Source organism: Drosophila nasuta, chromosome 3 (genome assembly GCF_023558535.2).
Source record: "Drosophila nasuta strain 15112-1781.00 chromosome 3, ASM2355853v1, whole genome shotgun sequence".
Taxonomy (NCBI): Eukaryota; Metazoa; Arthropoda; class Insecta; order Diptera; family Drosophilidae; genus Drosophila; species Drosophila nasuta.
The window spans coordinates 7,043,855-7,115,943 of record NC_083457.1 but is presented as its reverse complement, the minus strand read 5'-3'; the positions used below and the strand labels follow the sequence as shown (position 1 = coordinate 7,115,943).

Sequence of the window (72,089 nt, the reverse complement as noted above, 5' to 3'; positions counted from 1 at the left end):
CAAACATACATTTTATTGGTACAATGCCAATTTGTCGTACAAGAATTTGGTAAATGCCAAACGACATAAAAAAACAAAGCCTCAACGAAATTCATATTGCTATGCAGCAGCAACAACAACAACAAGTGTTGCTGTCAGTCAGCAGCAACAACAGCAGCAGCAGCAGCCACGGCAACAGCCACAGCAACAGCAACAACTGAACTTACAAGTGTTATAGGTTTATGCTTTGTTTTTTAGGGGGCCCCCCTATGACAGGTCTTTGACATCCAACTGTGATTTTTGGACAGCTTCAGTGAGACAACAACAAAAAGCTATCCCCAAAGTTGTTGTTGTTGTTGCTTTGCTGCTGCATATGTAAGTGTGTATGTTAATTTGATTTTGGTGTCAAATGTTTTGTTATTTCGTCGCTGTTTGTTTCCATATTTTTATGTTTTTTATGGCCTGCACTTTGCTTGCGCTTTTATAGCGACCGCGTCAAGTGTTCCTTGCCCTCTAGACGCCTTCCTCCCTCACTCTCCCTCACAATTCTCCAGCACTCTCTATGGCTCTCTGTCGTTGTCAATCTATTTGATTTGCTTTTGATTGTGCACACTTATGTCTTTATTGACAACGGCGTAATAATATAAATTATTTATATCATACAAAAACATTGAGCAATTTGTAATTGAACACATACAACATACATACACATAAATATCTATATATAGAATATTTGTGTTTTTCCATCAAGTGCAATTCAAGAATTGAGGTAAACAATAGACAAGTGCCATAGTGAATTTCATTTGTGTGTGGAATGTGTCTTGCAAATTAAACAATACGCAACACAAATTGTATTTTAATTTGTCAAACAACTAAACTGACTCACAAATAACAAACACAACAAGTAATTGCAACTGTGTTTTATGTTGCGTGTTATTTACTGGTTAATAGTTGTTTCTATTGACTAACTATTTGCACTCAACTTGTTCAACTTAATGGAATGCTACTTTGTATTTATTATAAGGGTCATTCAACTATCTGATGTGTACTTCAATTAATGTTTCATATTATTTAGACTCAGCAATCTTACTATTATTTTTTTAATTACAAGTATAGATTTATTCTATTTGAGTTCTCAAATATAGTTTTGGTTAATCACTTCATTTCTTGTTAATAAAAATGTAATTAATTTGTAATTTAAGCAAAAAAATTTAAATTATTTTCGTGTCACTAAAAAAATGTAATTATTTTTTGTAAAATTATGTACAATGCCTTTAAATTGCTTTTTTGCCATTCAACTATTCGTTGGTTTTTTTATTTAATTTTGGAAATTTTAATCTATTAGAATATTTATTTTGCGTATTTACAATGTTATTGATGACTTATTTAATTTATTGTTAATACAAAAGAGTATTTAATTATTTAATGTAATGCAATATTGTATTTATATTATTTTATTACTAAATATTTCAGACTGTTTAAACTGAGTTGTTTTAAATTATAATTTTCAAATTGAGGATCTTAAAGTTTTCGTAATTTTGCTTCAGAGATATTTTTGTTAATTTATTCAGTTTGTTTTTTTATAGTAAATATAGTTTATTAATTTTGAAATTCAAAAATGTGTAGTTTATAGCGTCATTCTCTTATCCACTGTTGTAAATTATTTAAAGTGTGCTTTTAATTTTTTAAATTATATTATTTTTTATTGTTCTTTTGAAGTCTTAAAATAAAATATTGTTTTCTTACATACTTAACTTCTTATAAACAAAAGTTCTTTCCATTAACAGTTTTTGTTGTTTCTTTGCGAATTAAATTAGAATCCGAGGAGCCAATAAATTATTGGCGCCGCTTCAAAATTGATTTATATTCAACTTCCCATTATTTCTAGTTCTCACTTTTCTCAAGTTTCAATTCTTCTTAAAAAGGAAGTGATTCTCATCGATACTTGAAACTAAATTCACACACCCAAATTGATAAATTACATACCAAACAAATTAAAAAAACACGTTGAAATCGTAAATTAGCTGAATGGAGTTTGCTTGTAAATTTGTTGCCTAATTTATTTCTAGTTCAATTTTCAGCCATATTATTATTTAAATTTCCATATTGCGTTTGCCATCATAAATTAGACCAAGGGTATTTCCCATGCAAACTTTTCGTCACATTTCGCATTTTTTTCTTTCCTCTTTTTGCTACTTCGTGTAATCAATTATTTGCGCTACAGCTAACAAAACAAAGTCATTTATTATGCCGCAAATTATTTGTCACTATTTTGTGCACTTGTTGTTATATTTTCCGTTTTCATTTTCAGTTTTCTTTCTCTTTTTCGTTTTCGTTTTCGTTTTCGCTGTTTTTGTTTTCCGTTTTTCGTATGTTGTATTTTTGGCACATTTTTGTGTTTATCGGGCCGAAACACATCTGAGATCTGGGCCCATAATTAATTTGGCCACAAAGACATCCAACTACCGTGGGGCGCCCCAAACAATGGCAAACAAATTGATTAATGACAGCGTATTAAACAATAATCGAGATAGGCCGCAACTGAGGCCCTAACCGACTCTTTGGCCACGCGAGTTGGCCGCCCAAGTGGGCGTGGCAACCTACCAAAAATACGTACGAACAAAAAATGAATGCTGTTCGCCCACGCGCAAATTTTTTGCGCTCACACGACAGCAACAAAAACAACAGCAAGTTTTTATCAAGAGCCAAAAATGTTTGTTATAGTTGTTGTTATCGCTATTGCTGTTGTTGTTGTTGTTGCTTGTTTGTTATTTGTTGCTGCTGTTACTGTTGTTGTTGTTGTTCGTGTCCGCTCAAAACAATTCATTTAAATAATAGCCGGACCACTTCCCAGGCCAAAAGCGGAGGAAGCACATCATTTTTCATATTCCTGTGCGTTTTGACCCCGAACACGGAAATTAATAATGTGTAATTAATATTTGCTTAAACGGAATCGTGATATAGACAATTTGTACCATAGTCTGCTGCTGCTTAACTAATGGCAGCAAAGGCGTGCACCTTCATTAATGAAGTTACTGAATTAATTCCCTATTAATTTGTTTCAATTGTGTTGCACACATATTCATATAATATTTATCAGCTAGTTTTTTAATACTATTTAGTTGGTAAAAAGCTAAAATAAGCAGTAGTCAAACTCTCCACATTTTTTATTGTTGTTTGTTGATTTATTCGTCCGTCTGTCTGTCCGTCTATCGCTTTAAAGTTGTATATCTTACTAAATAGTTGAGAGAAACATGCAATATTTGTATATTGCGCTATTCTATAAAAAATCTAAAGAAAAAAAATCTAAAAAAAAAAAACTTATAAAGCAATATAGTTCAGAAGAATTGAAAAATAATATTTCACTTTTTTATTAGATTTGTAGCAAGAGTAGAAAATAAGTTAGAATAATATTTTAATTCTTTTTTTTTATCATTCACCCATCCGTCTGTCCGTCCGTCCGCCACTTTAAACATGAATTTTCTAATAACTTCTTGAGTTAGAGACTTGTTATATAAAGTTTTGTCCTCTATAATACCAAGCTTATGTCAAATTTATGTGACTCTGCCGCATCAATTTTGCAAATTTGAAGCAATATCCTTTACCAGAAATTGAAAGTTAAGTCTTCAATCAAAAGCACTCTACTTATGGACTCCATTCATTGGCACTCGAAGTGTAATTAGAGCTTAGAGCCCAGGCAGCAATGCACTTGAAAATTCCCATTTACAGCTGCGAAGGATCTTGAATTCTTCTGCTTCAAAGCATATTCTATGCATAATTTTTTTTTGGTGCACATGCATGCTCATAATAAATATGTCGCAGACACTTGAGGCGCATATATTCCCCCGAGGGGAATTTCATTTATGCCAAGGCACACACACACACACAGATACACACACATGCATACAATGCATCAACCCCTCGTGAAAGGCAACCCCAAAGGCAGCTCCCATCATGCCACATTGTCCTGCTGAACATGCACTTCAACGTGCCACGGCTTGCACTCTCAATTATGACTTAATTCGTATCTAATGGATATTTTCTGTGAAAATTTCATGATTAATCGCTGCCTTGAGGGCAGCCCAACAGCAAAAGATGCCAAATTGGGGGGTTGCTTAGCCAGAGAAAGAGACAGAGAGAAGGAGAGAAGGAGACTGCGACAGCAGAGATTGCGACTGCAGTTGTTCACACATGTTCACAAAAAGAATGAAAAAAAAAGTGTTAGCATCTGTGGTTTGGGGATGCAGACGAACAATGCTCGTGCACTCTCGATTCCACCTTCTGCCCCTTTCTCCCAAAACAAGCTGCCGAGCAATAACTCAGCTCACAAAACTTTCAAGCACTTTTTCCTCTTTCCTTTTTTTTGAAAATTTGCGATTAATACTCCCGCACATGTTTTTCAAAGTCTGCTTCTAATGGGTGGTTGTGAGGGTTGAGGGGGGTTATGCTGCAATTGTTGGGGTGTGTCGAGCGGGCGAGCGACAACGACATCGTTATACTTAGGCAGCATATGCGTTTATGCGACGACGACGTGTTGCAACTTCCGGCAGCCCGTAAAGCAAAAACTGATTACGCGGCATTTGTGCCAACAAACCGGCGTCGCTTTTTGCAACTACACTTTCCAAGAATCAGACTTCGATTTCCCTTACTCACAATTTGTGTTGCCGGTTTATGGATGTAAACAAAAAAAGGAAAAAACAACTAAAATGCATTGCAACCAAATCGAATTGCAGTCGCAGTCGGCATTTCTTGTTCGTTGGCATGCTGGCGCCATCTGTTAGTATTTGGCTGAACTATCGCTTGCGAGCAGGGGTTGGGAATTTGCTGTCTGCCAATGCATTTTTATCTACAGCTGAGCATTTGAGAGAGAGCGAGCGAGTGGGCATCAAAACATAGAGAGAGCGGGAGAGCGCTCTAGTGTGAGTCGAATGCCGGCAAAACAGAGCACTAGCTTCCACTCGCTCTCACGCTCTCCGTCTTTGCCTATTCGCACACTCTCTCGGTGTCGGTTTGTTGGGCTCTCTGTTTATCTTTCGCAGTGCATTCTTTTGCTATTCCACGTAGCTGTTGTTGTTGCTGCTGTCACTGAAGTTGTTGTTGTTGTTACCATGACCGCTCCCAAAAATCTGATTTGCATTTTGCACTTTTAGCCGCATTTGCTATTGATATTAACCGATTGACTGATAAGAATTGTATTTTATAAAGGCATTGTTCTAATTAGAGGAGCATAAAATGAACATATGGTAATGATCATAACAAAATTTCGTTATTAGAATCATTTTGCTTTCAATATATAAAGTTTTCTTTATTTGTATTTTTATTTTAAATTTTGTATGAAGCATTTTTCCAATATTATACTTTACTTTTAGCTAGTGATCTTATAATTCTTTGTTGAATTTTGATCATTTTTTGTTTAATATTTCAAAAACCTATTTTTTCCCTTTATTCTTCTTAAAGTTTTAGGGTATGGATTTTTTTCCATAATTAAGTCCTTGGCTAAATTACAAATTTGTTTCCCTAAGTTCGCGTATACTTCGTTTATCAAAATACGTATCAACACAAACTTAGCGAAATATTTTAACGATTACTCATAATAACAAAAAATACTTTAACAGAACCCGTATAACATTTTAAAAATAGAAACAATTCGTAATATACCATTAGCTTAAATTGCAAATTGGATTAATATTTAAAGTAAAATTCGAGAAGAATGAGTCATTTTAAAGAACCGTTTCAATTGTAAACATGAAGTATAACATATTCAATGTTCTCAAATTGATTTGCTTATTGCGCTTAACAGCTCAGCTGTCTTAAAAATCCGATTCGATTCCTTTCACCAAATGCAGACTTTTCTTATCCCTTAATTTTATTATCTTTCACAAAGTAGGCCTTGTCTTGAGGCTTTGATTGTTTGACAACTTCTTGGAATCAGCGAGCAGTTTGTCTCACATGGTGATTTTGCACACCTGTGTCCACCACACACATACACACACTCACACACACAATTGCTTCGCATTCAAATTTGGCTCACACACCCAATTGACAATCGTTCGTGTGGCAAAGTCTTTGGCTGCAACGGGAAACGAAAACACAGCCAGCAAATTTTAGTCGAGTTTCAAACCATAAATTTATCTAACTCAATGAGAATCCAATTTGAGTTTGACTCATTGACGCTCTCTCTTGCTCTCGCTCTCTTCTTATCAGTCACTAGCGCTCTCTCGCAGATACTTTTTGCATTTCCCAATTCGTTGAACAGTTTCGTGTCGTCGTCGGCTTTCGTGTGTTCGTCGTATCTGGCAGATAATTTGACTGCAAGCGACCCACAGACACAACAACGAGAGCGAGAGAGCGAACGCGCGCTCTCTCAGATACTTTTGGCTGTCGCAGTCAGTAGTCAACAAACAAGTTTCGTCGCGTGCGGTGCTCGATTCGCTCTCAGATACTTTTTGCCAGTTGAGCCGAGTACGTGAACGTGTCTGGACGTTTTTATGGACAAGCGACACACACAATTCTGAGATACAACAACAACAGTTCAGTTCTCCCCCCCCTCTTCGCAACCAAGCATCAATCGAAACCGAAACTAAAACCTAAAACTCAAGCAAAAATCTGCCGAAATCGCAAGTGTTTTTTGTTACCCAAAAAATTAAAAAATATCAAATTTGATTTTCGCGCGCGTGCAAATTTCCGGTTACCCCACCTCTCCCCCGCCACCCGCTCTCTCGCGTATCAAGTGATCTAGCAGCTGGGCAGGTAACTCGTTTAGCGTCGTGTGTGCAAAAAAAAAAAAAAATAAAAGAAGTGCCAATAGAGAAGCATAGCAAAAAGAATTAATGAAATGCTAGCGCGTTTATGAATGGTTTCGGCCTCAAGCGCGTATCTCACAGATACATTACTGCCAGCATCAATAAATCGCGAAGCGTGCGAAAAAAAAATATATTCGCGAGTTTTGTCCAAAATTTTCCGTTGTGCTTTCTTCCATAAAGTGTTTTTCTGTCGCCGCACGTCGCACGTCGCAAAATTTTCCAGCGTAAGTTTTAATTAAGTTCGCTTTAAGCTTTATTAATGTCCAACAGCTTGAGTTCTAGCTCAAGAGTTGTTCCTGTTGTTGTTGTTGGCTGTCAGTGCACAGCTTGCATGTAATTTATATCTTCAGCTTTTGCGCTCACACAACTTAAGTAACAAGTCATGAAAATGCCTTCAATGACCAAGTGACAGTTGTTTATGTTTGCTGCTGCTCTCAGCTTCGATCGATAAGTTTGTTGTTTTTTTTTTGGGTTTTGTGAAAATTTGAAATCATTAATTATGTCGCCGTTTTTCATTTTGCTCTTGTTTCCATGTGCCACACCGAACAGGTTTCCTTTCAACATTCTAAAGCTTGTCCACTTCCAGGAACTTGTTAGGTGTTGTCGACGTCTTGTATTTGTTCTTGGCACCGAGATGTGAATCTCAATCCGTATCTGAATCTTTATGAATGAAGCTTGTGGATATCTGGGCGTCGTCAGAAATGTTTGTGTTGTAGGTTTTTATGTGGAAACGCTTGACACTTCTGTAGAACAGTTGCCAGCGAAAAACAGTTAACAAACAGTCTTCGGCTGACTGATGCTGAAGCTGTTGATGTTTCCTCTGGGCGTGTGTGTCTCTTCTGTTGGCTTCGAACAGTTGCTTAATGGCCTAAACGTGAGCTGGCATTAGATTGTGTTGCTTTGGACTTCTGTGTTTCGGTGCAAGTTGTGTAACATGCAGAGAACTTCATTCTGACCAAGTTACCTGAACATGTTTCAGTACTCGCAAGTATTCTTCTGCTATAGAGGGAAAGCTGTGCTAGATTTGTATGAGCAGAAAAACAGCTGTTAGAAAATTCTGAGAAATTGAGAATTTACAATCATAACAGCAAACGCAACTATAAAGATGATTCGTAATTTAAAAATATGACATAGTAAACAAAAGTATTTTTTGTAAGCTGTTTTTGATTTATAAATATTTGTTGAGTATTGGCTATTTAAATTAGTTAATAATAAAAATATATTTATTTATAAGTTGTTTATTTCAATTAGAATAAGTACACGCATTAATAATAACAGCTGCTAGAAAATATTGAGAACTTGTGAACTAACAATTCTAATAGAAAATATGAAGCTATTTAAAGGTAAACAAAAACACATTTTTGCAAGCTATTCTTTCTGCACTAATGTTCAACAAATTGTGGCTAATAAATATATTTAAATATTAAAGATATGCTTAAACAAAGACTCTGTTAATTTGTAAACTTATAATAAGAAAAGAAAATAGCGTATTACTTAAAGGTAAAGAAGAATACTTTTCTGCTTGCTTTCTTCCATAAATATACGTTAACTATTTGGCCTTATTTTGTTGCTTATTTTATTTAAAATAAATAAAATTTTTGCTACTAAATTAGTTATCAAATATAGATAAATATTAAAAACATAGATTAATTCATTGTAGGTAAATTCAAGTAAACAAAATTCATATTTTTTATGAGCATTAATCATACAATTAAAAACACTTCAGACATTAACTTTAATATATTTAAATGTTGCCATAAGAACAAATGAATAATTGCGCTTTAGTTTTGCAAAGAAAGGTTTCCATATCAAAGTTGATTCACAGTTTCCAGCGAAAGAAATTCGATAAGCGAATAGTACATTATCTCTGTTTATCAAGTTGATTCACATCAACACATTTTCAAAGTTTCCCCTTTTGCTACCTTTTGTATAACATATTTTCTAGTCATGCGTCTATAAACACTACTCTTGCTCAGCTGGTAAAATTGCCTCATATCTCAACCGATTAAAGAAGCTTTTGTGCATTAGCCAACACTTGCACAACTTGCAACACTGTTTACTAACACTCACTCACATGCTGACAACTGTTGTAATCGCATTAACAAATTTCGCGCTTTTGCAGTTTTTCCAATGAGTGAAAATTGGGAAAGGGCGAAAAGGAAAAGCCAATTGATGTTGTTTTCTATAAACACGCTGCGATAAATAAACAGAGAGAGAGGGAAAATGTGAATGCTAATTACGTTGCCGTTGAAATAGACATATCAACAGCCAGCAGATGATCAAAGCAGAATATGCCACTATATACGATATGTATTAATAGTCTATATTTGGGTTTCAATACTCAACGCTTGCCACTTGAAGCTGCGTGTGTTTGTGTGTGTTGCATAAGGCAGCCCCACAGCGAATGAAGCCTGTGTGCCACATGCCACATTTTAACCTTGATTAAGTTGACGTTCTAATGATGCTGCTAATGCTGCTGCCAGATGACGATGATAATGATAATCTAAAGAGCAGGGGGAGATACCAGGCAACAAACATCATCATTAACAGCTATGCTCACGACGCGGGTCTCGCGTTCTCTTGTGTTCTAAGGCCTTAAGGCCTTTAGGTTCTGGCAGCCCAGTATTTTTAATTGCTGCCTGGCACTTAGCTAATGTAATTTATATTACATCTTATGCTCTAAAAGCTTTAAGTAGCCCCAAAAAACATCAGCAGCAGCAGCAGCAGCAGCAAAGACAGCAAAGTGCAACAGCATCCGAAAATTACCCCAAAAGAGAAAGAGAGAAGAAACTTTTGTTTATATTTACCTAACATTGTACTTGAAAGATATTTTCGTTACTTTTTTTTGTGGCACTTCTCCCTCTCCTCTTCATTCGCTGCGTGTTTGTTTATCTAATGGCTAAAAAATATTTAAGCTGTAAAATTGTTGCCGTGAGATGGCTAAAAAGTTGTGCCTCGTGTTGAATGCTGTTCTCGGTATTTACACAAGTCATAAATACTTTTTTTTTTTTGAGAGTAGCGTGTTAAACACGCAGAAGAAAAAAACAGAAGAATACCTAAAAAGGTTAAGGCCAGCTCGGACTTTTCTCTCTCACTCTCTTGGACTGAGATAAAGTCGCACATAAAACTTGAATAATACACAATTTTCCCTCTTGCTATATTTGAAATTTATGTAAATTTTTAGCTGCCTACCTGTCTCTCTCTCCCCCTTCTGTCACTCTCCTCCCCCTCTTTGGGTGTTGTTATCTTGACTGTTTTTCCTGTTGGTAATTAAAAAGTTTTTGCTTCTCGCATTTGTGTCTCGTCTGCTTAGATTAGCTAATGCAGGCTGAAAATTTAAATTTATCTGACGCGTCGGCCTTGGCCATAAAGTCTTCTGTGTCAGTGTTAGTTTTCTTAATGGCGCGAGGCCAAGCTGATAAGCTGGAAGAAACTAAAGACATCTTTAATTGTGTTATGGGCGCTGATTTTTCTTGTGGTAGTAAGTGGCTTTTAATTTAAGTTTAAAGGGGCGGAAATGTGGCCCTAAAATGCTGTCTGATGTCTTATCAATTTCACTGCATGTCTTCATTTCGAAGTGAACTCGAACTTGGCTAACAAGCTGGTGTTAACTTCGCTCTGCAAGTGTTCTCTGACAAAGCCAATTTGCCCTCAATCCACATTCATTGACATTCCAAAGAACCATATCTGCTGCTCAATCAATTATGAATACTGCTAATCAGATGTTGTTGTTGCTGTTGTTGCCCGCGATTAATAAAGCCACAAAACAATATTGACGGCACCCAGAGGGCCTTAACTCAGTGTATTGGGTTTCAGTTTTGAGTTGAGATGCCTTGACCTTGCCACAGAACCTGAGCAAAAGGCAAAACTTTAAAACACAAAACATCATTAGTTGAGAGAGAGACGACGACTAATAAAATCGTTTGATTGCCCATAATTATGGTAAAGTTGAAATGACAGAGGAGACGCCGCCGGGTCTGCAAGTTGTTGGCCCTTGTGCCAAAATTAGTTTAAACGTCTTACGACGGCGGAAAACTCGTTGGCAAACTGTCGTGCTGCATGCATTTTATGGCTTCATTAGGCTGAAGCAAGAGGGAGGAAGTGAGAGGGGAGAGCGGGGGCAGACTCAGAATGGGTCGAGACAGTGTGATGTAAGCACAAACATCGCACACATAGTCTAATTATATGAGTGTTGTGTACAACGCGTCGTATGCATAATATAATTAATGGCCATAAATGTTAATTGCGCATACGCCACGTTAGCCAACTATTTGCTGCTTTCCGTTTTGTTTTATTTGCCTTCGTCTGCTTGTCTGTGTATTTATATTTTGCCCAGCTTTGAGCTTGTCAATAAGTTCACTTCTCACTTCTTTCTTTCCCCTCCCCACTCCCCGGAGAGACACGTGTTCCGTGTTTGTATTTGTCTAGGTGAAAAGTGTGCGTTATGAAAACATTTTCACGGCACAGCCTTTGCCTTTGCCTTTGCCTTTCGCTAGGCCTTTTTCGACATCCTTTTGTGTCGGCTTTGTGCCGAAAGTTTTTGCCAGTTAATTAAGTAAATATTTTTTGTTTACCAAGTTAATTTGCTTTGTAGACGACCCATTCCCATTCCCATTCCAATTCCCATTCCCATTCCCTTTCCCTTTAACTCATCCCAAAACGTTGACATGTGCGGGTTGGCTGCGAAATTAACTTGGGGCTTAATTTGTAGGTGGCTTTTTGGGCCACCAAAGTTACCGCTAAGATAGTTTCGCCGAGGAGGCCATTTAATCGCTTGACTGGCTTTAGTGGTTTTAGCGACAAATTTAACTTCTCTTCGCCTTGAGCTTAAAGTTTTTCACATTTTCACTCTCAGCTAATTACTTTATCATAACTTTCGAAGCGTGCCAAAAATTTTAATCAATAGAAATAAGCCAGAAATTTACAAGTTTACTGCACTTTAATCCGTAATTTGTAACGCTCTCATATTTTTGTCTTTTTCATTCTGAGAGGGAAACTTGTCTGCTGATAAAGCAAATTTTTATATGGCTACAAGTATCAATAAACCCATAAATTTAAAACACAGAACACAGAACTTGTGCTCAACAACAACGAAAAAATTGTTGTTGTCAGCCTATATTTCTACAATTTATTTGTCATTTTTTTTTATTTTTCGCTTTCTGTTGTTGTGTTTTATTTGTCTTGGTCTTATTTATGGTCTGTGTGTTTTTTTTGGGGGCGTCAACTAGAGTTTCAGCTTCAGCTTTGGATTCCCTTTTTATATTCCACATTTTACATTTTACTTATCTATTTTTTGTCAAGTTCGAGTGTAACAAATTTTTGCATATTTTGTCATAAATTTGTAGCCAACTTCCCTCTCTCTTTGAACATTTGTAGTGACAGACAAACGCAGTGCCATTTTATTATCATGTTTTCGGCCATGTTTGCTGTTTTCTGGTCTTTAGTTTGCGCTTTTATTTTTGGTCAGGCCTCGACAATGTTGTGCTATTAAATGCCTCAACAAATTTCAAATGGATTTTCATTGTTTTTATGGTCATAGAAGTATATTTAGAAATGTTTATTTTCTGAAACAAACGAAAACAGAAACAAACAAAACAGAAAATATAAAAAAAAAGAAATACAACACAAATCATTCATATGTATATTTCAAGTTATGCTAAAACATATTTTTATGTGGTCGCCGAGGCAGATGGTTGAATAACTTTTGGTGGAAACATTTGCTACAGCATTTAAGATTTTTGTTGAAATAAATCGATTGGATCGCAGGCACGACTGGTAATGAGCCATATAAACATTTAATGGACACACATCGCGTAATGGGAACTGTTGACAGCTTTGAGCATTGAGGCGCAGAAAGCATGAGAGATGAGCGAAAAGAGATAAACAAATGGATATGTCAAGATACGAGATATTTTTATGGCCACAATAGACAGTAAATATAGATATCGATTTAGATAGCGATACTGAGTTATTTAGGCCAAATTGTATGACAGCAAATTTATTACTGAAATCTAGCTTCAATTGCTTTTACTATATATTTAATGTATCATGCATTAGTTCAATTTTCGTTAATAAAACTTTTGCTTCAATTGAAAAATATCTGGGGAACGAACAGAAATGTGGATATTTATTTAGATAGCTATTTAAATGATTAAGCAAATTTCTCTTACAGTAATTTCATTGAGCAATCTTCAGCTTTTTATGAATTTAATGTCATATAAATTTGCTTAACTAATTTCTATATTATATATTGTGTATTAAACTCAACAATTCATTCAATCATTTTATAGTTAGTGTATTAGTTCAATCTGATTTATTTGATTCAACTCATTTTCAAAGACAAAACGATTAATTAAATTTAAAGTGTATTAAACTAATTTTGAATAGCACAAAATCTAATTTTAACATTTATTGAAAACATTTTGATGTTAATAAAACTTTACTAATTCTTTTTTCTTAACAATGCTGATATTAAAGTAAATTCTTATTCATATAACATTTATATTTATTTGCTTTGCATTTCCATATTATCTACTTTTCACAATATTTTTACTACAAACAATTCCGTCATTTCTAGCTATTGCTCAATACTTTTTATAATATATATAAATTCTTTCCTCAAAGTTCCTTTAACTCGCTTTTGTCGGGGCTATCAATCGCATTCTTTAGCTTTGCCGAGTTTCTCAATTGCGTTTGCCGCTCTCTACTTGGTTTATCGATCGACTGTTTGCTCATCACCCCTGCGATACAATCTATAAATTATTTCCACATTATATTCTGGTTTACTCAATCCTAAGCCAGCTTGCGTCTTCAGCCACACAGTGTCTTTGTCCAGTGCTTCTACTGTCTTCTTCCAGCGAAGCGCAAATAAACAAATATTGACCAAGAAGAGTCAGAACTCATAAATAAGTGAGCAGAGTTCATTAGCAGGCAAGCGACTCGACTCCGAGTGTCTTTGCAGCTGTCTATAACAAAAGCGCTTGCACAACAATTGCAGGCGGAGTTTATATAGAAATCAGTACTGAAATTCGAACTGGAAAACTGAAACGCAAGGGGAAACTGAGGGCGGTGGTCACGCCTCGGCTAAAAAGCTAGCCAAGTTTATCTTATCGTCGCTGCCTGTTTTCCGCTTATCAGCAATACACTGAAAGGCAAACATTTGATAAGGCCAAACGAGAAACTTTGAATCATTGAACGCTTCTACTTTGGTATAGTGACGCATCGATTTCAAAGCCAACAGAATTAGAATATATAGAAACAATGCATAAAATCATTTTTATAGCCAGCAAAGTTCATCAAAATGCCATCAAAATTAAACGAAAATTAAAAGGAAATCTTTTAAAAGCCAATTTCTGTCTCTGAAATAGGCAAAGCAGATTTCTTTCTCTCAACATTGTATATAATTTATGTTCTATTCGATAAATTGTATATATGGTATTATAGTCTCTCAACTCGAGACCAATTAAACAACGAAAATCTCTCTCTCGCCCACAATTCCCTCCTCGGTGTGAATGGCACGTTTCAAGAATCTGCTTGCCGACCTGATTATGAATGCAATGTCTGTTCGAATATGCCCCATATAATATACAATATCTCTGTCTCTTTCTCTATCAAATAAATTCAGGCATCTCTCTCTCATTCTTTGCGGCTTTCAATTTTTAAATATTTTCAATTTTAATTGGTCCAACGTGAGTGCAATTTTAAAACAGACGTGCATCCGTTTGGTCAATAGTGAATTATGTTAATTAAATTTATTATTGTTTTTATTCAGCTTGTTGTTGTTGTTTCATTCCAACCATTGAGCACCACTAACCAAAATATAATGGCCCAAATAATGGGTAATTATTATCGCATGTCGCTCAGGTTTCAGATGTTGTTTTTTTTTCTCTTTTTCAGTTTCAGCTCTGTTGTCGCCGTTTCAGTTTCAGTTCATTTACAACTGGCGACGTGTGTTTTGGGTTTTCGCTCTCTTTTTTCAACTCTACTGCTCACTGTTCTCGGTTTCAGTTTTGCTGATTTCATTTTTTGATTGGGTTGTAAAAATTAATTGCAAAATATGTATTTTTAATAGACTTTGGCTGTCGGTTGGAGTCTCGCTATTAAAGCGATTGCTTTGACTTTGACTTGATTTTTTCGCTGCTTTGTGAGTTGTTGCATGCTCAGAATTTTCTGTTGAAGTTAGTTTTCAACTCGGCTAAATTGACTTTAACAACTCGAGAGTTAAGTGCCATTGGAAGTTGTTGAAATTTGCAACCGATAATTACTAATATTTGATGTGGATGTCAAGGTTCAAGTTATTTAGATTACAAGCTTAATATTATCTTAATTATGGTGCGGGTTTCCGAGAAGAATTAATTAATTTTGAAACTAAATATTGTTTTGTAATATAGATCATAGTATAAAATAACAAAATTAGTTTATACTTGATTTGTTTAAAGATACAACAAATTCAGTTGTTTATTTTTTAATTTGTTAAGGCTTAATAATACAAATAATATAAGCTATATAAGAACTATTAAAATTAAGTTTTAATTGTGATTAGAAACAATATAAAATATATAAAATATATATATATATAAAAAATATATATATGCATTTTAGTATATAATATATACTAAAAATAAAATTAAAATTTTTAAATTAAGATCAAAATCACATTCCATTCAATTTAATTTTTTACTTCTAATCTAAAATTTTTACAAATAGTATATTATTAAGTATGTAGTATATAATATTGTATGCCAAATATACTAAAAACCAAATTAACATTATAATAGTACTCTTTTAAACTTTTGTATATAAATTTATTATATAAATTTTGATCTAAAATCAAAGTCACATCTAATTTAAATTGTTGATCTCCAATTCAAATCACATTTTATTATCACAGCCTTACATTCTTTATGGTTACACAACATAATACTTATTCTTAATCTGGTTATAAATAGTAAATTTATTCGAATCGCAATAAAACCTCATTAGCTATACTTAGCACTCAAGTGTTTTGTCTTCAGACCTGTTTTAGGCGCTTACATCATTCCCATTAGATTTAAATAACCTTCGGATATGAACAAGCATGCAAAATGAATGACATTTTCTCAAATGTACTCGTACAGTGAACACTTAGTATAATCGCATATCGCTAATTTGCATGAAACTTTCAATTCGTTTTTTTTGTTTTTGTTTTTCGATTTTAATTCGTTTCGTCTCGCTTCACACTTGAATTTATTTTTGTGTATTTTTTGTTGTTGATCATTTTTTTGTGTATTTCTCATGCAAGCGAAACGTGTTTTGCAATAAACCAATAAAATAAAAATGACATTAGAAGACCGAAAAGTTTTTCGAGTGTACTCGCGAGGCTTCTATGTGAGTTGCCGCTATATAAATAAATGACTTCATTTTGTTGTAGTTGTTGTTGTCTTTGTTGTTGTCTCGCTAAGTGACTCGGACTTGGCTGTCAAGGTGAGTCAAGTCGTTTGTATTTAAATTTCGAAACGCTTTCAAATGTTCAGCGCACAAATCAGAGATATAACAAACGAGAGAACTTTACATAATTAATTAATAATTAGTTGCTTCATTGTTGGACAGGTGGCGTCTGCATATCTGTGAGTTAAACTCAAGTCGAGAGAAAGACGAAAACTTTTTGCCCCACTCGCGCTCTCATCATTAAATATTTAAATGAACTACATTTCCCTCTCTCTCTCTTTCTCTCTTTCTATCGTGTGTGCGTGTGTGTGGCGCCCTCTATCGATCATCTATTTGCCTTTGTCTCACTCTCGCATGTGGGCTACACATTGGGATTGACCCAATAATTTGTTGCACTTAAGTACACATTAGATAAGTATGTGGTTTTCAATGTGTTGACATTTCCTCTGGTGAAATTGATTAAAAGTAAATATTTTGTACCAAAACTCTCTCCTTCTTCTCCTACTTCCATTCGCAGTGTTGTAAAGAGGCACAAATTACATAGTAAGCTAAGCATTGCCGCTGGGCAAATTCAAAAATATTCGATAGCTTAGTTTGGGGATTTTGATTGGGGGGGGAGTTACCCGAAATTATTGATTTTTTGCCGAATTGATGTAGTTGCTGTTGTTGTTTGTTTGTTTGTTGTTAGTATGCTTATTTGTTTATTTAATGTTTGCCTGACTCGACAATTATTTGGGTTAAATCAACAGCAATGTAATCAATGAATAGACGAAATGCCCAATACTCAATTGAAAGTTGAATTTGTGAAAAATGAAAACGAAAACGAAGCTGCAAGAGGGAAAATATTTTGAGTTTTGTTGGCGGCATAAATACTTCCTGGTTGCCGCAATTTGTTTAACAATTTTGGTTTTGTGTGAATTATGGTTTGTTTACAACCAAAAGTCTGAAGTGGGCGGCGGCATTTCATCAAAGTTTGTTTAGCATAAGTTTTGGGTCTTCGAATTGAGCTGCGGCACTTTTTTGAGTTTATTCAACTGCAAGTAATATTAAAGCGTAAAGAATTTTGTGGTTATATTATTTCCCCTATTGACATTCAGTGCACTTGAGAACGATTTATTCGCTCTTGCTCTATAAATTAACAAAAAAATTGCCAGCATTCAGATTCAAATACGAAGCGAACTTAAATTGCCTGCGCTCCTCTCTCAGGCACGTGTCTTATCTGTGTGTCTCTCTCCCTCACTCTCTTTCTTTCTCATTGGCCTCTAAGTACTCGTACACAGACTATTCCAGAGTTGAGTTGTCACAGCTGGCAGCAGCAGCAGCAGCAGAGGCGGAAGCTCTGCTCGCTGACGACCCCTCAGGCACTTATCAACAGCTCAGCGTATGAGAATTGTACACACACTCAATCACACACACACATACACTTGCACTCGCACTCGTAAGAGTTTGCCAATTAAAGTCGACCTGAGCTTTTGCAGTTTGCAGAGCTTAAAGCGTCGCCCAAGTCAAACTAATAACGGGATCAAGCGAAAGGCAAATGCGCGCAGCCAAAGGCAAATGCAAAGGCAAAGGCAAAGGCAAATGTGCTAAAAGGTTTGCAAAGGAGCGTGGACGCAATGTTGACAAAAAGCCATAAAATGCCAGACGCTGAAACACAAGAAGCTGCTTAAAGGAGTGTGAGTAGGATAAAGAGTAAGACGAAGCACGTAGACAAGGGGAGCACATTGTGCTCTGGCGAAATAAAATGCTAAAATTATTCATTTTGCAAATAAGCAGCGTAAATATTTAATTAACAACTCAGCGCACACACAACAAGCAAGCTGGCGAGCAAGCTAAGCTAAGCAAGGGCTGAGAGGGAGCACACAACACATGAGTGTTGTTGTTGTTGTTTTTGTTGTATGAGTTCATGTCACTGGTCTAAGGTTTCCTCTCACTCTCACTCTCCCACTCGCTGTATGTGAGTGTGTGTGTGTGTGCGACGGTAATACAATATTTATTTATACTGTGTGTCGCAGGCAGCAGTCGGGCGACAGTTAAATTCACCTACGAGTAGCTGCCGACAGTGACGTCACAACAGCCGAACAATGACATTTATGCTTTTGGTCTTCGGGTCGAGCATGTCAATGACACACCAAGTACACTGCATATAAGGTACATAGTCGTATGCTCAATTTGTTATCAGTCAGTTAACCGATTAAATCGTTGTCCCCATTCATAGATCAGCAACTATTTGTGCTGATAGCGTTTAATAAGCTGAGTCGATATTTGATTTGGGGTAAGCATATCTACAAGAACTAGATTCGTGACTGTACGGAAATAGCTTTCATATATTTCATGAATATTTGAGTTTGGAAATCAGTGCAAGCAAAGCACGTTAATTATATCAGATAAGTAGAAATTTTTGATTCATAGAACACTCTACTTTGATAAAATTGAAAATTATAAAGAACAAAATATAGGTTCGAAAATTATTGCAATTAACCTAAAATTTTATTTATTTTTCGAAAATTTTTATTTTATTTTTTATTAGAAAATAATTTATTTTACTTCTAGGTATATTCTATCTTATTTATTTTGGGATAGAACACTATATTTTTCCAAAAATTTGAAATTTTCTATTATTATTCATATCTTTATTGAAATCAATACAATCCAAGTTAATTAAATCAAGGAATTTTATCTTATGTTATTTATAATTTATATACAAAATTGTTTTTCAAGGAAAAGTTTATCAACTTATCAATGTTTATAGATTTTATAATCAGCTTGAGCAATTACACAGAATATTTTCCGTAATTCCTGCACCAATTTAGCTTATCTCATCTCTGGCTTAATTTAGTTCTTGTTTTGCTCCATTTACTTTTCGTAGTATTGGCAAGCATTTCCTTGTAGTACTTCTATATTTGCAATATGCCTTAATTATATTAGATTTGCAGGGCAAATTGCTGCAGCCATTCATTTATTTCTTACACCTTTTCTCGACTGCTTCGCTCTGCATAGCATTATTAAGATTGTCTCGCTCCACGTTTGATTTCATTTGCAGCAGGGCGAGCGGAAAGGACTAAACGCTTGGCTGACCTAAAAGACCCAGTGCTGACCATTTGCAGTTCCCCTCATTCCCCTCTCTTGGTTGCCCCTAGTGCTGTGTGCCCTGACTAATTAAATTAGTTAAGTCTGCAGTCGAGACGTTGCCGTTGTTCTTGTTGTTGCTAGTCATTGTAGCTGCCTCAATTGTTGTTGTTACTGTTGTTGCTGCTTCGCTTTAATTGCTTCTGGCCTGGCTATGACTTAATAGCTTTAATACCAAACCAATCCCGAGCACGTTGATTACGAAAACTTTAGTTTTTTGTTGTCTTAAAGCGGCTTAGCGAAAATCGATGGAGCCGCTAACACAAAACTGTGAAGCAATACGTTGGCAAATAAAGCAATTAATAACAAATATGTTTATGCATTTTATAAGCCATCAAGAGCGGCTCAGCACGTACCAAAAAAGCCCTGGACTCGAGGATTTTATGTGCAGGTGCTTAAATATTCCATTAAAAGCGCGTTAGAAGCCAGTTCACAGGAAGTGGGAAACACTGGACGTATAAAAAAGAGTACGAAGCTCAAGTGGCAGAAGAGAAATGGAAACTCAACGCGGGGGGGAAGGAGAGAGAAAAGTGTTGCGAGGTTTATTCGTCATTGTTTCAATGTGCAGAGCACAAACAACTCGTAAAAGTCAGCAAATATTATTGCCCGACTTTGGGGTCGAGCTATTAAAATGTCATCATTCCAAGCAAAGGGGTTGAGCTAGAGCAAAGTGATAGAGAGAGATAGAGAGAGAAAGAGAGAGTTTTGGTGCGATAAGTCAAAACACGCAAACTTCAATAGCATGCGCCCGTTTTTATTGGCTGTCCAATTCCCCAGTTGGGAGACCAGTTGACGTATTTATTATTTAACACCTAGAATCAGTCAGTAACAGTCGAAAAGTAACAGTCAAGACACCAACAGCAACAGCAACAGCAGCCTAAGCGGAAAATAGCTATAAAATGTTGACCTTTTTTTTTTTTGGTTTTCGGTTTTCTTTTTTGCACGCACCTTAAGTCAAGACATCATTCCATCATCATGCACAAGCCGCCTTCTGGGTGGTCTGTCTTTTTATGAGGTACTCTAGTTTTTACGAGTCGGCACACCATAAGTTCAAATATTTAAAAGTGTGCTTAATTATGCTGTGAACCAAACAAACAAACCAACGAAAAAAAGAACCAACAACGTTGTGCTATAAACAAAACTCTCTGGGCTCGACAACTGCCAAAAGGCCCATAAAGTGTTTTTGTTCGTCATTTTCTATTCTTTCGGCTCGCAAAAGTAATTTCTAAGCGCCAATAAAACGCAAGATATATTCGGAGTAAGGGTTTAATGTAAAAGCAAACAGTAAATGCTTCTGTATTGGTGAGCTTTTTACTTTGCCTACTTTACTCGCCTACGCTGAGCTTTAAGCTCGTTTTTGCTTAAAGTCTGTGTGTCGTGTATGTGTGAGCCTTTAACGCTAATTACTGGTTTAGTTAAGGAATTATTTTACTTTTGATTCCCACTCTAATCAACTTGTTCCTCTTTCTCCATTTACAGTTAACCATCCACAGCTGCTAACATCATATTTTTTTTTTTTTGGGTAAGTTTTAACTGCATATCGATCTAAACGTTCCAACTGTCCAACTGTCCAAGCTGCTCTGTTCACGTGTTGTTTAACACGCTCTGGCGGCTGCCTGTTACCAATTTTTCCCCCCACTCTCTGACCAACAACGAACAAAAAAAACCTGAACTCGAGGCTGCTGCTGCTGTCGCTTGCTATTCATGTACGCTATCATAGACATTCAAATTGAATTACAACAAACACTGGCAACTGACAGCCGAATGGCTTTGGCTGCGAGTCCGAGTCCGAGTCCGATTCCTAGCCTGAGTCCGAGTCTCGGCTCCATTCCCAGTCTGAGTCTCGAGCTGGACGCATAAAATATGCAATTGCAAGTGCAGACATTGAAAGCAACTATGCGGAGAGTTTTGTGTGTGAGAGACGGTCACAACTCAGGTGATATATCGCAAAACTAGTTTACGCAACATGTGGCATGTGCATTTTGCATGCCACACACACAAGAAAATAGCAACAAAAAAAATTGACATTTTGACATGTGGCGGTGCCTCAAGATTTGCCACAGATAAACTACAAGCAAAGACCGAGCGAGAGAGAGAGAAGAGCGTAAAGTGTCTTTTAAATACATACGTTATCTAGTAACATGCAACAGAACAAATATCAAAATGTGTGTGTGTGTGTGTGCCACACTACGTGCCACATAATAGCATACGTAGTATTTTTTGGTGCTACAATTTTTAATGGATTGACGGCAGACAGCGAATACACATTAGAGATACTACCTGAGAGAAGCTGCACTCTAGAGTCATGCACACACATGAGCATCACTTTTGACTCTCCCCTCGCCTGGCTACTGCAATTTTCTTTCAATAACTGGCCGGCAGTTAGCAAGCCAGTTACCAGTTGCCAGTTAGGCACGTAGCTGGCTTAAAGTATCTGTTGCACACACCAAGCTGGGAGTATCAGTTACCCAGTTAAACTCTACGGGTGTCAATTGGCGTCGCCTTCTGACTCTTGATATTGCATATATTTATTTTAATTGCACTCGCACTCACATTCGCATTCGCATTCGCATTCGATGAGTGTCTTCGCCGATAGACAGTGTCCAAACTCTCGACGGTTTGACTGTTTGTTGTTAAAGGCCTTGTTTTCGCTTAACTAATTGGCAAATTGAACAGCAGTTTGCGTTGCTTGTTGAGTGCATTTTGCCAAACGTTTTCCATTTATGAGTTGCAGCCACCGTGCAACTATAATTTGTTGTACGTTTTTTACACTTTCGGCTTGGTATTTACGTGAATTTCAAATAAACGGACTTAGTTAATCATTAAGCAAATGATTGGGTCAAATGTGAACTTTGGTGCTTAGAAAATTACCACCAACTTAGCTGTAACACATATTTAGTATATAGTATATAGTGTCCAAAATAATACTACATATATTAAGTATACGCTGTCCGATAATACCTTTAACAACACTACACATATTAAGTATACGCATACACGCAATAATCAAAATAAAAATGAATTAATTCTATCTCAAATCTAATAACTATGCTTTATATAAACTTATATGCCTAGCAAACTAACAGCTGATATACTGAACTTATTAAGTATACGCATAACTCAATACTCATAATATTGTCATAAATATTACGTATACACCATAGCCATCAAACCAAAAATATATGCGAAACAACATGACTTAAATTTTAGTGATGTTTATGAAAATACATTATAAATAATAAATAATAATATTTAAATATCGACGTGATCATTTTTAAAATAAGTGTCTTGTTGTTTATATTAATTGTCAATTCCAATAAAAATAATAAAATACAAAATAAATAATCAAATATAATAAAATTGGAATACAAAAATATTAATACAAATAATATAAAATAATACATGTAGTATAAAATTCTTTAAAGTCAGATAATTTTGAGCAAATGGAAATATATAAATTCGGAATCAATATATAATCATAATAACAATCATAATGTATAGTTATAGCTAATAATAAATTTAGGCTGCATTAGTTTTCTCTGCAATGAATGTTCAAAAAGTTGGTCGCCGTCATTTGTGAAATGTATTTTTTATTGCCCGAATAGCCATAAATTTTAAAGGCAGCACTTAACAAGTATCTTTTTGTTTTACAAAAGAGCGTCTAACAGCTGTCCAAAGTGAAATTGGTTAACATGCTTGGTAGATTTTGCGCTCATGCATTTTTCATGCAAATATCTCTAGACATATTTTGGCTAAAAGCATTCTTATGACCAGGCCAAAACGGCGTCTAGACGTCTGTTTCTCTTACTGACATTTGCTGTTTTTTTTTGTTAGCAGTCAACACTCTGTTTAAGCGCTGACTCAAACTATTGACCATGAGCTGATAACTGAGTGAGAGAGAACTGTGAATTGGAAGTCTCATAATTGATATTCATGTGCAGCTTTGTGACTGCATCTCATTAGCATCGCATCAGATAGCTTCGCGCATAGCTTGTCCTTAGAGTGTGTGTGTTACCTGCGCTTATAAATAAGCACATAATCAGGCGACAAAATTGCGTTGGCAGTGGCAACAGCAACATCAGCAGCAACCAGTCGCATGCCACATGCATAAATAAATAAATAATTTGCAACAATTACCATAAGTTGCGTTGACATCTCTACAAAGCTGCAAAAGTGTTTGGCCATTCAAGTTATGACTAACTTGTCGTCGGCCTCAGTTGCTGCTGCTGCTGCTGATGATGATGATGTTGTTCCTAATGATGTTGATGATGATGTCAGCGATAGCTACCAGTCGATAAACATAAATAGAGTCTCCTCTCAATCTCCTCACTCCCCATTCCATCCCGAAAACAAACTCATATCGTTAAGTGTTTGGCTTTATGGCCAATGGGCGTCAGACGCGTCTCAATTCCGAGTTGCGGAGTCGGCTTTAATTAGCGGCTGACAATTAAATAATATTTTTGCCAGCTCTCTCTCTAGCTTGCTGCATGCCTCTTCATCCCTTACTTCCTCTTTTTTCTTCTTCTCGCTTTGTGATGCTGCCGACTTGTTAACTCGCTGCCTGACAGTCTGCCAACAAGTTTTAATTACCAGACGGACAACGCAACGAAAGCAACGAAAAATCCACGGAGCAACAACAAAAAAAAAAAAAATTGTCTCCCGGGCAGTTAGTTTTTGATAGTCGCTGCTTTTTAATGACTCGCCCATTCAGTTGTTGTCGCTTTTTATTATCGTAGTTGTTGGATATATGCAAATAGTAGTATGTATTTTTTTAACACATTTTATGGTCTGTGATTGTTATCCGCGCGACGGTTTTTAAAGATTTCATTTAGGCCCAGTTTTCCCTCTGCTCAAAAATAAAAAAAAATATGTATACATATCGCTGCTGCAACACAATTTGTTGAATTTATTGCTAATTTTATTTATTTATTTTTTCGTGGAACCTATCGATTTACGAGCTTTGATTATGACAGGCTTCTGGGTGTTGATTGTCTGTCTGACAGATTTGACATGCATTTTGTCAATAAAAACGGCAGCAACATCAGCAGCAGTTTGTCATTTGATTTGATTTCAGTTTGATGAAGGTCGTTTCCATTAGTTGCTGTAAAGTTACGGAAATTTTGTGGCGGCCTTCCACATCGCTGCCAATAAAAAACCTTTCCCCATTTAAGTGATACAAATTTATGACAGCTGTAGAATGCCATAAAGGTATTCTTTTGTTGTGATAGTATTAGTGAGCTTTTGCCTACAAAGCTCGATTTGCAAGCTTTGTGCTGCAAAAGCTTCTTTATGGGTGTGTCTCGTATATGAAGAGTTCTAGTTAGAATAAGATTAATTTTAATGTAAATCATATTAACTTTTGCTGAAAAACTAAGCTTACGTTACATTAAATGCATATTATGTTCTTATTAATTAAATTATGATTTTAATGGAACTTTTGGTGGACAATGGTAATATATTTTATTTCGTTTAAAAAGCTTGAATTGTATTATTTTTGCTACAGTGAGAACTTTGCGCTAAAAAAGCTTTCAGAACTTAAATAATTCTTGCTAAATGAGTTCTAACCTTAATGTTTTTATTATTTTAATATTCTACTAAAGAATTCTGTGTGTTTCGCTTATAATTCTCTATTTGTATGACTTTCAATAATCTATAAACTTTCTACTGGAAAAGTTTCTCAAAGCGTGTGTCTTCTTCATGAAGTGCTCTTATTAAATAAACTTTAACTTTAATGCTATGATTACTATTTAGTTTGCTCCGTCTAGAATTAACTTTAATTGAATTGACTTGCCATGTTGCTGTTGCCTTCTTTAGACGCTCTAACCTATTTCGCACCAGCTGCTGCTGCTGCTGCTGCCACTTTAACCCGTCATCAAGTCAACGAGCTTCAGTCGGATGATAACGCCTTTTAGAACTGCCAACTGGGAAAATGGGGAATCTGGAAAATGGGGAAACGCCCTTTAATACGCGAATTGCTTTTCGCTTTCTGCCTTTTCCTATTTGATTCTGCGTTCTTCGGCTTATTTACAACTTGACATTTCATTTGCCTGAATCGCGGGCGGGCACTTCAATGCGCTCCAATTGCATTTTATGACAGACCAAACTGACCTACTTAAGGCTTCCTTGAACAGGCACAAACATGCAGAGACACGCTGAGACACGCACACACGCGCAGCGTTGTCGTCGTCCTTTTCAATCGCATTATAAATTTAATGTGTTGACCTTTTTGGGTTCGGCCTCTCAACTTGACTTGACTTGACTTGAGTTGAGTTGAGTTGAGTCGACCGCAATTTCAATAGATTGGCTGCAGAAGAAATCAGCGCTAAAGCGAAGCGCAAAAGCGCTCTTAAAACCATCGTAAAATTTAACTAAAATGTCCATAAGTAGCTCTAGGGGTCATAACTGCAGGGAGAGAGAGAGCTACAAGTGAGCTGCGCTTTTTTGAAGTCGTTTTGTATCTGGCAGATACTTTAAAGTCCTTTTGTTAGGGTTGTCGCATTTCACGCTCACTGCTCACGTTTCTCTCTCTTTGCCCACCCCTCAATTGTATGTCCGCCAATATCCTTAGCCATTTCCTGGTTTTGTTTCTTTGTCTCTGTCTTTTGTTAGAAGGTCGCCAGTTTTTCTTCTTTGGCACTTGCTCAAGTCATGGCTAAAAATTGTTGTGACAAAAGCTGCGTACTCGCAGCAGAACTTTGCAAAGAGTTTTTCGGTTTTTTTTTTGTTGTTTTTCTTGTTGTTGCTTGGCATTGAATAAAACGTCTTCAACTAGAAGCAAAACATTGTAAATTGTTTTTCTTTGGCATACACAAAAAAAAGACCCCCAACTCTTCTTCCTCAGTTTCCTTTCCCCTTCTACACATGTGTTCAGTGTTATTTTTGTTAAATTTTTCAGTCCCTGTCATCTCTTTGCTGTCTTCCTGGCCATGTGCACTTCAAACGCAGCTTGGCTAACGAAAAACTTTTCTTGTTTCAATGTTGTTTCATTGCCTGGGCCACACTTTTTTTGAAGGACTTCCTTTTGGTCCTTCTTGTATTGATACAAAAGTCGTGTGTCCTTTGCTGCGCTGCGCTGCGCTTGACTGATTTTTACTTGTACAAATATTTTATTGACTATTATTTTGGACGCTGTCCTTGCCGATGTGGCTCAATGCCGAGTTCTTCCTTTTTGGTCCTTTGGGCCTGCTTTTATTTAAGGGTTTATTGCGGGTTCAATATCTATAGGGATTCCGTTCTTTTTGTTGATTTGCCGCACAAACTTCGTTTAGCAGATACACACAGAGATACTTTGGTGAATTTATTTATAAAACGCGCTTTAATGGCCAATCAATAAAAATCAAATTGATGAGGTCTACTTTAAAATTTGTCGATGGTCAAGTATGATATATATTGAATGGGTCTATGTGGGATAAAGATTTATTAGAGTAGATTGCTAGAAATGTGAACAAAAACTTGGCATTGGAATCGGGATTTTTTCATTAAATTAAAATATTTGCTTTTATCTGATACTTATTATTATTTTATTTTCCTTTGCAACAATTTCCAAACTTAATTGACTAGTTTAATAAATAGGAATACATTATTAAATTCGAAAGAGTTGCTTAGCTTTAAAATATTTAATCATTACATTAAACCTTGCATTAGTTGCGTGTTCTATTTCTTTATTATATCAATATTTCATTCAATTACTAAACGTCCTAATTGACTTCTAAAATGCATAAGAATATATTATTATTATATTTAAATTCGATTTTATTTTTAAAGCTAGAAGTATCTTTCTTAAACACTTAAATTTCGTTAAGCTTAATCTTGCAAATGTTGACTTTCAGTTTTAACTTAATTAATACATTCACTTTTGCTTTAATTTTATCAATAACTCGTCAAATCGTTTAAAGGCTTAATGATTAAAATTATTAATACAAATTTTATGCTAAACAGCCTTTAAAAGAACTTTTCATTTTCATAATGCCAAAAGGCATTCGATTAACATTTTGCTGATAATCTATCAAAATGTTCATTATAACAAATTGTTCAAATTGCCGCTAATTTTGAGCGTTTCGAATTTTCGCACATCGCATTGGATCGTGAATTGCGGCAATTAAAACATTTAACACGCATTTTTACCCATAGAGAGAGAGAGAGAGAGATAGTGAATACAATTTATCATCACGACTGCGAATATAATATTTAAATAGAATATACTATACACAAAATATTTTATTCGTTTGGTTTCCACGCGGTCTGCGATGCTCATGCAATTAATTGAGTCGAGTCTTCGCTTTGGGGTCGCTTCAAACGGCGCGAAACTAATGAAAAAATCATCACGAAAAAAACCCAAAAGAGCGAGGCAAATACAAATAATTAAAAGAGTGATGACCACAGGGAATGAGAGAGAGAGAGAGAGGTAGAGTGGGAGGAAAACAATGCGTTTTAAAGTCATTGCCACTAATTTTATTGGACTCTCTTTTATTTTTTTTTTTGCTCGTGCCACGTTTTGTTTCTTGTGCTTGGCTCAAATGATTATGGCAAGCCATAAAAGGAAAAAAAGAGAAGAAAAAGAAAACAAAGCATAGACAAGTTGCAGGGTGGGATCACAGCTGGTAAGAACAGAGAAATGAAACCATCCTTGAAATCTATTGTCTGTCCTTTGGGGTCCAAAGTCCAGACGCAATTGCAATGAAGCGGCCAAATGGCAACACAAAAAGGGAAAATGCGAAAAGAAAACAGAAATGAAAACAGCAACTGATGCCGCCGCCCTTACATAATTGAATAACATCAAAACAAACGCACAGACATCAGCATCAAAATGAAAATGGCAACAGAAACAGCAACAGAAACAGCTACAGAAATAGAAATAGAAATGAAAATGAAAATCAAAATATCTGTTAGATACAAGATAAATGCAATTTCAGACAAAATTGCCATCTTAAAATTTCAATGTAACGAGTATTGCTCTAGGTCTCATTTACTTTTGGCGACCCTCAACTTGATGTTTTCCCTATAACATTTGCATTACTTATTTGCCTGCTTGTTGTTTTGTAATTATGTTGCAAATTAAAAGAAAACATGCAAAACAATTAAAAGTAAACAGCAAAATGGGAAAACAGTGCAAACACTCACAAACAATAACACAATAAACGATCAACAATAACACAAACTATTAGATAAATAATAAATATGCCACAGAAACTTGCCAATTTCCATTGTCAGGCCAAAAGTCAATTGCATTGTTGCAGTTGTACATAAATATTTTATTACAATAATTTGAATACATTAATCTATTTCTAGAGCCTTAGGCGATAATTGCCATTTTCCTCTTTATTTATTTAGTGCCACAATTTGTTCATTAGATTTCTTTTTATACCGGATGTTCTTTGTTGTCTTCTATTTGTTTTGTTTTTCTAAATGTTAAACACATTTATGTTATAAAAATTGACGTATGTATTGAGGTAAATATTTATTCAAGAAATTGCTGTATACGAATATATTTTTTTGCTTATGTGAGATGTATATTTTGGCCATAGTTTTTCGTGAAATTACTTATCGGCAGATATTATATTATACTAAACACATTTAAGTCATACAATTTAAGGTTCATTTTAGCCTTCAATTTTTCTAAAATTTGTTTTTCTTACTTTGCAATAAATATGACACACAAATTCGTGCTATATTTTTGGTATAATATAATAGCTGTTGTTGAGCAATAATATATATTATATTATATATATACAAGAAACAATAGTATAAGCTCTTTATTTTAAATCATTATGTGCACCTAATTTGATTTAAATTAAGTTGTTTTTTTTTTATAGTTTTACTTCCCATGAAATTACCTCGACACTCATCAGATATTACATTGCGTTTTTTGCAAGCGTTTAATGCAAGCGAAGCTCACGTCATATTCCATTAGCAACTAATATACCCAATTAAATGCGCGTGTGAAGAGCATGCAAATAGTCGAATATAATCATTAAGTTGACTTGCCATTCCAGTTGTGACGCTGTCATTACCATTACATTAAAATAATGAAAAGCTTTCACTTTAATGCAAAATCCGCCGCAGCAGCAGCAACAGCAGCTAATCAAATGCCAGCAACAAATGCTGTGTAAACACCCCAACAGCAGTAACTGAAACAACAACAACAACAGCAACCACAGAAATAGCGACAGCAGTGAAAAAAGTAAATGCCGAAACTGTGAAATTGTTGTTTGCCCACGTGGAAGCAGAAATGAGTGGGTTACTCACACACAAATACACACTCACAAACATACTCACTCACACTCTCTGTCTCACTCTCACTTGCATAGGTACATTTAAACAGCAGACTGGACAACTGTTACTACTGCTCTAGTTAATGTTGTACTCTGGCTGTTGCTGTTACTGCTGTCGTTGCACGTAGGTTTCGCTGTGGCTATAAACAAGGACACGTACGCAATTAATTGCAGAATTATTACAAATTTCATTACATGCTAAAATATGCAAATTGTTTGACGTTGGCGTTTGCGATATCCCCCAGCCCCAAGTGAATCTCCCCTCGCTCTCCGTCTCTCTCTCTCTGTCTTCTTCTTCTGCTTCCCTAGCATTCGCCCATTGGTGTGTCCATGCAATTAAATGCATTTGCATACATAATAAATAAATAATGCAGCAGCGGCAAATGCGGCAACATTTTGCACCAACGGTGCTGCAAAAATACAAAAAACGTGCAAAATATATACATGCATACATTGAAATGCCTTTTAATTATAATTTTAATTCGTTTATGAAAATTAGAAATGCATGTGAAAATTGCTCGCTAAATGGGGAGGAGAATTCAGAGTGTAGAGATTAATGAGAGCGAGTGAGGGACAGCTGCATGAAAGGGACACAACCACACAAAAGTTGCTCGCACAGCTGCTTTTGATGCGAGGGCCCATCAAGTGGTTTAATGCTCTGCTATGACGGGGGTTGCTTCGACAGTTTACAGGGCTTCAAACTATTTGCAAAGAGGCAACACAGTTGTAGCTACTGTTGTTAGCTGTCTGCTGTATATTATTGCAATTGTTGTAATTGCGCCTGTTTGCCATTTTGATGGTGTTGTTGTTGTTGTTGGCATAGCATAAATATTGCATGTCTACAAAATATTTGGGTTAACATTTTGCACGCACACACACATACACACACACACAATTGCATGCATATAAAAAATGTTTTATTTGCATGATTGCACACAGAAAGGGAGTGGGAGTGAGCAAGGGTATGAGTGCATAAGAGTGCGAGAGGGAGAGAGAGAGGGAGAGCATAGGCTGCCATTGCCAGTTGAGTGTCAGTTGAGTGGCGTGTAGGCTGCCAGCGGCGACAGCGACGTCGACTGCAATCGAATTGTTTGTGTAATTGTTTCTGTTGTTATTTTCATGCATTTTTCTTTGTTTTTTTTTTTTGCTTTGTTTCTTTTGCTTCCTTTTGCTGATTGTTTGGCAGCAACAATAACACAAATAATAACAGCAAACAGCACAAACGCAAAAGCAAACGCACCTTGCGGTTTCTGTGGTCGCCGCGTGCCAACTGAGTGAGCGAGTGAGTGAATTGGACTGTGAAAGAGAGACAGGGAGAGGAGGCGCGAATGTAGTCGACGTCACATGTGGAGCAAGGCGTCTGTTTTGTTTTTGCTTTATACTTTATGCATTATGACTGAATGGTTTAGAAATCGTTTTGGGACTGCGGCACTTTGTTGCCAGTTGTTTGATAGTCGTAGTTTTTGTAATAGGTCTCCAAAGAGATGTTATCAACAAAGTTGAAGTGTTGACAGCTTGTGAGTGCCGCTAAAAAGTGGAACAAAGGAGAATGTTCGTACATAAATAAATGCTTTTATACACAGACAACTCAGACTTGTTTATTTCATTGCAAAACATTGAAATTTTGCACAGAATAAAATGATTTTTTTATCGAAATACTATAAAAATGTATATGAGAAACAAATAGCATATGTTGCATCCCAATGCCACTGCTTAGTGACGTCAGCTAGTATGTTTACACTGCTTGCTTTTCACTATGAAAGCAAACAGCTCACAAAACAACGAATGAGTAATCACGCAACGCACACATTCTTACCTGTCAAAAACGTATGCAGAACGAGTCAGAAAGAGAGCGATAGCTGTTCATTAGACAGTGTCTTATCTTTTTCTATCTTTCCCTTGTATTGCGTTCTCAGTAGCTGTTGCTTAGGTTGTGTTGATCATATTTGCGTTGGTCAAGAGGCCGCAGGTATATGAGCACATTTTGACATTGCTTGTTCACCGTCCTCGATAGTATAGTGGTTAGTATCCCCGCCTGTCACGCGGGAGACCGGGGTTCAATTCCCCGTCGGGGAGAGGCGTGTTACGTTATTTTTTTACTTTTTTTAAATTTATTTATGTTTAGCAATATAAATTTTCAACAAAATTGTAGCAAAAAAAAAACAGCGTGTAATATTTATTGGTTTTGATATAATCTTTGGCCAGCTCAACCGTTAGCCAAAGCATTTTCACAACTCATGCTAAAACTATGCACACACACACACAAGGCCAAACAAAAGCCACACCCACCCACACACAAACACACATAACGACCCCGAAAAGCGAGAGAAAAGTGCGTTCCGATTCATTCAAGCCTGAAAAAAAAGTTCACAAAAAACGACGAACACAAAAAATGTAAACGAAACCAAAAATCTGCGCAAAACCGCAAAACAATAGTCGAAAATAGTTCAGGAAAAATCTATGCCAAAGCTATTGTGGCGTGCCCTTAGCCCCCTCCAGCACCGCCCCTTTTGTTACTGTCGAAGCATTTTGGGGCCTGTAGGCCAATGTGACCAATGGACCACAAAAATCACGTTATTTCAATTTTAATGCCAAACAATCGCCGCTCTATCAATGGGGTCTATCTCTGCATATCTTTGCGTGTGCGTTTTGTTGGCATTCTCGAAGCGCGCTCGTAAAATGGGCGTAGGGCGGGACTTTCGGTAACGCCCACATGCGAAAATTGAAATAATCCCAAAGACGTCGTATGCGTAATATCGCCAATTTATCACTAGGCGTTAGGTGCCACACTCAAACACTGAAAAGTAACAGTAGCTTGTGTGGGTCGCTTTTTTCTTTTTTCTGTTTTGAATTGGGAGAGATACTTTTTTTCCGGGGAGTCTTTCTTTCACTTTCGTTTCGTTTTTAGGTTTGTTTTTTTTTTTTTTTTGTGTGTGGACGCCTCTTCAGTGCCATAGTTGTTCATCCATTATCGGATGCGTGGTCTAATGAAGAATTATGTTCATAATTTCCAAATTTATCGTCGGCGACCCTCTGACAACTTGTTGTATATATATTATAGTACTACACAATGATCATAGGAGATGCCTGACGATGATGATGATGATGGTGATGCAGGCTGTCGAGTTCGTCGTGTCGGCTCTGGTGTCTAACACTTAAGTGTGTCAAAATGTTGTCGCTGCCACACACACAAATTGCTGTGGCATGCAGGCGGTTGTGCCTCATCGAAACATCGAAGCGAGAGAGAGAGAGAGAAAAATGGACAGAGTGAAATATATGTATTTATATTTATGATGCGTCGAGCTCAACTTAACTCATCTCATCTCGACTCATCTCAACGCATTGCATTGCAACGCATCTCTTTCAGTTCACAGTTCAAAAAGTCATTTCAAGTTTCTTGTTTCAACAAATTTCCAGTGAAAGTTTCCCCCCCCCCTTCCCCTCCCCAACATTTCTCCGTCCTTCTTTTCTTTTAGGTCTTTTCCTCTGCAACTCAGCTGGAGTGTGTCCATGTGGTGTGTAGGCTATTAATTTTCACTTTGTTTAAGTTTCCCAGTTCGTATTAAATTTCGTCGTTGTCAATCCTTTTGCCTCACTTTAAATCGAAACAGATGACAAAACATTTTCACTTTTACACATTTTCCACTTGAACAACAGTAGCAAAGTTTTTTAGTGTTCGACAGACTGGATTAAATTCGAGAAATATTTTTAGCTGCTTTTAATTTACTGCTCAACTTTAACAATTCCATCTCACACTCTACTCTCTCTCTCTCTTTTCGCTGTTCTTAAGTGCTGGAGAATTTATGTGACAGCATATTAAATTTATACGTTTGCTCTTCATTACAGATTATTATGCAGCACAAATTGTGTGTGGATTAGTCCACGAGTGGATGCACATGTGTCAGCTGTCCCACAACTTTTCTGGGTAAGTGTTCGACATTAGACATAACACATTCGACATGGAGACTTATGTCTAGATTGACCCAATAACACATGCCGAGTTAATTGCCGCAACGAAAAACTATAGATCTGTTTTGAAATATGCTTAAATCCGGGTTAAACACAAGCAAAATTATGTGGTTAAAAGTTAAGCAATAGATATTTAGAACTTTAAGAATTTAAGAGTTCTTAAGCAGTTTTTAATTAAAATATCTTTAATGAGCTTTAAAGGTTATATTATAAAATTGCACAAAAATGAAAGTAAATATAGAAGAATCAGATAAAAAACAATTTATACTAATGATTAAGGATTGTGATTATATTCCAGAGATTACTATCATAACATGACGAAATGAAATTGTTGAAATATTTCTCAACATTAGATGAATATCACCAAGTTATATAATTGGATAATTATCAGCATGCTAATTCCCCACTGCGAACAAACCTTAAGCAAAAGTCAAGCAATTTAAAAAGTGAATAATCCCATAATAAAATAAAGCCACTTCAAGGTCGTTGCTATAATAACTTATGCCATTAGAACAGGTTCCAAATGCCAATTTGGCTCTAAGTACAACAAAAATAATTTATGACCAAGGAAAATAAGTAACAACAAAAATTGCTGTTGAGCTCAGCTCAGACATCTAAATTCCCCAAAAGCAAAATAAGTGAATTTTTGTATTCGTGAAAAATGCATATCAAAAAATAATTTGCATAATGCGCAAAAATGTTGCGGCTAATTAAGCATAATTCGAAAGAAAAGTTCGGGGCAGCTGGAAAGTATTACGCAATAATGCTGAATTCAGAAGCGTATAATTTGGAGAAGCGGAAATGCATTTAAAAATCTTTACGAGCGCGAGATACTTTCGCTGCAATCCCTGAGATACTTTTTTATCTTCGTTCTATGTGTTGCTTTTTTTTTGTCGACCATGCTGTCAATGCCGCAGGACAACGTGCAACGCGTGCGTCCTCTAAAAAAAATGTGACGCCTGTTTTTACTGACATCGTTTTGTAGGAGGCATTTCGCCTACTTCCAATCCTCTCTTTCCCCCCTCTATCTTCCCCTCTTTCCCACAGCCTTTACTGTGGCTGAGAGTCGACGCCTGTTTGTTATTTACCGACAACTTTATGGCCACATGTCGACGTCGTCAACGCAAAAAAAATTGTCACCATAAACAACAAGGCACACAAAAAAATGTTGCTTAAATTTCTGCCTCGTTTTTTTCGCTTATTTTCTTTTACTCGTCGACGTCGTTGTTGTTGTTGTTACTGTTGTTGTTGTTGGCGAGCATGTGTGAAAAATAAGCAGCCGCTTGACTGTTGCCTCTTGCCTCAGTGGGTAATGTTGTGGGCGTGGTCGCGTTTCGGAAAAGCGCCGCGGCGTCTATTTAATGAAGTGCCATCCCAGGCCAAACCCAGTCCCCAATCTTCAGTCCCCAGTCCCCAGTCGCAGTTCCAATTCCATTCCCTTTCTCACCCAGAGAGTTGGCCTGAGGCCTTTTGTCAATTGTTTGTTGTTTGCCACATGATGATGGCAGTGTGAATTTTCACATGACTCTCCGCTGAGTTGAGTTCGAGTCGAGTCGAGTCGAGTGGAGTGCAGCTGAAATTGTTTTAGACTTCACTCGCAACGACTGCACAAAAGTGCCGCCATTGAGTTGTTTATCTTCGTATTTGCTCAAGGTGCTAACCTAGTCAGCTCACAAGATTTGTGGAAGGCTTCAAAGTGTCCCAAAATTGAGGTTGAGGCAAAGCAAATAAATCTGTTATGAAATAGGCGGAAGAATGAATAGATTATATACTGTGAACAATTTAAAAAAACTTGTATATAAAATAAATTAAGATTCAGGAGTTAATAATCATACTAAGAGAATACATATATGTTTTACGTATAGGCAGAAGAATTATTTCAAGAGACAAGGGAAATATTTTTGGCAAAAATTCTAATATTACACAAATTAGAATTTAAGACTTAGAGTAGTAGTATAGTAAATATTAAATAAATATCACTGATATGCAGAAGAAATTTGAAAGTTAAGTCAAATAAACAAAAACGTATCCAAGATAATTTATCTGTTATAAAATAAGTGAATGAATAAATAATTGAGAAACTATAAATATTTTAAAAGAAAAATACATAATTAAAAAAAATGAATGATAGTAAAAATTATAGAATATGTCGAAGAAATACAATAAGTTATATAGATTTTCAATAATAAAATAAAAGAATCATATTTTCTCTACTTTTCATTTTAATTCAATTTTAAATACATTGTAAACATACATTTATTTTTGTTTGTTTGCGCATCTAAACATTTTCAAATACCAAATCCGGCAATGCCAAAGCGCAGCTGAATCAATATTAATTTTAAGTATTTTACAAAACACACTTGTACACCAAAAGCAAAAAAAAAAAGTATCAACATGTAGCTTCGACAAAGCCTCGACAGGCAATTTGCTTAGCGTTCAAATATTTATTTTAATAATTTTTGTTGAAATTCTCAACATGTAATTGTCATTTTGTCAGACAAACAATAGGCTCAAGTCGCTATGTAGCTGAGACCACAGACTCGAGACTCGGCCCCACCCAACAGAGAAGCAGGAAAGAGAGGGAGGAGGGGAAGGGACAGAGTGTTAAGCTCTCCATTGTTTGCCTTTTGCGACTTGGGGAAAAATGCGCAACGGGCGCATAAATAACATGAAATTAGCAGGCTAATATGTCAAGTCGAAGTAGGCAAAAAAAAAAAATAAAGAAACACCACAGACAAAAAACGAAATAAGACTGAGAATAAATCTAGAAAACTTGTTTCTCTGACTTCGACTTGGAAACACCTGCAAAAATGTTGTTGCCGTGTTATATTTTTTGGTTAGAGTACTAAATCACCTGCTCTTGGTTGGGTAAAAGTTTATTTTTATCTAATTTGAATTTATGCGCGTAGATCTATTGCGCAAGATCACAGAAAACATCTGAAAACACAACTGAACTGAAAACTCTTTTCAAACTGGGAAACTGGTTTCGACCAGGTGATTTATGCCACACAGACAGAGATGGACAGAGAGAACTTGCCGCCAGAAGAAGCTGAAGATTGTCACTAAAGATATGAACATTTTTTTATGGAAAATGATATATGCTTAGATAGATGCGATGCTCTAGACATTTGATGTCGATTCTATGTAAATTGTGTCATTGTATCTGAAGTTAACCCTGAAGCAGTTTAACCAAATCTCAAGTCCAACTCATTAGCTCAAATCAGCTGCCGAAATGGTAGTAACAGGTGGGACTCGACTTCAGATTGCGTTGAGTGGCACTTGTTGAGGGGCTTTTGTTATGTTTCTCTTTTTTTTTTACGTTTTATGGATTAGATTGGTTTTCTCGACTTACAAATGTGTCGAAGGTTTTTCTGTTTTTGAGGAAAATCATATGCTTATGAGGCAGCCAAGTAGGCCAAGCTGATAAATCGATGCATTACAAAAGGATTACACGAATTTGATAGCGAGTTAAAGAGGTAATTTCTTAGAGTGAAAGCATTTGATTTGTGTGACATCATTTCTAAATTTAATTGAAGTTGAAATTCAATTCGTTTCCTCATATCAAAGACGAGTTTTTATTTGTAGTTCATTGTTCCAATAATAGAACAACAGGATAACCCAAAGAGCAAGCATTCAACGTTATTGCGATAACTTTTTCTTTTCGACAAACAAAAGCAAAGGCTGCCTCATTCTACTCGAAACTCCATTGATTTTGCGGAATCCTTATTGGAACAACAACAACAACAACAACAACAACGAACGACTCATAAAACTACAACATACAACATAATAATCAACAGTGAGTGAAGTAATTGGAGCTCCAGCAGCGCAGAGCTTGTAAAGTCCGTAAAAAAAAAAAAACCAAAAACAAAATATAAAACTACAGACCGGTATGTGGAGAGTAATGGAGGGGGAATAGAGAGCATGAGTATAAATCTCGAATAAAAAAGAAATTCATCTTCATAAAACGAAAAAGCGGCAGCCGCTGTCGATGCAATGTCGAGTCGAGTTCGAGTTCGAGTCTCGGATACTGAGAGATAGTTTACTTGCGATAATCACACCAATCCAAAAAGCCACACAGTTGCCAGAGTTGCCGCAATTTCCACCAGCTGCCTTCTGTTTCCTTTCCCCTTTGCCTCAGCTTTTCGTTAGCCCCCGTCATAAACACTTGAAAAACTGTTCAAATTTGATGTACCACTTACAAGTCGACTGGGGTTCGATTTGTGTCTGCTCTGGCGGCTTCTCTTTTGGTTATTTTTTTCTTTTTGGGATCTTGCCTCGCTAGGCAATTACTTTGGCCCGAAAATTACATTTAATGTGTTGTTGTTGTTGCTGTTGTTGCACAGATTTTATTTCTTCTCTGGTTCTTTGCTTTGTCGATAGAGGCGTGAACCTGTTGAAATACATATCCAGCAAACTGCTTTCATACACACATCCGTTCTGACCAAAGAACCGCAGGCTATTTGAGCCAAGCCAGACTCGCATTTTGATTGTTTTCTTGGCCCACATCAATAGAAGAACAACATAATTATTTGTTATTGCGCCTAGAACTTGTCGATGATTTCTTCACCTTTTTTTTTTGTTGATTGTTCGACTGACTGTCGATCTTAATCACATTTGAAAGTTATGAGTTTGGATCTAGTTGGGATTTGTTAATTGTCGTCGGCTTTCTTTATTTTCACTTGAACACTTGGCGAGTATTTTTGCCCCACTGTGCTTGTTGGCTAATTGCCATATTAACCTATGGCCTCCCCTCGGTTTCACTGATGATGATAACTCCGTGCTCGATTTGTAAGTGCCTGACTCAAACTACTTCAGTTGCTGCTGCTGCTTATTTGCAAGATTGAACTCTGCTCGATATTCAAGTGAAAGTAATTAGTTAGTGTTGCCTTCGGGTGAAAGCTGAACCTTTAATTGTATTTTTCTTTGGCTGCCGTATAATCAATCAACGCACAGCATTCGCATGACTTGTGACGAGCTCTTTCTCCCCCCTCCTGTGGTTGGGTGTGTCTCGGGTTTGTTTCCGATTTGGGCTTGGCTTTGATTTTCTTTCGCTGTTTGCGGCGAAAGTGATTCTTAGGGTCAGAGATATGCGCGTTTGATTAGATTGATGATCTGTTTATCATTTCGAAACGAAATTCTTTGGCGTTCTGCTGTAAATGACTCAAGAAAGTAAAGGAAATTATTATTATATCTTTTATCTATTGCTTCAGATGGTTGGTGAGATCATTGCTGATAAAATCTTGATGTAATTCGGCTGCAATCTTTGAACAACTTAAGTGCTGACTCATCTGTAAGATAAATATACGATATTTAATCAATTTAATTTACTGATCTCATCAAGAAAGTTTTATCGAAACAATCTTGATAATGTTCGGGTAATTTTAAAATTTTAAATCAATAAAAACGAATTAAACTTTATTTAAATAAACTTGAAATTGATAATTTCTATAATTTCATCTTTATAATTAAAGTATTTACCTGCAACTTTATTAAAAACCATCTTTTGTTATCGATAATTGCTACAAGCTTGCGATCGTTAATCGTTTTAAACATTCTAAAGCCTTAAGTTTAAATTGCTCAACTGTCTCCAGGGTCTGATTTTAGATATGCCACCCAGCGAGCTTTCTGCAGTCACTTGTCTCCCTTTGATCGCGCTCTCACGCTGCAATACTCTGCATATAAATATATGAGATAATGATCCTTGTTCAGCACAGACATTGTTTTCGACAATAATCTACCCCCAACTCAACTCGCACACACATTCCAAAGCGTTTCACGCTAAACTGGGCCGAAACGGACAATGATCAATGATCGAGCGTTGGCCCCATATTCAACATTGCAACCGATCTGGATCAGCAGCGCATATCCCGAAAAGCAAGACAAAACGAGAGAGATGGGGGGACAGGGAATGAACATCAAGCAGCGCTGATTGTCATAATTAAGGATGTTGTATGTTGGCATGCCAGACTCTCAGACATCTGAGAAGACGCTGCTCCACTCGAGGCACTTGTAAAACCAACAGATAACCGTAAGAACAAGTTTGAGAGCTGTGCAAAAAAAAGACAGCAAAACAAAGGCTGAAAAAGAGAGAGATGAAGACGAAGACAAAGCTTCCGGTGTGCAGGTTTCTGCCTCGGCAGTTTCAAGATCAGCCGCAACATCTCATAATTGCAGCTAAGCAAAATTATATAGTACGTCCATTCCAGACCACAGATCTTCACAGATCTCTTTCCTTTTCCCTCTCTCTCTCTATCACTCCCTTTTAACGCATGTGTCATCCTGAAAGGGGAGAAGCAAGAGAGCGATTCTTCCACTTCACTCGACTCTGAGTCTGTCTCTCTTCATGTGTGTGTGTGAATAAATATGCCAACGGTGCACCGCGGTGCAGATCGTCGCTCAGCTGCGAACCACGACAATTACTCAACTTTGTGTGTGTGTGTCAGTGTGTGAGTGCGAATGTGGTTGTGGTTGTGCGGAGTGTAGACTGTTGCTATTGCAATCTGTGGCCAACCGCTTGCTGAGCCGCACTCGAGACAAATGTATATCATTCATCAAATTAAAAGTTCAACAGCGTTGCAGTTGCCTGCCAGTTGCCGTGAGGCAGCATTAAAGCGAGGGCAGCTACAAAACTTTTTAATGGTGTGAGGAAAAATTAGAAGCTTGGAGACAGATCTATATCTGAAGATAGAAAAGGATTAGAAAAGAAAATGTATTTAAATTATTTGATTTGAAGAAATAAAATTAAATTAGAATGAAAGAGAAATAATAAGATAAGGCAATACAAAAGATCGGAAATAGCTTTGATCATAAGAAAAGCCTTTCACAATTAACACGAACTTTATAAATAATATCATAATAGGTGAAGATTGTCACAAAAGTAGTAATATTATATCGATAAATTTTATATCGACACTTCACTATTAGAATATGAATTGTAAGATAAAACATAACCTCACTGTCTGTATACAATAGTTACCATTGAAGGTGTAGAGTAACTCGATCGTTATGAAATTTGGAAAATCATAAAAATAAAATTCGAATTTATGAATTTATGGCTTGAAGAATACGGATTTTAGTTGTCATTATTCAAGAGCAGATGGCAGATATTGAAATTTAGGCAGTGCCATGTATATATCATTTATATTTGTTGCGATGTCGAAGTTTAACCGGAAGTCGAATTGGCTACTTCTGAAAATTAGCCACACTTTTGATAAATTTAAAAGACCCTCTTCCTTATTTGGCCCAAAGTATATTTGGCTTAAACTTGTATTAAAAATGCAGTAAATACAATTTTTTTAAATAAGCAACAGATAAATTTAACGAGCGACCCTCGCTAATGGCAACAAAGCTACTCGACCGCAAGTCAGAGTAACTGACAGTGCAACTGTTGCTCATGTTGTTAGTGCTGCCGCCGTTGATGTTGCTGCTGTTGTTGTTGCTGTTGATGTTGCTCTATTTTACAGCCGGTCTTTAGTTCGGGGTCTGGGACTGCCAATCATTGCCATGGCTTGACGTCTGTTGCTCATCTTTGGATTCCATTCACTCAAACATCAGCTGAAGAGGCTTCACTCGCTTCTCAATCCCTCGCAATCCCCCTTGTCGCATTTGCCACATCTGCATTGCCCTGACACTGGCCACTTGTTGGCATTGCAAGTTAAGAGATGGACAGAAGGAAAGAGAAAGAGAGAGAGACCCAGGGCCAATGCTTATTAAGAGGGGCTTTTCAACTTGAATGGTTTCCTGGGCCACTTTAATATTTATGTAGTAAAGTAATACACAGATAGACACACAGACAGAGTGACAGACACAAGTGACCCCAGTGGGAAGATTTACCCTTTTGGCCTCGCGTCGTTGTCCTACTTCAATTTGTTGCTGTATTTTAAAATAGCATTTATGAGCTTAGACGGCTTAAGACATTTTATTGGTTATTAGTTTGTTGCCAGAATTTTGTGTCTCTTTTGGCTTGTTAGTTTTTCAAGAGGGGGTGGGCTTAAAGTTTCCGACTTGAGAAATCAAAGCATCTAATGAGCTTAGCACGTGTTGGCCATCTATTTTCTCCCCCTCCCCGCCTCTTCCATTTACTGACGTCTGTATTCTGTGTGCGGTTTTAACTAGCATCCATTTGCTGTGGGGATACTTTAATCTTTAATTGCTTTTAGGGTTCCACTGAGTGTATATGTATATTGTATATAGTATTTAGAAGCATGCAAGTGCTTTACTCTTTCTCTCTGTCTCTGTCCCTGTCTCAGTTTGCATTTGTATTTATTGCTCAAATGCGAAATACGAGAAAATACAAAAGCAGGCTCCAAGAAAAGGCTTTTGTGCTGAGCAGCTCAGTTTGCAGTTGAAGCACTTTGCAAATTATATACAAAACAAGTTGTAATTTGCAGCCAACTTGCGATGCTCTCAATTTAATGAAATTAAAAATCACCAGCCAAAGCTATACGCTTATTAAATAAACCGATTTGAAGCATTCAAAAGCGCTTTACAGAAGTGAAAAGCCACAGTCAATAAATCGATACAATTTAGGATTAAATCGCTATATTCAATCGCTTAATTGATTTAAATATAAAAGAAGTAAAAGTACGATTAAGTTGTTCGTAAATTTAGGTTTATATTTCGTAAATTGATCAAATTGGCAGATGAGATGCATCTCTTGTTTAAGTGCTTTTTTATTTGCTGTTTAAAGTTACTCAACAACAATTTAAAATTGATATTTAGATCTGTTCGCAGTTCGCCAACAAAATAAAACAAATTTCCCATGCTCTGCTGTCAGTTGAATTCCAAATGCATACAACTTCAACTCTAATGCCAAAACCGAAAAAAAAAAAAAAAATAACAAAAATAGTTAACAAAACTTTGTGAAACTCGAAACAATTTCCATTAGCAAATGCAACCGAACTGACCACAAAAAGCTGGAAGAGTTCTACAATGTTTTGTGTGTGTTCTGTTTTTGATTTTCCGTATTTCGTATTTCGTATTTGGTATTTTGCCTTTTATATGCGCTACTTTTTGGTGCTCGCTCTACTAATTTTCATCCAATAATTTCCACTTAACTGTTGGCTACAGGTTTGGGTTTCAGTTACTTTCATATAAAATTCTCTTTCATAAACAAATTTTGCAACTGGGGGCCTCACAACGAAAGTTTGTGTTTGCCTTTTTTCTATTTTTGTTGGGGCGGAAATCTATAGTAAATCCAGTGAGTGAATAAGTGGTTGGCAATGCGAAGGAGCGAGGGGAATGGTTTAAATTACGTGCACCCCACAATGGTTCAATCGCAATGGATACCACATATAGCCAGAACCAGAGACAGAGACAGACATCCAACAGATACGCGCTGGCATGCTGAAATATTGCAAAAATACTGAGATACATCGTTGTATAGAGAGAGAGAGAGAGAGAGAGAGGGGGAGAAAACCAAGTTAAGGCAGCATACAAAAAGGCAACAACAATGGCTAGAGTTTTTATTTACATTGGATACAAATACTGAATACTGGAGCAAGTCAGACAGGAAAAGCACACATTGAAAATATTTCCCGTAGCGCTTACGGCTTTTTGGCCTGACACTACACATAAGTTATTATTTGCACTGGCAATAAGTTGTAGGTAGTTCTGAGCAGCAACAGGAGGAGGGGGAGAGACAGTTCTTCCTTCCCCCCAGGATGCACAACAGCTCTAGTTTGCAGTCAATTGCGGTGCAGCCCTCGCCAACTTTTTCTGTTTTTTCTGTTTTTTTTTTGTTCCCATTCTCGTTGTCGTTGTCGCTGTCTTGACTGTCTTGGCTGTCGCTCTGTAGTCTGTTGCTCTGTCGTTGTGTCTCTGTTTCTGTCGCCCGCCTTTCAATACAACTTTCATGGAACGTCGCATCCAATGAAGCACGCCGGTTGTTCGATTAGTTTCGGAAATACAAAGGGGAAGTCATGAAATAGCGCAGCAAAATGTGGGAGAAATTTGAAGGGCCACAGTAAACTATCTCTAAATCTATTTTTTTCCACTTTGAAATAAAATTAAGCAAACAGTGGTCAAGTATTATAATACAACAATTTTCATAATTGGCTAAAAATATACTACTTTTAGTCGTTCCTTTAATTAATTAATTTAATAATAATAATAATTTTGTAAGAAATGCTGTTGAGAAAATGTTCTGTAGTTAATCATTTGCCTAAAAGTAAAAAAATTATTCTTTTAAACCTTTAGGATGTGTACTTACAATATTTTCAATTAGTTGTATCAAATTTTTAAGCTGCCTTTCTTACTTAGTATGACTATTTATGTATTTGCTTTCGTGTATCAAAAACGAAAACGGATTAATTTATAAACTTCTTTAAATTTTAACTTTTATGCTAATTTATTAATTTCTTTCGTAGCATCATAAAAAAAGTGGGTGTTCATTTTGAAGATAGTTATATAATTTTGTATTTTGATAAATTTATAACTATTATAAATAAATATTCCTAGCTTATAGATAGATTATTTAACAAGTAAATCAATTGATAAACTGTTAAATTTTAGCTTAAATGCAAATTTGTCTTCATCGTCCTTATCCTTTAAAGCACAACTTCTCAAACGCCTTTCGCCTAGTTTTCTATGCCCTCTTCATTGCAATTTCGGCGAGGCTTTTGTTTGGGCACTCCTCTGCTGATAAATAATGGTTAGTTTTTGATTTCAAACAATAATTCAATGGCAATGGCAGAGTTAAGCCGTAGACAGGGAAACCGAGAGATAGAAGGAGAGAGAATTGTATCTGCGAGTTAGTCGCATCCATTGTGGAGCTAGCAGTCAATTTGGTGGCGCTTTGCTGACCATTTTTTGGGTGGCCCCAGCTCCGATGCCAACCAATGCGACGCCTCCTCTTGTGGCAAGAGCCGCCGCACGCGTTGTTGCCGCCGCCGCCGCCGTCGTCGCTGCTGCTGTTGGCCATAAAAAGTAAGACAAGTTCCAGAGCGACGCGATGCCATGCTGTCGCCTCAGCTTCAGCTTCAGCCTCAGCTTCGACTGAGGCCAGGCCTGTCAGTTGTAGCTGTTAGATACAATTACAGTTAGCTGCTGAGATACAGAGATGTAGCACTCGAACTCAAACTCGTACTGCAACTTCACATAGTGTCGACTTTGGCGGCACTTCTCAGTCGCTTTTGATGTCTTTGGTCTCTGTCTCTCTCTCTCTGTTTTTCCCCCTCCGGCAGCTCGTCTGAACACTGAAGCTAAAGCCTTCTTAGTCATGTGCGGTCTCCATCTGCAATTTCTCTATACGTTTATACGTGTGTGTTATCTGATACAAAACGCCTGTAAGCCGAGACATAGAGCAAGTCCAAGACAATTTCAAGCTTTTATTGTTTCAAATGTAAACTTTCTGCTTTGATTTGCTTATCGTGTGTATCATCTGTATCTGGATTTTATGCTGCTGCTGCTGCTTACTCTCATATCCATATCTCAACGTTGATTCAGCTGCCTTAAGTTGCCTTTGGCCAGTTTGCTACATATCTGAATACTTGAATACCGTGTGAATCATCAAGATACTCGTTTTAGTAACTGCACATTAAACTGCGACAAGTGTTTTTGGCCTGCAGGAAAATTGCATAATTGCCATACACCACGGTTGAGTCTTTGACTTCGTTTCTCGTTTTCGCCTTTTTGCTTTGCTCTATATAATTGCTCACTGATTCATCAGCAGTTGCTGTTGCTGCAGTTGCGCCTTTACAACTGATCTGACCTCAGAGATATGCGAAATGTGTTTCAACTTGCACTCCATTCATTTAATTGGGTTAACTAACGAATGCTCTTTTACTCAAAGTTCTTTTTGATTGCATAGTTTTGATAAGACTGCAGTTGAGAATTAAAAATTATATAGAAAAATGGGTAATTGCACAGCAAATGAAGTAAATAAATAATTGCACGTTTTGTTATTATATGTATATGTATAAAAAAGAAAATTTAGAAAATGGTTTTTAATATGAAATAATATCAGAAGATAAAATGGAAAATTTATTATTGCACATCATTTGAAATAAATATATTCGTACAATATAAAGTTTTGTTCCTAAATATACAGAAACAAAAATTTAGAAAATATTCCTTAATATGAAATGTTGTCAACATGGAATGCAGAAAATACATTTTTAAATCAAGATAAGAATTCTACAATAATTATAGATTTGATGTTCTTAAATAAAATTATAGTCTTAAATTTCAAGAATGCCCAATTTAGAAGTATTATAGAAATGTAAATAAAATAAATAAATAAATAAATGGAAAAATACAATTCAAAGCTTGTATTTATCTTCCATAAGCTTAAATAATTCAACGTTTATAAGTATTTTTCATTATTTAAATTTTTTTTTTACATATTCTTTAATATTTTTTTTAATTTTTTTCAAATTTATTATTTGTTATTATTAATTGTTAATTTAATTTGCGTTTTCGAATGTTAAGAATTGAAAGAATACAAAATAACAATATGAATCTAGAACTTTTGGAAATTTTTTTTTTACAGCAAATATTGAAATTTAACAATTCAATAAATAACAAAATAAATAAATATACTAAGAGTATAAATTCGTCATACTCATGTTTGTAGATAAATGGTGTGTCACAATAATCCAATTTAAAAGTTACAACTCTCATGTTAACAAAGTGTGTGAAGCATTCTGCCAAAGATCATAAATAAATTAGTGCTGAAATTGATGTGAAGTTTGCCACACATTTTGAGAGCTCAATTGCATATGATTATGGTATGGCAATTGCGTAATCAAAGCTGATTACAATGTCATCAAATAAATTATAAGTATACAAGCAGCAAAAGAACTCTTTTGCATTTTCCCAGCTGCATACGAGAGTATGCAGAATATTTGTAAAAAAAAAGAAACGAAATGGAGCAGAGATGAGGACAGACAAACCCATAACCAAGCGCAACAAAAATAAACATCATTTAAACGCAAAAGATATGAGGAAAGAGCCAAAGAAATACGAAATATGAGAGAGCGAGAAATTGAAACCATGCAAAGTTTTATTTTTGCATTTTGTTTTTTGTGCATTTCTTGCTTCGTATTTCTTAAATAAAAATCAGAGAATTCTCTGTTTTTCCCAGGCAACTGAAATAATATTTATGTCATTTTGGTTGTTGATACAACGAACGAATGAACGAATGAATGTGCTTCAATTTCGTTTAAAATGACGATATTTACATGAGAGATTGTAGCTTGGCTGAAATGGAATCGTTGTTAATCGCCTTAAGGGCTGTAAATAATGCCAAAGGCAAACTGTTCTTAACTTACTCCTACGCCTGCACAAAATCAATTGATTTCTTATTTATAAAGTGAATTGGACTCAGCTTCGGAGCTCTTAACATCGAGCAGGAACAGGAGTCATTTTGGCCCTAAAGGAGCTTTTGGGAAAGCCAAAAACCAGCACCTTCTAAGCACTAGGCAAACAGAGATACGCGGAGAGGGATGGAAGAGATGGGAAGCAAACTCGTATAGAAGTAAACAAACAAGACCATAAATAAATTATTTACATTGGCCCCCAAGAACGCTTGGAGTAGTCAAACAACACACTAGGAAACTAGGCAGCCTGGGGAGGTGGCAAATATTTTGTTTCTTCGCTTTTTTCTCATTTTTTTTTGCCTTATTTTTTGCAAAATCAACAGAACTGAAATGACAAAAAGGCAGTCGGCCAGCAAAAGCTGACAATGGCATAAGACTACAGCGACTTCTACGTGGAAACATTATCAAGGCAAACAGAGGCATAATGGACGCGCATAATGGAGGGTCCAAGACCGCAACAGAAAAAAAGAAGAGAAGTAGGGACTCAAATTGAACAACTAATAGTGGCAGCAAAAAAGAAAACAACAAGGGAAATCCCAGAGAGAGAGCGATGAGGAGGCGATGTCAATGTGTGTGGTCTGGCAGCGAAATTAAATGAGGCGAGGAAATGACCGAAGGAGCTTTTGGCATAGGAATCGGAATAGGAATAGGAAAAGGAAAAAAAGTCGAATAGGGCTGGCTCATTGTGATAATAAATAAATAAATAGCCACAACGAAGCTGCCTCCTTCCTTACATCGATTTGAATTACGAGCTTACGGGAATATGCAAAAAAAACGGAGAAATAGAAGAAAAAAATTGACAACCGCTATAAATACATCAAAAGGCGTGGCGAGGCTTAAATGCTTTATGTGCCGAGGCTTAAAGTTATCACGGCTGCGCATTAAGGAATCTTAATGCAACCGAGATGATTTGCATGAATGCAGATTATGCTCGTTAAATTAATTGGCACAGGAAATGGACAGTTCACAGAAACAAATCAGCAATTAATAACGGAAAAAGATTAGCAATAGTTTATTGCGCTGTCAAGGCGAAATAATTATTGCATTTAATTAAAAACAATTTTGGCAAAGTTCTTATCTTCCATTCACGTATAAGTAAATCTGTTGTCATTAACAAATTGCCAGCAAAAATTCATGGGAAAAATTGTATTCAAAATAGTCAGCTAGTAAAATGCAAAGTCAAAAATTATAATATTTATTTCAGAGCTGCGACGCATTATCACATCGTTTCCTCTCTCGATTTCCCCTGAACGTCAGCAGCCAATTAACCTTTGAAATAAATTCAAGAAAACACACAACAAAATGTTGTGAATATAAATAAATGCAGTTAACAATACGCAGCTTGAGAATACCCTAGAATTCTAATTACAACTAAATTTAACATTATTGAATCAATGGATTATAAAAATTATTGTAAGAATTGAATCATTTGTTGATTACAAATTTGTGAGTCACATTTAAGAATTAAAACATCCATCACTTAGTCACCATTTACAGGGTATTGTCTGTGGCTTATCAAGGGAAACACTCGTCGATCTACACAACATTTACAACTAATACCAATGCATGGCGTATTTCCATTTGATAATTACGCTAAACGTTATGCGCATTTATTTAACAAAGATTTTGCATTTTATATTTGGTATTATTTGATTTAAAATCAAAATCGAAATGCATACAATTTATTTGGTCAAAGTCAACAGTTTTTATGTTTCTGCTTTTATTTTTTTTTTCGATGTCGCTTTTGTTTTTGTGTGTGCTTATTAAGTATGCAAATCGCTGGGGTGTTTAAAATGTTGTACAACTTAAATATTCAGCTTACATATTGAACAGCAAGCAGATCGAACTAGTTAGGCAGCAAATATTTTATAAAATTGACCAAAACATTTTTGCATAATGCGCCAAAAGCCATTCGAAACAATTTCCACTGACCAACTGACTGAATGACTTTTTTTGTTTTTTTGGATTATAGTTGAGAGCGTTTGGGTTTGGGAATGTTTCGCGACCCTAATGAGCTGCAGTTGGGTCAATTTCGAAGCCCCTCCGCAAAAAGCGTGTCTAATCAAAATTTGAATACGAGTTCTCTGCAGTTGCAAGTTGGCAACAGACGTTGACAATTTGAAATTCGACTCGGATGATGTCATTAGAGTGTCTCCTCTCTTTGGTTATGGAATGCATTGACCTAATTTGTTTATTTATTGAAATTGCTTTTTAGTTCAATAATCAAGAGCAGAAGAGTGAGAGCGGTAGCCAGAGAGTTTGATATAGATTTTGTCTGCAATCAAATGTATTTTGCCTCAATTATTATTTAATTTCACTTGCAATTTATGGTCAGAGCTCAATTTGTCACAGCATTTTGTTGCTGCCACTGATTGTTTTTGTTTATTATTGTTATTTTGTTGCTGTTATTGTTGTTGGCACTGATTGGGGAATTGCTTGTGTGATATAATTGTTGCAGGTCACAGCCTTGCCAGTTTAGCATGTGGCATTGATTTTGAGCTGTCTTTCTCTCTCATTCTCTTTCAATTGTCACGATTTTCGATACATATTTAGGTTATCTCTCCAAATGGGCACAACAAACAGCAATTGTGCAAGCTGCTCGATTTAATAATAATAATAAATAAAGCAAATGCTCTGAAATTTCGAGTTTATCTAACATTTTGATGTTCTTGAAACAAGGATGAAAAGGAATGTGAATTAGTATATAAATGGAAATATCATATCAAAGAGAATATGTAATCATAGACTTATTGCGAATGCTCGATAGACAAATTGGTTGAATTATGTTTTCTTTTCTTTATGCAAACTTAACTAAGATTCATGAAATTTAGAAGTAATATTTTTAGGTCAAACTAAATGTAAAGATTTCGTATCAAATTTATCAAATAATTTAATTGTACTTGATGTTATTTTAGATTTTCTTAAAGCAAAGATTTTTGGTACAATATTTTGAGTACTATATTTTGCTTTTCTTTAAGCAATTTATGTTTTGTTAAGCAATTTTCCACGCACGTTTTTCTTTATAGTAGTTACATGGCCTGTTCAAGGTTAGCCTCAAATTTCTCAGTATAAATTACCTAAGTCTGTGCTCACCCAAATTTATGCACGCACTTTTGTGAACTTAAAAACGTTTTGCGTGCCGTTTTTCCCCCCTTCGACTTCACTGCAGTAATGTCGCCTCTGGGCAAATGAAGACTATGCGCTATTCCCTCAGTTTGTTTACACTTTGGATGGCTGGTTGTAATTGCTCGGTGTAATTTATGCGACCGGCGAGCCAAAGTCAATGTCGTGCCAGCGACACAATATGAAAATGAGACGCAAAAAGTAAAAAGAAGACAGACAGAGAAAAAAGAAAAAAACAAAAATAAGGCAAGCAAACACATTGCGCTGGCGACAGACACGAAAAACCGTTTATCTGAGCAAATGTATCTCAAGGCAGTAATTACAATTTATTGTTGGTAATTATGTAATTTCGTGTGTGTGTGTGTGTGTGTGTGTGTTTGTTTGGGGGGTGCGACAGATACAAATAGTTTGATAGAGGGCGAGACTGTGACAATCGAAGTGCGTGTGCAAAGCAATTGCTCTAGGTCAGTTGTTTCGGTTGCCAAGCAAGCTAAAAGCTGCAAGCTGCAAAAGAGAACATGTAAGAAAGGTACAGACGAGTGTGCCCGACGGTGAGATATCCACTACTCATTTTCAATAAATGCCAAAACAGTGCGGTATTATTCTAAAAATATACCAAATTCATATTTCGACAAATACTGAAAATACCAAGGGCTATATTTGGTATATTACACTAAACAATACATCGTAGAATTAATATATCGATAAAATACTAAAAAAAAAAGATACCTCAGGCTATATTAAGTATATTACATTAATAATACTCCATAGAATACAGAACAGTACAAGATTGTTTGCCAATTTTTATTATTTCTTAAATAATTTCTAAAATTTGTATCTGAAAGTTTCAGGAATACTATAGAATAGGTTATGAGGTCGGAGATGCCTCCTTCTACCTTCTCTTATAATACCCGTCTAACATAACGTCTAATGGGTATCGGATATAAAAAGGTAGAATGAAAAGCGACATTTATTGACGGCTTGTTAGCTTTTCGCTAGCTGAAAAGAAGAGCTAGAGAAGAGCAAACATGCAAGCTACTATGATTGCTCATGGCTCGACTTTTGCAGCTGCTTAAGCTGCTGGGCAACTGGGCTTATTAAGTTGTTTTCCATGCCTTTGATTGCTGCATTTCCTGTCCACGCTCTGTCAACTTTTTTTGAGCGCATAATACACGCATTTCCGGCGCCGATTACGCGTTGAAATTCTAGCGATTCAATATCGATTGCTGCTGTTCCCAATTAAAGGCAGCTATCTAAACCGCATTAGCTTCTAACTCATTCCCCTGTGAAATGTATTTCCTGGAAAATTGAAATTTAATTTGAGCAAAGAAAAAAAAAGAAAAACACAGCTTCATCAACAACATTAGTTTGCACATATTCAAATCAGCCACAACACAAAACACAACGAGAAAAAATATCATTAAAATAAAAACAACTATGCGAAGAAAGACAGGAAATACGTTTGGCTAACTGAAAGGAGAAAAACTGGAAATCATCGTCTCTCTGTTTGGCAAACCTGGGTAGCACATCATTAACATACATTTGAAAACGCAAAATACGTATTCGCTATGGCGCACAGATGCCTCCTTTGGGGTGATAATGTGGTCTCGGCACATGAAAATTTGTAAGTATGTTAGGACTTGTCACTTGCACACTTCATGCCCATATTTGTCACATTTGCGCCAAGCTCTGCCTCGACTCTGTGCTGGACTCGGTCTGAGGACTCGACATAGAGACGCCAGCCAACCAGCCAGCTAGATAGCCAGCCAAAGAGCGGCTCGCGGCGCAGCGTCCGGCGTCGTACATGGGTTTCTATATCTAGTCCTTCTGGCCCGTCGTTGTCAGCAACGTTGTCGTGGTTGTTGCTCGTTAGTTGCGCATCTGATTTGCCCAACTACCAACGACGACGACGACATGGAAATTCGTTTTGTTTCCTTTTTTTTTTAATACCCAGCATTTGAAGTGAAGTAGTTTTGAGTGTATAACATGTTTTAAAATTTTTTGTTGATTTTTAACTTTTCTATAAATCAAGCATATATTATTTGTTTTTTTTTTTTTATTTTTGAAAAATTTTGAAGTTTTGAAAATATTGTCGATTTTAAAATTTTTGTATATTAAAGATTGATTAATTATAAAATTTTTACTTTCAAAATTTCCTATTTAAACATTTTATTTGATTTTACAATTTTTGTCAATGTTTCGATATTTTTATTGTAAAGTGTGTAAAATTTATTTATTTTTCTTAATTTTCTTTTGAACAGTTTTGCGAATTTCCTTTTTTTTTATTGTGAAAATTTATCGGATTTAAAAATTTTTATTTTGTAAAGTTCGTCAATTTTAAAAATTTTCTGTTTTGAGATTTATTTGCGACTTTTTCTTCACTTTGATTTAAATATGAAACCTTCACCTTTTTATATTTTTTGCCACTTAGGGTATTCTGTCTTTCATCAGCTTTTTGCATTATGGCAGACTTGTTTTATTGTTTTGCCTGCTGCCTTTGCGGTTGCTGTTGTTGTTGCTGTTTCTGCTGCTGCTGCTGCTGCCGTTGGCCATATTTGTATGAATAAATGCGTATTTAAGCACATACTTACAACACTTGCCTTGTACATATGAAGCAGTCCCTCCCCTTTCCCACTGCCCTCTTTAACCGTTTTGCATTTCCCTTTGCGCTTTTCCATTTCCACTGGTTTTGCTGCTGTGGTTTTTTGTCGTTGTCACACATTTGCTTTATGCTCTTTATGTTTTCAAGCTGCAGACCGTTGTCTATTTTTCTCCTCGTTTTTTTTTGTAAATTATAGTTGACCAAAAATACAACAACAACAGCAAAAAAAAATGTGTAGAAATTGTTTATTAATTATGCTCAACTTTAAATTGCACTTGTAGCAGTTAATTGAATAATAAAAAGTATTTATTCATAGTTGCACAAGTGGAAATCAGGTCAACATGAATTAAAAATTGTAATTCCAACTGACAAGTTGCAAAATATGTTAGTCACACTACACTAACTTTAGGTACTTGAAATAAATTGTAATTTTAATTAAAGTTGAAATAATGTTAGCCATTATTTGAGCTGATGTCAGAATATATATTTAATAGATTTCATATCCTTTCAAAATTTTTTTGTATTTGTTCTATGGGAAAACAATATTGCTAAAATTTTATTTACCTAACACTTAACAAAACTTTCAAAAAAACAATAATACCCGTAATTAACACTCTAAGTTAATATGCTTTAATGGATTTTATATATTCAATTGAACCATTAAAACATTAACATAAATAATTAAAAAAATGTTGAACAAGTGGCAAAAATTCAAAAATGAATGCAAGAAAAAAAAGACACATGAAAATAGTTTAATGCATATTTTAAGCTCATCATAAATTGTTGCCGGCATCAAACTGCGACATTATTAACAATTTACTGCCGCCGCAGCTGCAATTTGTAGTAGCCTTCCATAATTTATATGCTTTTTCCCACATTCTTTTCTCATTGCAGTGACAACAACAAAAGCAACAATAATGTAAAAAATGCAATATGTTTGACAACAAAGTTCCGGCGTTGAAATTGAAAATTAACAAAATAAATGTTTTAAATTAAAACACAGCAAGCAGAACGAGAACGCAAGAAGAAGAGAAGATAGCGCATTTTGAATTGTTAATGAGCCACAAAAAGTGTTAAATGTTCATGACGTCGCCGCAGTTGCAGTTGCAGTCGCCATCGCCGTCGCAGTCATCGTCATCGACGTCAGCTTCGATTACTCAACAGTGCTGAAAAGTCAATTAAAGGTAATCAAATCGAAACTGATTGCATTACAACACCAACTACAGCTGCAATTATACCATATAAAGCACAATATTTAATGCGTTTTTATATGTCTGTCATTAATTTGCTAAATACAACAATTAATTTGGCTTGCAAATGTCGCTCGGCATTTTTTTGTAACACCTTGAAATGGCGCTCGATGAGACGCTTTTTTTTTTATCGCGTGCTATTCGCAGGCGGTAAAAAACGCCAAGACATGAATATGCTAATAACTCGAAATTTCATAGAATTTGCATTGATTGGCCATTGAATTTATTCCGCGAAATAAACACAGATTAATATTTATATTTATGTTAACAAAGACTGGCAATCAATCTTCTATAGTTTCCAGCTAATTCCGTTGAATACGATCTCATATTTATGACTGTTAATTTCAGTGCAATTAACAGCGTTTATTTGGCGACATCTCACATTTCTGAGTGTCGCATTTAACACTGCTTGAAATGCAATGCCAAAAGCAGTCTTAAGTTTGCCATAAGTATCGAAGAATTTCAATTGCTTGGGTATCATTTAATGCGTCTCAACAGTTCAGTTATCAATTGAAGACTTGAGCACGTTTTAAACGCGTTTAAGAATTCAATGTGTTGCTGTTTTTCGAGATCATTTAACTTCCGCATTGATGCGTTGGGGCATTGGCCCCACTTGGTCTGCGGTCTGTAAATTGCGTGACAATTATAAGAGAATAAGAGCAATAGCATTCTGTGCATTCTGCTTTCACATGCCGCGGTGTCTGACAGTGCGTATGAGTAACGTAACTTAATTAAAGCCAGAGCATCAATTGTTGAGTTTGTCAACTTTCTTCATTTATTTAATTACTCTCAATATTGCGTTGTGTTCAATTGAGAGGCAACAACATGATGCATTCGAAGTGCATAAATCAATTGATTTGGGTCAACCCCCGTTTTCCCGATCACCGATCACCGATCCCCGATCATCGAACAGCAACAACGATGACGATTAACGATTGTCGAGTTCCCTTTTTGCCGCATGCAAACAGTCAAACTTCAAAGCACTCAACTGGCAAGCAACTGACTGCATTTCAAATGCAGAACCACATCATTCATTCATTCACTTAAACACTTGTACATCTGTTCGTTTATCAATTATTGTTTGGTATGCGCCACTTGAGAGTTTTGCTCTTTGCCTCTGCGACGTTTTCCACAGCACAGTTGACCGACTTTGAGTTATTGCTGTTGCTGTTGCTGCCTCAACTCTGCTTGCTGATGTTGTTGTTGTTGTTTGTATGTTTGATTTTCATTAAGTCGCTCCCTTGTGCCATTCAAGTTCTCTATGCTTCAAGCTGCCCACAATCCCCAGCTGGCAACTGTGCAACATGCCAACTGCCAACTTGCAGCTTGCAGCTTGCAACTTGCAACTGGCAACTCTCAACTCGCTGTGCAGTTGCAATTACTTGCGTCATTAAGCAGACGACCATTGCCGGCATTGGGTTACTTTCTGAACCTTTTGTGTGATTTATATTACTTCCAGTCTTAAAGTCACTAAAGATTTTCAATTGAGTCGCTGTCCCCATTGTTGTTCTTCTTACTGCTGTTGCAGCTGCAACATTAACAACTCGCAATTAGTGTGCGGATGGCTTCGCCTTTTGTTTGCTACTTCTTTGACCCCAAATCAAACGGCACGTAGCCAAAAAGAGAAGACCAACTCATGCTAAACAAAGTTAAGAATACTGTACTATATGGTGTAGTATATAAAGTTGCTGATTTGGCACAATAAATGCTGCTTGCAACTCTATACGAATTGTTTCCTAGCAGCAAAGTTGCTCGAAAAAGTTTTTAGCAAAAATAACAAAATAATGCAAAACTAAATTGGCAGAATATAATTTATTGTGCTATTACAATGTGAGATTCAATTTTGTAATTGCAGTTTGAATTTTAATACGAGTGAAATAATAATTGAAATGTATTTCTTGAAATTCAATTTGGTTCATTCTTAATAGTACAGATAATTTTCATTAATACTGATTAAATATATAAATTTATTACATAGGATAGTATTATTATATATTTTTATTTCATTTATAACTAAAATTCATTTTTCATGCTAGTTTCCAAATTGTTTTCCCATTGCATTTACATAAATTTATTCTGTACAAGTTTAAATACTTTTTAGTCTGCATTTACACAAATTTAATCTGTGCAAGTTTAAATACTTTTTAGTCTGCATTTTTACTCGTAAATTTCTGCGTGATTTTCATTCATTCCCTTTTGAAATTCTTAAAATGCCAAGCACAATAGGCACAAGTGCTGGCATATTATCATATTAGTCTCATATGCAGTCGTTTTTATATACTTGTTTTTTTTGTTCGCTCATAATTAAATTAATTAAATTCTTGCGCTTCAATTAAAATCTTATTAAGTTTCGCCTTCGCCGGCCTATGCTCGAGAAACAATGAATAAAATGGTTTGAGGAATGGACAACTGGGAGCTGAGGAAAAGCGTCTTTGCAAAGCTAACTTATTCACACATTGGGCATCCGCTGTAGGAAGGGGAAGAAGCGAAAGGTTGGGAAACAGACGCGACTGGCAAATGCCTTTTCCTGTCTTCACTTGCATTCCCCTCGCACATTTTTCAAACAATACTCCTTGTACGTCCTGTAGAAAAAAACGGCGCCAGCTTCGTTCGGCCTTGTTGGTCCTTTTCCTCATTGTGTTGTTGTGGGGTTGTTTCGGCTTTCAGCTCTGTAGGAGTGCGAATTGTTGTAGTAGTAGTAGTAGTAGTTGTTGTTGTTGTTGTTATCGCTGCTGTTGCACATATTGCTTCTGCATTCTTCGCATAAATTTTACCATCGCACTTAACTCATTCGCGTTCTCGACACTGCAGACTCTTTAAATGAGTCTGGTTAGCTCTTCTCTCCCTCTCTTCCTCTCTTTCTCTCTCTCGCTCACACACTCTGCACGCCATGTGTCTCTGTCTCTGCTGTGCATAAACAATGCCGCTGCTTAAAGCAAAAACCTCGACTATATGCCCGCGATCTCTCGCTCTTTCTGTTTCTCTGTCTCTCTCTGGATTCCCCGAATTCCCTCGAAATACGCTAACACATGTGACGTTGTCGATGCAGCTTTTGCTTCATGTTAAATTCAACTTGCCGCTGCTGCCGCGGGAGGTGGCAATAAGCACTGGGGCATTGCGGGGGCAGCGTCGGCAGCAGTTGTCGACTGTAGGCAAAAGTTTTACACAGCGGTTGAGCGCTGGAAATTTAAAAGCAAATGCAAACAATATGGAGCATTTGAATGCACAGTGGTTGAAGTTAATGCATTCCGCTAATGAAAATGAAAACTACCGTTATTCTGCTGCCAACGCAGTTAAAACTTTTAAAGAGCTTCTTTAAATGCACTGCACACAGATTCTGAAAGTTGTTTCAAGAGCTTTAAGCTGCTAGAAAAGTAACAGAAATAGCGAAATTTATGTAAGTGCGGCAAAATTATTTTCAATGTTAGTAAAATTATTATACTTATTTTATCCAATCCGTTTTATTTTTAAAACAAATGTAGATAGCGAAAAATACAAAAATTCACCAACAGCTATACTTGGTATATCAATGTACTATAAAATATAGCATATAGTCTTATATATACCATATTATCAAGCAATGAAATTAAAACCGGACATCAGCTGTTTTTAGCCATATACAATTTATTCTGCTTAAAGTGCATTAAGCAGAATAATGGAATAATTCCCTACAAGTCTGTCTGCAGTTTTTAAAACGATATTCTGAATAAACAAATGTTTAAACTAAATCGATTTATGCATTTGCATGTCAAATAATTAATAACAGCCGCTTTCAAAGATATTCTGAATAAACAAATTTTTAAATTAAATCGTATATGCATTTGCTTGTCAAATAACTTATACCAGACAAGATAAAGGCCACGTGAGCTTTAAGATCGTTCATTGCATTTAATGCGCCGTCGCATTGTCACCAAATTCGAGTTTATTGTTTCGCCATCTGACCTCCATTGTGACCCGCAACTCAGTTTTGGCTACGGCAACGGCTTTTGGGCCAACTCGAGAGCGATGGCCAACTAAATCACCACAACTGTGCAACTAAATTTCAGGCGCACTAAATTTTCCGCACGCCAACTGCAACTGCAACGGCAACTGCATCGGACTGAGAGCATGTGCCGTGTTTCCTTTTGGTCTAGATGCTTGTCTGCTACCTGCAGCTTGCCTCTAGTCTATACTTAGCTGGTGTAGTCACTTCTCTACTCCACTACGACTACTGTATGCTATCACTATGGCTCTTTTGTTACTTCCTTGCTGTGCAATTTTCACCATTTTGTGGCGCACTTTGCGCCCGACGCCGCCGCCGCGATTTTCAAAGATTTATGGCCGCGGTCAACGCTTGGCAGTCGCTACTTAGTCCCAGGTGGAGTCTCTCTTCTCTTTCCTTTCGTTTTCCTCTCTTTTTCAGTCTGCCAGCTTGTTGCAGCTTTGTTGAGTCAGCAACAAATGCAGCTCGTGCTTCCTTCTCTAATGCCTGTCAGAGCATTGTCGCGAAGGCAACCCTAAACCCTGCTCCAACTAGCGGTAAATCCTTTACGCGCTTTTAAGCTTTGCTACTCAGTCTCTTTATGCGTCTCATTTTCATTGTCGTTTTCATTTTCATTCGTTTGCATTTTCCTATTTAATTCTTAATTTAAACACAAATCCGATCTGCTTGCTGACTTTTTGTCGATAAGCACACCGAAATGATGCTAAAAGTTGGCAAACTTTTTTGGCAAAGCCAGCAACAACAAAATGGAAAAATAAAAAAAAACCCACCTACAAATGGAAGTTTAATTTGCGAGGCTTATGCAGCAATTTTTCCACTTAAAATTCGAATTTTGTTTTCTTTCAGCTTGAACAGTCTTTTGGAAACGACAATTATGTGGCAACTTTTTTCATTTCGCTTCTAGTATTTACAGCTTTAATGCTTGATATGTTTTGCTTTATTTCCGTGCTGTGATTCATCTTTATTCTTGGAATGCAAATAGGATTGTTGTTAGCTTATACTTTATTCCTCTCTTTACATTTTCTTTCTAAACAAGTTTTTTGTCAGTATTTGTTTTATTGTTTACTATTTTTTTTTTCTTATTATTGATTGATAATTGTTCGCTAATTAATTTTAGTACCTTTTTCCTATTCCTAGCTAAATCTAATATTATATTTCACGATTACCACGTTTGTATCGTGTTTTTTAGTCTTATCTTTAAATTATTTAAAGCTTCAATAATTTCACTTTCAAATAAAGTTCTTTATTTTTGCTTTACAAAGTTTTTCTGAAGTACTTTTTCTTGAATTTTTTTTTTTTCATATCTGTTGAAATTTATACCAACTACCTCTTTGAAACATTTGTTTCCGCATTATGTTTGCTTTCATATTATTGTCTTCTTTTTAAAATGCATTTTTCGTTTATGAATTTCTCTATCTCTTTTTTATTTTCGTGCTTGATATTTTTTGTGTAAGTCACACCGTTTGCTGCTGTCTTAAATTCTAATTCAACACACAGTTCATGTAGCTTTTTTTTTTAAAGGAAACTGGTTTCGCCCTCATTTCAAACTGTTTTCGTTTTCGGTTTTAATATTATTATTTAATTTTTGAATTAAAAACAGTTTCTGTATTGTTTTTGCTTTCTTGTTCATTTTTTTTTGAGATATGTTGACATATATCTTCACGTTTAATACTTTTTAAAAAATTTAATTTCTTTTTTTTTTGATTACCCTATTTATTTTCTTATTATTTAATGCGAATAATTCTCTAATTATTGTTAGTCTTTCCTTGTTTTCTTGTGCTGCTTATTTCGGAAATTCTAATCCAACACCGAATTGTTATAGCTTCTCTTCAACAAAAATGTGTTTCGCTTTCATTTCAAACTATTTTCTTTATTATTCTGAATTTTCTTGCACATCTCTCAAGTAGTATTTTCACTTTTATCAACTCGTTTTGTTCTTTGCAATCCTTTCTCAGTTTGCTCAAAATGCTGCTACTCAGCATTATCTTCACTTCCGCTTATCTCTATAAAGCCTCGACCTCTGCTTTTTCCTGTAGTTGGCAAATTTATAGTTGCACTTTAAGCTGCTCTTAGCATAAACATTGTAATAAAAAGAATGTTTATACTGACATGCCTTAATTTTCAAGTCCGTTGCACTGCAGCGCGAACTCGAACTCCAACTGAGGATGAGGATGCGAATCCATGGCAAATCTCCAGCCGTGCAAGGTTTATGTTCGACATGCTCTTACGATGCCATATGCGCGTTTATCAAATGGCAAACTCAGTAGTCAGGATTCAGAATATACTATAAATGTATATGCGTACTATATATAGCTGTAGTTTTCCGTTTGCCGTATAAATTTGTTGAAGACATATAGCCGGGATCAATAGCATGCGATTTATTGTTTGCCACACATAACTTTGCCTTGGCTTTAAACTTGCCGAAGAGCAGACGACGACGCGGGGCAAATGCGTGTCGTCGCAAGGTCGTCGCCAAGTGAAGTTTCTCAGCTTCTTTTTGCGTTTTCTTACCTACTTTTGGCCTGTCGCCCTTTTATGGGCAAAAGTCCAACACACAACCAAAAAAAAATAGGAAGTGCGAGAGAGAAAAGTTATGAGAAAAATGGCGACATCGTCTAGCCCACACCTCGATGGTATTCTCCAAAGTGCCTCCGCCTCTGACGACGTCTGCTTGCGGTCGTTTATATGTAAAATATTTGGTTTACTTTATGACTGCTTTGGGTATTACTCTTTACTTTCTTGCCATGCCAATTCGCAGCCGACACTAGCCTCTCACCCGTCTCTCGCCTCTCGCCCAGCCAGTCAAAGTTTTTTTGGCAAGGCAGTAAAAACAAAAAGACGGCGCTAGGAATTATGCCATAAAAGCGTCGTCGAGCCAACGTCACCGAAATTCCGGATTCTTGGCTCTAGCAGCACTTGTTCTACAACTTCCCGTCAACGCCGCAGTTCGTCTCAATGTTCAAGGGACACATAAAATACATTTTTATGTCGTCGTTCTTCCCCTCATGTTCTTTATGGGAGTGGGAGATTACAGCAAGCTTTTCAAAAAAATTACGAAACTACGAAAAAAAACATGCCAGCAAATGAGCCAACTGAAGCCTAAACTCCCTTAAAGCCTATTATTGGTTACACTCTAAAAGCTAATTAGAGCAAAAAAAAATAAATAATTTCATTTAATTGCAATCGTCAAAGCAAATTTGTTCGTTACCTAAATTAGTCATCAAGATGTTTGTCACAAGATATAATAATACATTTTTAATAAAATATAATTGACAAACATATTTCTCCTAACATTTGAGTTAATTACATTTTGTTAAACCTAATTCATAGTTCAGCTTTGCGAGTCTCAAACGAGTAACGCAAAATAAGTTAAAAATTAAGCTGACAATATATTTTATATAATATGACATTTTTCGTTGCCTCAAGTTCTTTCAACTTTCAGTTCAACACATTTTTCAAGTACAATTTTTATGTGAAAAGAATGCATTTATGGCTCAATTGAACTCACTTTTATTGAAAATGTCCAATTCTGAAGATTTAAGTAGTTCTTAATTATTATTAGAGGATACAATATTTGTTTAAGCATGAACTGTTTGATGATGATTTCAATGATTTTACTATAAGTTTAAAATTTCTATATAAAATAAGTTAGTACGAATTTCTTAATGTTATTTATAACAATTTACTAAAAATGTTTACCAAAATATTGCTATGGAAGGCATGCATTTATTGCTCAGCTAGCTCAAAATCACTTCTAATGAAAATCGTTTGGCTTTCTTTATGGAAATGTCTGGAATTTTCATGCGCTGCTGATGCCAATTCAAATTTTATTGTAGCTTTGTGGTTGCTTGAACAACTCGGCAGCTGCTCGAAACCAGTTCGCAAATGCAAGCTTAGCTGCAAAATCCCAATCAATTGGCGAGCAAACTTGCAAAGCTATGCGCAAATTCGCAGCTTGCAACTTGCAGTAGCAACAGCAAGTAGTTGCAACTTGGAACTTGCAACTCGCTGTTCCGAGTGCCGATTACCATTACCCAAAATTGAAGTAACATGTGTGACGACGCGTCGTCGTCTTCGTTGCAATTGCAAAATGCCCCCAAAGGCGGCATAAACAGAGCTCCAGAGCTTCTCTATTCCAGCTCTGCCCCAGCATAGACATTGTTTCGTTTTCTATTTCACAGACGACTGGCTGCCTTCGACTTTCACTGGCACACAGCCTTCAGCCTTCGGTAGTGGGAGTTGCAGTAGGAGTTGAAGTTGTTCTGGGAACTGCCCCAAATACTTACTGCGAAGTACGTTCCAAGTTTTGCAGCGTGCGTGAGCTTCAAGTCTTTCTGCTTTCCTCTCCGTTTTTTTGTGTCTATTGTTGACTCTGGTTGTTGGTGTTGTTATTGTTGTTATTGTGTTTTCTGGGGCATTGCAAATATTTGACTGTGCTTGTTTAGCAACAAAAAGTATCTTACAGATGCACACGCGAAGCGAAACTGCTGAAACTGTAAGCTGTGCAAATAGTAGCGAGGGAGGAAGGAACTGGGAAGGGAGAAGGGGATTCTTCAGCGGAAACTGTGCCAAAAGACGTATGGCACAAAGCAGGATAAATTTGCCAAGTTTATCATAGCACAATGAGGGGAGAGAAGGGGAGAAGGGGGCTGATACGTTGGCAAAACATGAGGCAAAGCATGAGCATAAAATATTGTCAGCGATATTTTAACGCGCGCTCAAGCGAAATTGTCATATAAATAACACCAGAAGCAGCAGCAAGCGGGGCAGAGATTGACGGTGGAGAGAGGGGAAGAAGAGTGCGGGCGGTTGTCAGACAACGGATATGGAAAGTGGGTTTTTCGCTCTGCTATTGGCTGGCGTTACTTTGAAATATTAAACATTTGGCAAACAACAACAAGCCGCTTGAAGTTTATTGCTGACATTGATGGCCAAAGGGGGACGGAAGGAGAGGAGAAGGAGCTCTGCAGTTGGTGGAAATTGGAGCAGCTCAAAGATGGCTGTGAAATTAATAAAACTGGCACAAAAGAGTTGCGGGCGGTCCGCGTCGCTTGAAACAACGAAACTTTTGCCAAAGACTTTGTATAAATACAGCAAACAGAATTCGCCTTCAATATTATTTTCCTGTGCTCGCCATTAAATCAGAAACATGCATTTATTTTGCAATTTCCCGTAAAGAAAAAACTGTTGCAAAACTACAACAGTGTTTCTTTTTTTTTTGGCAAATTTTCAAAAACTCGCCCGGCTAAACAATAAGCAGCCAGGAAAGTGTGAAGGCAGCTGTGCAGCAGCAGCCGAGGGACAAAAGCGGAAGTCATAGCAAAAGCCTGGCCAAAAGAGAGTGTGAGAGTGAGAGAGTGAAGAGGGAGAGACACAGACAGACAGACACATACAATAAAAGAGTTTTGTATTTTTTTTTGTTTCCTTTTTTTTGGGTTCTTTGCCTTTTTTGTGGGACATGGCCGCAAGGCAACACAGCCACAGTTGAACTGACAGCCAAACATTTATAACAATGGCCAGTTGGCGAGGACACGAACCGGACTCGGACTCGGACCCGGATTCGGAACGAGACTGGAAGCCGTACGCGGCCGGACACAAGGCAGAACTAATAAATGAGTTCAGCAGCAGCGGCAGCGGCGGGCAACAGTCGAAAAAGGTTTGAAGCTGACGCTGATGCCCGTAAACCAAATAAAAACGTCTACGAAAAAAGAATCTCAGCTCAGTTCATGGCGGCGGTTAGCTATAAAATATTTAGAGCATACTTTTCAGCGTCGCATTGAGAGGGAGTCTCTGTGTTGCGTTGTGTGTGTGTGTGAGTGTCTCTTGTGCCAGGCTGCAGCTGGGGTGACAATTTAAATGCTGCTAACTGACAAAGCAAAGATTTGTGTATATCTGATACTAAAGTATCTTTTGCTGCTGTGAGGAATGCAAAAGCGTTTTTATGGTATGAAATATGAAGCCATTAGCTAAAAACAGCGGGAAATCAAAAAGAAATGAGTAACTGTTGAACAAACTGTTTAGGAGAAGAAATATTAAAATGACTTCAGTATTTTCCTATTTGAGCCTAATATGTAAAATGTAGACTAATTTTTTTCAGAATCCGAACAATTATATTTTTAACTGAGAGATTAAAATTGAGAAATCGAAATTGAATTACGATTTTCAGAGGAACATAACTATGAATTGTAACAATAAACTATTAGACCTTTTAATATTGAAAGGGAAAAAGTAAATGAAAAATAAATTATTGCGACATAAAAGTGAAATATATTTTGGAAGTGCATAACTAAATGGTTTAAATTTTAATAAACTTATTACATATACTGGGAAGGATTTATTATAAAAAGGTTAAATATAAAATGTAAAATTATACCTTCTGATTTAAAAACAAATGATTCGTTAATTTTCATTTTAATTTGAGAGAAACTTTGTTTTGAAATGCATAAATTAAATTTTGTTTTACAAAAACTCTTATAATGTAAGATAATTTTTCAATCCACCTTCTGTCTTTTTTTCTCGTAAATATATAAGAATAAACCTTATCAATTGTTAATGTATCTGATATTTAATGCAATTTGAGATGGTGCTAATGGCTTAGAGGCTAAACTTGATGTCACGGAATCACTTTGAACTGACCTTACACCAAGTATAGCAACCTACACACTTGCAATTTGTCTACACACATGTTGACTTTTTGCCAGCAGCTTCTGTTGTTGTGTTGGTTTAGGACAGGTTTCTCAACTTGTTTTCTTTATTGTTGTTTATGGAGGAGTATAAGTGTCTTGTGCGTAAACGAATTGTCTCTCGGCCCCCAAAGAAAACTGTTGTGCTAACTGCCATCATTTTGGATGGACTAAGCCAACAGCTTCGAGCGCTAAATTGGTTGGCGAATGCTTGCTGTGGGCCATTTAAAAATAACCTGGCCTGCGGATTGTTTTCGGCCATTTAGCAGCGAAAAGAAAATTCACATTTCAGCAATTTAAATTTGATTTTCTAAGCATATGCCGGCTAAACTGTGTGTTGACTGACTGCCTAAGCAGCTGCCACCCGCACGAAGCGCAAATAAACGAGGCAGCCGAAGTTGGCAAAAGGACTTTGGCTGCTGGCTGTTGTTGTTTTGTGTTTTCTGTTGAAACGGAATTTAGCAAAAGGAAAAAAAGTGTAAGAGGCCCAAGTGAGACTCCAGCTCAGCCTCCATCCTCATCGCAGTCTCAGTCGCCGTCTCAACAAGTCGCTTTATGGCATATGCATGATAATGATGAGAGTCCTCTCGAGCCAAAGCTAAAAAGAGCGAGCAAAGTCTGTGCTCCATTTTTGTGGCGTTGTTTCATATGATTGCGCCCGAGTTGCTCCCGGGTGTTTATGTGATATTTACATAATAAAAACGAGAGTCAAGCAGTTGTTGTTCGTACGCGCCACTCCCAAAAAGCGTAGCTCATTCTGCCAGCAGTTATCCTTTTTCCTCTTTTTTTTTTTGGCAGCACAAAGGCATCAGCAGTTCCCCCTCCTCCCACTCTCTTCTCTCTTTCTTTTCCAGTGAAGTATGACCCACATCTATGATTATTTTCATGACGCCTTTGGGGCCTCAAAACCATTTCCCATACTGAAAACAATGCGTAAAGTTGAAAAATATGAAAAAGCCAAAGCCCGAAAAATAAATGATGAGCGGGTGAGAGAGAAAGAGAGAGAGAGAGAGAGTGAGAGAGAGAAAGAAACTGAGAGATAGAGAGCAAACGCTGCTTTGTTTATGCGTGTGTGTGTGTCGAGTTTTCTCTCTTTAGCTGTTTGTTTTATTTATTTTATAGACCGTTTTGGGGTCTTGAGTGTTGTGCCGATATCCTTTTGGCTGCGGCATCCTTGAACTTTGCCCAGTTGTGTTTTGTGTGTGTGCGCGCTAAATTAAGTTTTCTTTAGCTTTCGCCTAAACTGATAAATGTCCCCAAAGCAAACAGAGTGCAAGTTGTTTTTTAAGTTTCACAGCCCCTTCCCTCAACAAAAAAACCAACGAACTATGTGGCATATCTTTTTGGCCTCGTCCAGCTTCGGGTCTTTGGGGAGCTGACTGTTGGACATTGAATGGGGTTCGACTTTGGGGACATTGGGTCAGGGTTGCCACAAACCCGATAAGAGACTCAGCAAGAGAGAAAGAGAAAGAGACAAAGTAAGAGAGCTAGAAAGCTTTGAAAGTGTTTTCTATGGTACAATTTAAAGTGGATTGCCAATACAATTACTTGAAGTAGAGCTAGAGAAACATTTAAACTTTTTTGACAGCTGAAAACTATGCAGGCTGTTATAAGATTTGATGGAAACCAAATGTATATTATTATGTGCAAACATTTTATGTTTATTTTTAAGTTGAGAATCGAATGAAAATTCATTACAATACAACACACTTTATCATAATTATTATTCCTATAGAAACTGAAAATAAATTTGAATAAGTGAGTTAAGTTCAACTTAAAAAGATCCTATCAAGCATGTTCCAACAATGAGAAGTATAGAAAAATTATTGACACTAATTTTAATTGTTTAATTTTACTTTTTTAAAGAAATAATTAAATAAATCACTGAATTTCTTCTCAATATAGTTAGTACAAAATAAAGCATATAACCAACAGTTTAAAGCATTCATTTGTATTTCAAACTCTATCTTAAATTAGCCGTCTCTTGTAATCAGATTCATTGAAATACTCCAATGTCATTTTGAGTTAATACGAACCGATGGTAGACAAAAGTTGAGAGTAGTAAAATTTAGATTGTAGAGAGAAGTCTGCCATTCAGTTGGCATTAAGAGGGGGTCCAACTGGCCAGAGCAGAGCGAGTTTAAAGTCGATTTCAGCTATTAGCAGCACCCATTTGCCTTGGCTACTAATGTGAATGCCATTGGTAATGCTTGCAGCTGCCTCACTGGCTGTGGCCATTTAAATTGTCTTCATTTGTTTACTGCCCCGTACGAAGAATACGAAATGGAGTTGCAGATACAACTGTAGCGAAATAAAAGGGAAAAATAATCCACAAAACTACCGATTAACTTTGCCCGGGCTTTGGCTGCCAAATCCAATGAAAATCCAAATCCAAAAGCCAAGGCAATTTTCAACTCTAATGGAAAATCAATTTAAAGCGCACATATTAACCTCTCTCACGCTTCTCTTTTCCCCCTTCTTTTGTCAATTGCAGGCTAAACAGCAGAGAGCGCCACGAATGTCGGACGCCAAATACGAAAGCCATTGGCAAACTTGGCTAAAACGTATTTAACCCAAAACACAGAAAAATAAAAGCGCACACAACTGGAGCAGAAATAGGAAAGAGGACAACGAATACAACAAGGCATAGACAGAGAGAGAGAGAGAGAGAAGAGTTAGAAAGAGACAACTAAAGGGAGTAATGAGCAGACGACGGTCCTCGTCGTCGTCGTCGTCGTCGTTGGCCATGGCAATTACCATGTCGCCGCTGCTGGCCGCACTTTTGCTGCTGTTGCTGCAGCTCGTGCTGCCGACAAATGGCCTGGCAAATTGTCCAAATGGCTGTGAATGCGATGACGAAACACTGATGGTCAACTGCGGTGTCGGCAGCCTCGATGTGCTGCCCATTGCGCTTAACCCCTCCATTCAGCGGCTGGTTATCAAGAACAACAAACTGAAGACCATCGACTCATCGATGCAGTTCTATTCGCAGCTGCAATTCCTCGATTTGTCCTACAACGACATGGTCACCATCCCCGAGCGTTCCTTCACCTATCACGCCAAGCTGCAGCAGCTGCATCTCAATCACAATAAGATTGGGCAGGTTAGCAATAAAACCTTTACGGGTCTGAGCACAATTAGCGTGCTCAATTTGCGTGGCAATCTGATTGCTGAGCTCGAGTATCGCACCTTCTCCCCCATGGTCAAGCTGGAGGAGTTGAACCTGGGACAGAATCGCATCAGTCACATTGATCCGCATGCTCTGGATGATTTGGTCAATTTGCGTGTACTCTATCTGGATGACAATACCCTGACCACTGTGCCATCTGAGCTCACTTTCCAGGCGCTGCACAGTTTGGCGGAGCTTTACCTGGGCACCAACTCATTTATGACCATACCGGGAGGAGCTTTTAAGGATCTGAAAGGTTTAACTCGACTAGATCTGCGTGGCGCGGGATTGCACAACATTTCTGGCGAGGCACTGAAAGGTTTGGAAGGTGTGAGGTATCTCGATTTGTCGGACAATCGACTGCAAACGGTGCCCACAGCTGCACTGCAGCATCTGGCGCGTCTCGAGGAACTTTCGCTGGGTCAAAACGACTTCGAGTTGATCCCTGCAGGCGCCTTTGCCGGACTGCGTGAGCTGCGTCAACTGGAGATTACCGGAGCACAACGTTTGCGTCGCGTGGAGAGTGGCGCCTTTGCGGCGAATACGAATCTGCAGCACTTGAATCTCTCGGCCAACAAACAGCTGAGCGAATTGCAGGCGCATGTTTTAGGCGGTTTTCCTCATCTGCGCACTGTGGTGCTCAAGGAGAATCAGTTGAGCACGCTCTCAGAGAGCCTGTTCCCCTGGTCGGATCTGCAGACACTCGATCTCTCGGAGAATCCCTTCGTCTGCGATTGCCAGCTGATGTGGCTGCGCAATTTGCTCATCAGTCGCAACGACAGCAATCAATATGCGCCAGTTATTTGCGCCTATCCAGCGAACCTACGCGAAATGCCGCTCACACAGCTCGCAGAGCCGCTGCTGGGCTGCACTCATGGCGCAGCGAACAAGCAAGCCATCATTGGCATCATGGTGGTGGGTTGTGCAGCTCTCATCACAACGCTCGCTTTGGTTATCTACACGTGTCGGCGGCGTATACGTGATATGCTGAAGGGACATTCCGCGCTGGGTCGCAAGGAGCGCGAGTATCAAAAGACCTTCTCGGACGAGGAGTACATGACACGACCGCCGCCTGGAGCAGCTGCTGGTGGTGTCTGCGGTGGCGTGCATCCGGCATCGGGTTACCCGTGTGCCAGCAGCTACAACTCGCAATATTTGGGCAGCCGGCCGATTCCAGTCACCGAGCTATAGCTAGAAGCTCCACCCCCACCTCAGCTGCGGGGTCGGGGTGGTGCCACACTCCCCTCCTCCTCCTCCTCCATCACCTCCAACGCCACAACCGAAACAGCCGCGCTGCAGCAGCTGCAAGTGCCCAGCAGTGCGATGGACGCACATGCTCCGTTCGCTCAACTCAGTCACATTCATTACATGACCAACAACAATGCCACAGCACCAACATCAACAACTACACCGCGTTCGCATCACTCGCAGCAGGACATGCGACTGCTGGCCAATGGCAAATCGCTCGGCTTGAATGCCTCGTTGCCCCGCCACATGGCTGGAATGCCGCGTCAGTGTCCGGGCGCCGTGCAGGAGAGCACGCTGTCGCATTACAGTCAGCCGATGGGCAATGGACATGCCGGCATTCGACTCACCCAGGATCACTTCAATCACAATGGCAGCAACGGGGGCGTGGCTGTCTATGCCAAGCCCTGCGATGCCATGGCTGAGGCTGGATATATCCACAATAATTCGCATTATTCACTGCCTCTTGATCACGATATGCCACCGAGTCCCACGCCCACGCCTCCGCCTCCAGCTTTGCCGTTGCGCAATGGACTCGGTGGCATGGCCTTGGTGCATGGCAACACCACGGGCAGACGCTCGTTCAACAACAACAACAATGTGGCCACGCTCTCCAACAACAATCACAACGGTGTGTTGATCAATGGCAACGGCGGCGGCGGCTGCAACAACAACAACAACGGGAGTCTGCGACGCTATCACTGATATACGCTAAAGTCGTGTGGCACGCTGGGTCGCACCAAGCCGCAGTTGCAACAACACAGCGCGGACATTGAGTTGTATCACTTTTACAAGGGCTGATGCTGAGACTGAGACGAGGATACGAAGACAGAGACGGAGAGATGGAGAGATGGAGAGAGATTGGCTCGCATTGTGTTAATTAATTAATTATGGTATATTTATATAAATTGTATATTTAGTTAAACTCTTATGCTTATTCAGGCGCAAGCATTTTGTATAAATTAGCATTTAGTTAAACCACAAATAAATACACAAAACGAATCAAATCTGAATGAAATGCGTGTACATACCGTTTGACACGCACAATGCACAGTTTGACAGTCACAGTTTGGCAGTCACCACGCTGCATTGTGCCTGTTGTACGTTTTGTTTCGCATCCAGTGATCTTAACTATTAAGTTTTGCTTAAAGTTTTCAATTCCTGTAAATAATTCGATTCTATACAAAAATAAAATACAAAAGAAATTCAGCAAAAAAATCCAAACAAAAAAACTACTAAAATTGTATACAATTAATTTACGCTTTTCAGCACAAGTCATTAAAAATATATATATATATACATGTATTTAGTATAAAATATTGCAAAATCTATATAAAAAAAAATGAATAAAATCTGCAAAAAAAATAAAACTACGATCCAAATATGATTATGCAAAAAACAAAGGAAAACACACATAGAAAAAACCCAACAAATACCAAGCTGAAATCAGTTATGAAAAAACGGGCTAAATATATAAGAAATATCATAGATAACAAACCATTTTTATAGTTAATAAATTCACAACAAAAAGCAGTACAGTACGTAAACTTAAATTACTTATTGAAATAATAAATAATGCAAAGTTTATGAAAGGTAACAAACATAGCAAAAATTATGCAAAACTACGCAATATTCGTATATATAGGTATATAGATGGTACTACAAATTGACACAGTATGAATACAAAAGCAATTTATGCAACATAAATAACTATATAAAAAATATGTGTAAATAAAACGAAAACAAAAAAAAAATTATGCTCGAACAAATTTAATTTTCAGTTGTTTTTATATTTGGCCATTTGGCTGATTGCCTTTTTTTTAGTTTTCAATGTATCTATTTTTTTCAGTTTAGTTCCGTTTTTTGTCAATTTGTGACGAGTTGGCAACACCATTAAATAATTCGAACTGTACATAAGTATTTAATAAATTTAATGGAACAAAATGCAAAACACATACAAGGGAGTTAAGCGTAACCTAAAACTAAACAGAACAAATTTATAATTGAAAAACTTATTCAAACGTAAATTCATATTCATATTTCATAACAACACAAATCTCTCATCTAGTTATATAAATATATACACATACGACTACATATATATATATATAGATTGATGAAAAAAGGGAGAACAAAAAAAATGCAAAAACAAAACAAAAAAGGAAAACAAAAACCATTTAATTAAATTCCAAATAGTGTGTAAGCAAATTACAAGGGACACGAATATAGTTAAAAGAGCGTTTAAAAAGGCAACAAGGAATATAACAAAAACAAAAAGTACTAGCGAGTAATTGAATGAAAACAAAAGAAAATCTACCAAAAATATGTATGATCATCTTCTATTAACAGACAAAGCTAACAAATTATAAGAAACATACAAGGAACTCTCAAATACAATTAATCGTATACATATACGAATATGTACGTAAACGTAATGAATATATGAATGGTAAATGGAATATAAAATTGCAAAAACTGTTCAACAACTAGAAGATAAAATCAAATAAACGATAAACTTAACATACTTATTAAACCAACTGGAGTTTTTATTGGTGCAGAGAGAGCAGCACAGGCGGAAAAGCAGAAACACAAAGTTTTTCCATTCATTAGTTCCTCGAATGTGGCAAACTATTTGTCACTCAATTTAATCTTGAATATGCTAACTAAAATTGGCATTCTATAATTAACTCTTTTGGTATTTTTGGGATAAGCGCCCAATTCTATCTCATGGCTAGAATTTATTTGTTAATTCAATCAACTTCAAAGATATTCTAAATTTCCCAGATACATTTTCTCTACGTATATCAGAGCTCAAATTCCATCGACATTCATGTGGTAGCGTGGCCGAGCGGTCTAAGGCGCTGGTTTAAGGCACCAGTCTCCTCGGAGGCGTGGGTTCGAATCCCACCGCTGCCAAGCTGTAATTTACTTTTTTGAATTTTTTATAAATAAATTAGCATTAAATAAATAGTTTGCATAAATTTATTTTAATATGATTTTAATTTGTGTGTATATTCCTCTTTTGTTAAGCCATCTGTCAAGCGTTGGCAGCTGTTTGTCAACACAACTGCAGCCAGCACATAGCTAAACACTTTTCTATGCAATTTAGTTAATACGACAGCGGCAGCAGCAGAAG

The 72,089-nt window shown here is 36.8% G+C and overlaps 1 protein-coding gene and 2 non-coding genes across 3 annotated transcripts; all 3 read left to right on the top strand.

Moving 5' to 3' along the window:
* The first annotated feature begins 31,612 nt into the window (after window positions 1-31,612).
* Window positions 31,613-31,684, top strand: Trnad-guc (transfer RNA aspartic acid (anticodon GUC)). The gene has a single exon. It is a non-coding gene; the product is annotated as a tRNA-Asp (tRNA).
* Window positions 31,685-33,451: 1,767 nt separating this feature from the next.
* LOC132789341 (protein slit) lies at window positions 33,452-70,727 on the top strand. The gene is given in 3 exon segments (XM_060797291.1): window positions 33,452-33,533; window positions 53,519-53,808; window positions 67,034-70,727. A coding segment is annotated over 1 exon segment (2,418 nt). The 5' UTR covers window positions 33,452-33,533; window positions 53,519-53,808; window positions 67,034-67,240; the 3' UTR covers window positions 69,659-70,727.
* A 1,060-nt stretch (window positions 70,728-71,787) lies between these two features.
* On the top strand, window positions 71,788-71,869 carry Trnal-aag (transfer RNA leucine (anticodon AAG)). Its single transcript has one exon. It is a non-coding gene; the product is annotated as a tRNA-Leu (tRNA).
* The last annotated feature ends 220 nt before the right edge of the window (window positions 71,870-72,089 follow it).